General features: G+C 38.3%; 1 protein-coding gene and 3 long non-coding RNA genes across 4 annotated transcripts; 2 read left to right on the plus strand and 2 right to left on the minus strand.

Annotated features, from left to right (window-relative positions):
- Positions 1–15,564: 15,564 nt before the first annotated feature.
- On the plus strand, positions 15,565–16,644 carry LOC145090674 (uncharacterized). Its single transcript, XR_013701704.1, has 3 exons — positions 15,565–15,730; positions 15,987–16,399; positions 16,467–16,644. It is a non-coding gene; the product is annotated as an uncharacterized LOC145090674 (long non-coding RNA).
- A 337-nt stretch (positions 16,645–16,981) lies between these two features.
- Positions 16,982–18,760, plus strand: LOC145087931 (transcription initiation factor IIF subunit alpha-like). The gene is made up of 6 exons (XM_079026075.1): positions 16,982–17,085; positions 17,169–17,236; positions 17,333–17,493; positions 17,950–18,327; positions 18,453–18,571; positions 18,650–18,760. Exons 4-6 carry the CDS (start codon positions 18,054–18,056, stop codon positions 18,680–18,682), a joined length of 426 nt encoding a protein of 141 aa, XP_078882201.1. The 5' UTR covers positions 16,982–17,085; positions 17,169–17,236; positions 17,333–17,493; positions 17,950–18,053; the 3' UTR covers positions 18,683–18,760.
- An 11,611-nt stretch (positions 18,761–30,371) lies between these two features.
- On the minus strand, positions 30,372–30,881 carry LOC145090675 (uncharacterized). Its single transcript, XR_013701705.1, has 3 exons — positions 30,814–30,881; positions 30,541–30,717; positions 30,372–30,435 (listed from the first exon to the last, which is right to left on the minus strand). It is a non-coding gene; the product is annotated as an uncharacterized LOC145090675 (long non-coding RNA).
- A 949-nt stretch (positions 30,882–31,830) lies between these two features.
- LOC145090677 (uncharacterized) lies at positions 31,831–32,654 on the minus strand. The gene is made up of 4 exons (XR_013701706.1): positions 32,383–32,654; positions 32,218–32,273; positions 31,981–32,070; positions 31,831–31,890 (listed from the first exon to the last, which is right to left on the minus strand). It is a non-coding gene; the product is annotated as an uncharacterized LOC145090677 (long non-coding RNA).
- Between the last annotated feature and the right edge of the window lie 39,435 nt (positions 32,655–72,089).

Raw genomic sequence — 72,089 nt, forward strand, 5'->3', positions numbered from 1 at the left:
GCTTAAGAGCCTAGTGCCTCAAATGTGACACCTCAAATGGTTCACACAACATCACCAACATCTTGGAATAACTTGAGAGAAAAGGTTCGTATGCTCAAATCGACTAGCCCTCATATGTACACACACCAGTTCCAATTTCTTGAGCCATGGGGTCCTTATATATGGTGGCTATTAGGTTTACATCATGTAACTCATGTCTTTCCATATTCTTCATGCTCCATGGGTTAAAACCTCCATGGAGTATCCATGGGTTACTCCATGGGTTACTCCATGGGTTTAGCCCAACATGAAGAACTATGGATCATAAGCCCACATATATAAGAATGAATTATTTACACAATCAATCCCCCATATATTTAATTAGTCTCTTTTTTATCACAATATTAATCCCAAATTAATTCTTGATCAATATTAATTAAATAATATGATTTCATATTAATATATTAGAACTTATAATGTATTAACAAATCATAATTATCCTTTTCTCACAAAATTCTATCCAAATTGTTCCAGTGCCATGCAACCTAAATAAACCATACCAATCGGGTCAAGTACATACCAATTATAGTTATGGACTTAGACAGTAATCCAAAAAATAGAACTATCTACCATAACCCAAAATAGACAAACCTCCAAGTCACTATCTGAGCTAACTGATGTTGGAGGCAACTTATCATGACCTCTATAGTGGTTGCTCGTATCTCAGGCATCAACAACCTCAACTCTGTCTCTCTCATAAGTTGCTCAAGACTCTCAATCATGATCTATTGGTACTATACTAGAGAATGATTCTCCACCAGATGATCATAAGCGTGGAGGATCCTCATCTCATCGTAATCTCTCCACCGCTCTAATCCACTAACTCTACCAACTAACATCCTGACCTCCCTCCTTAGCAAGCCGCTATCCTCATCCACCTGATGTATGCGATCCTCATGTCGTGCAACACGCGGGAAAAACACTAAGATCGCTCGATCCGTGGGATCCTCTGGGATGGGATCGTTACTCGGTGCCTGGGATGACTCTCTGATCTCATAAAAACCAATATTATCCTCTTGGATCCACTCATCCACTTATGGGTGGGGTAAGGTTTCTTTGATGGATTTGGGGATGATGGTGATGAGGTTGCCCTATTTTGGGTTGGGTGGGAATGGATTTTCTGGGGATAGTAATAATCCTACGTCCTAAGGCATGAATACTGATAGAGGATGCGGGAAGTGGGGAAACAGTCTCTAGGGATACCTCCGAATCAGTAGGTTCCTACTCTTAAGTCTCCTCACGATCCTAGTGGGAAGACAAATATGTAGGGCGAATTGTCTGCAAGTACTCCACCAATCTCATCGCCAGACTACTCCTCCTCATTTGGTTCTTCTTTATCTTCAAATGGTTCTTGATCAGGTGATAGTGGAGTAGGCGGTAAGGGCATCGTCAGATCGTAATCGCTCTCAGTCTCGGGCGTGCGTGGCACCATCTGATCTTCTTCCGGATAAAGATGCGTCACCCAGTCCCATATGTCCTCCATATCGCTCCGATTTCCTGCATAAGACATCAAACGTGTAGATGTTTTTAAGAAATAATATATAATACATATAACTTCCTATTATAGTGTATATATATATATATATATATATATATATATATATATATATATATATATATATATATAGTAGATCGTACCGTATCTTAGGTAACTTTTTATATGGGTGGTATGTCGTATGCCTGTCTCTAATCCATATATCCTCAAAGTGTACCATCCTCTTGCACTAGTGTTAAATCATGAAAAGTGAACCTCTAGCAATCCCAACCAATCAAGTTCAGTAGTCATTAATGTCCGAAATATGATGAAGTTCTGAGATGAAGATCAATAAGAGATCAAGGCAATTCTGAGATAGAAGTCTGTTTAAGCATTTAGTGCATTTTGTATTATTATTGATGTAATAGTTCATAGGAGTTTCCTTTATGTATCTTTTGGATATCAGTTTGTCAAACACCGAGTATTATCCAGTCCTAGGAATGTTTCTTTGTTTGTACTATGTTCCTCCTCCACTATATAAGGAGTGAATGTCTTCACCATTAATGAGCAATTTAACAATTAAAAGTTTTACACTAAGAATAACAATTATTCTCTTCACATATTTTTCACTTTTCCTTCAAGTCAAAGTTCTTTCACAACATTCTTCTTGTTCCTTAAATATCTTTGAATTGATTATACTCCAAGTTTTCTTCATTTATTACTTGAATACTTTGTTGAATATCTCCTTCAAGTCTTAACTGGTATTACCATATTCGACAGCAACCTTACATTAAGAGAAAACGTTGATCTTAAAGATTAACTCAAGGTTTGAGTTTTCAAACCTTATACTTTCGCATTGATTACTTGTTCCCACAATTGGTATCAGAGCTTGAGTGGATGTCCTTTGAATCTATAAGAACAAATTATAGTTTATTTGAAATTACCTTAGTGTTTCAATCATTTCTGTGTTTAGGATAAAAGTTCTTCTAGATACCACTTCTCCTCTAATATCATAGATTAAATGACTAGTCCTAATTCTCAATGTATTCAATGAAAATAGGAAATAGTGTGGGTTGCCCTTCTCGTGCCCCACTGCTAGTTGTTAAAGAGTATGATCACTGGAAAGTCAGAATGGAAAGATTCTTACTTGGTAAGGAAAAAGGTGAAGCAATATGGAGATCTGTGAAAGAAGGTCCACATGTTCCAGTCAGAAAAACTATGAGAGATGCTGCTGCAACTCTCACGGGCCAAGAAGAACAGCGTCCAACACCTCTTACTACTGATGACATCGAGAAACTACATGCATATCGAGTTGCATTTTCTGAGAAGGTATTCGGTGTCCCTCCTTCTCTCTTTAAGCACATTAAGTTGTGCAAATTTGCTAAAGAGATTTGGGACACTCTCCAAGACCTGTTCGAGGGATTAGAAAACATAAAGGATAAGCGTTTGAATTCGGTCGTCAACGAGTTCGATACTTTCACCACAACTCCCGGTGAATCAGTTTCCTCAGCTTCTAACAAATACCAAGTCATCGTCAACAACATGACAACTCATGGGATTGTTCGAACTTCACTAGAATACAATTTCAAGTTCATAAATAGTCATGGTAAAGGATGGGGAAATGTGAAATCATGTCTTCAGAGTAATGGATCTCTGAAGAATCTGAAGCTTTACCAGCTGTTTGATGAGCTTCAGGGACATGAATCAAATGTTGCTCAAACATTAGGAGATCTCTCAGGAGGTCCTCTAGCTCTTGTTAGTTCTTTTCATCCTCAAGTATCGAGCCCCTCTATTTCAGATCCTTTCAAAGCTGTTATCCCTCCTATTCCATCTGTTCAACCTTCTCCACCAGCTTTACCAGTTCTTACTAAATCCAACTATCATTTTGATGGAGACCTCGACCCTGAAACGATAGACTCCGAACTTTGCTTTCAACAAGAGTTCGCTCTGCTATCCATGAAATACAAGAGACCATGGAACCTCACTCACAAACATTATCACAACCGTTTCCAAGCTCCTCATCAAATTAATACCCAACCATTTCTTAAATCCTAAGAGAACCCACCTGCTTACAAACCAAACATCTCAACACCAAATTATTCCTCCGAATCCTACAAAAATCCAAATTCAGACAAACCGAAGGTTGTTTGTCACAAGTGTGGTAATGGAAATAACTTTGCCAAGGATTGTATGACTGAAGCCACACATAAACCAAAGAACAAGGACTCTACTTACTATGTCCGCCGAGCCCAAAAATTGCTGGAAGTGAAAAAGCATTCGTCACCACTATGTCAAGAGATGTGGAAGGATATTGGTCATCTGGAGATGAAAATGATGTGAGTTCAGGAAAAAACATGTGTCTTATGGATAGACAAACAATCAAATGCGATGAAAGCTACTGTTCATCTGGATTTGAAGAGGATGATGAAGATGCTGAGCCAAATTTCTACTACATGGCAACCAACGATCCACCAGGTCGAAGCATCGTTCAACAAGTAAAATTTATGATTACTGATAATAATTTTAATTTATCTGTTTGTGAACCATATCTAACCCAGATCCAATCAGATATGAACATCATTTATAAAGCTTATGAGTCTGCCATAGAAGCAAGTGAGAAGATGGAAAGTGGATTGAGTCGTCTTAAATTATGCTTTGAGGATAGGAAGCTTAGGATTGAGTCGTTAGAAAGAGAACTTGTAATGTCACAAGATGATTGTATCATTCTTAAAGACAAATGTGAAATCACTTATTCTAAAAGGAATGTTTTAATTTCTGACAACAAATGTCTGAATACCAAAATTGATGCTTTACATCATGCCATAGATATTCTTGAAGCCATTGAATGGATGACTCATAATTTTCGTCATCCTTGGTCCAAACCACCTGGTCTCGAAAGTGAGTTTCCGAAACCTATTGCTCGTTCCTTGAAAGAGTTACGATATCTAACTTTTATGGGAGACATTCCAAATAACACATATTCGGATACCCCTGTCTCACCGATGTCACCCCTTCATGAGACCTCGGAACTATTTTCATCTCTGATTCCTGAGTTTCAACCCGTAGTTGTCAAGTGCCTTGATTCCATGCCTCTTCCGCCTCTGAACCCTAGACCTGAATCATACCTCAGAATCATTCCCTAGCATCCCCCATACCGTTATTCAAATTCCGAACCTCAATCCTCTTAACAATTGTGTTGTTGAAGGAATAATTCCGGAGACAACAAGACCTGACTCGGATAAATGAAATTTTGTCTGGGCATTTTTTGATAGTGACATAGAGTAAAAATCTTAGTAAATTATTCATATGACTCTTGTATTTCCAATTCTCAAGTGATTTCAAAAACAACCTTAGTACTAATCAATCCTATGTTTAACAACCCATCTGCATGCCAATCTTCCAAGTCATCACCTGACTCCAGGAAGAAACCATCGTTAAGTAGGAAAGATGTTGTGGATGCTAAGAGAGAAGCCAAAAATGCCCTAAAAAAGGAAATTAGGTCAAGACATGACTCCAGATTCATTGAGAATTCTAAGAAGAGAATATCTCGGACCGTGAGCCCATCCACTAGGAACCACAACATCTTTGTGCCTGTTAAGATCCTTAAAAGGCCTTTTAATCCTCCTAGTTCAGTAGCTGAAAATAAGGTTTTTAGTCCCATTCCAAAAAAGAATGTTGATACTCATACCACTAATACTAACTCTTATCGGACAACTTCTGATGTGTTCATTGCTAAATCTAATGGTACAATTTTTAAACCACAACTTTCAAAACCAAATGTGCCATCAAAAGTAGCAAACAAAGAACGAGTTGCCAAAAAACACTGTTACTCATAAAATTTGAAAATATTCAAACCAAAAATTTGAGTGGAAAGTTAAAAATGCCAAAAAAGAAACTGCAACTCCAATTAACACTGTGATTCGTATAGCTTAAAAAATTGTTGGTCCAGGCAAAGTTGTTTCCAAACAACCTACTGTTGAATATGATTTATGGATCAATGAAAAGACTATGGATTTCTGCTTCTTTCCCAAAGAATCTCGGAACAAACCCTCCGAGACATATGTAGCTCAAAAGTCACAACATAAGTCCAAAGCTTGTGCCCAAGTCCCAAATCTAACTCAGAGCCTAAAAACTCTGAAATTCACTAATTTTTGCAGGAACTCTATGCTTCGGAACAGGATACAATATGATATATTGATAAAACTTGTTCCATGCATATGACGGGGCAGAAAGATAATATGCGAGATCTCAAACTCTCACCAAATATTGGCTGTGTGACGTATGGCAACAACTCCAATTCTCAGATCTGTGGTTCTGGCATCCTCACCAATGACAATTTTTCTGTCTCAAATGTGGCATATGTAGCTGACCTGAAGCACAATTTGATAAGTGTGGCTCAACTCACTGACTCCAACCGAAGAGTTGAGTTCCGTAAAAAACATAGCTACGTCATGACAGAAGATCAGAAAAAATGTCTCATCAAATAGAATCACATCAAGAATATGTATCCTATAGACATCAACATGATCATTGGCAAACCTCAACTTTGTTTGCTCTCAAAAGTCATTCCTGACGTCAGTTGGTTATGACATTAGAGGCTTGCTCACTTAAACTTCTGATATATGAATGATCTTGTTTCCAGTGAAATTGTCAAAGGTCTGCCACTCCTCAATTTTGGAAATGATCATTTGTGTGCTGCTTGTGAATGTGGGAAGCAATCCAAGAAAGGTCATCTAGGTATTATTGAAAAATCAATTTCGGAACCATTAGAACTTCTTCATATTGATCTTTGTGGACCTTCCAATGTAGAAAGTCTGCATCACAAAAAGTAGTTGAAGTTCTTCCTCAGGCTAAAATCTGAGATAGCCTCGAAACTAATCAACTTTATCAAAGGAATTGAAGTTCTTGTCAAACTACTTGTAAGACGGATCTAAAGTGATAATGGCTCGGAATTCACAAATGTCACCATTGAGAAATTCCTTTCCGACAAAGGCTTTGACCACAATTTCTCAGCTCAATATACTCCTCAACAAAATGGTATGGTTGAAAGAAGAAATAGAACTCTCATTTGAAGCTAATTGATCGATGCTCAACTTTGCAAATCTTTCACTTTATCTTTGGGATGAAGTCGTGCCCACTGCCTGCTTCACTCAAAATCGAAGCATCATGAATCGACACCTCAACATGACATCGTATGAAGCCATGAATGGTCATAAGTCAAGTATCTCATTTCTACATGTCTTCGAATGCCGGTGGTTTATAAAAAATAACCGTGATCAAATCACAAAATTTCAACCTAAAACCACTGAAGAAATCTTCCTTGGATACTCAACAAAATAAAAAGCCTACCGAGTTCTGAATCGTCGGACTCGTGTTTTTGAAGAAAGTAATGATATCACCTTCGATGAAAACTATGTTTGGAATACTGGCTTAAGTCATGTCACAACCCTCATCAGAAGTTCAGGAGGAGCATCATACTCAAATTCAAATTGTTCAGGGGAGCTACATAACCCCATTGTTAATATCGGATCATCAGCTGCACAAGAGCTTCCAAGACTACATATTTGGACAAAGTATCATCCTCCAAACCAAGTTATAGGAAATCTCAACGCCGGTATACAAACTTGCTCTGCTACTAACATCCAAAATGAATGTCATTTCTCGGAATTTACCTTAATGGTTGAACCAAAATCTATCAAGGAAGCATTAGAACATGCTGACTGGATTAAAACCATCCAAGAAGAGTTAGCAGAATTCGACAGAAATGAAGTATGGACTCTCGTCCCTCCTCCTCAGGATAACCCTATTGTTGGTACAAGATGGGTTTTCCGAAACAAGATAGACGACGTTGGATTAATCATTCGAAACAAAGAAAGATTGGTGGCAAAAGGTTTTACTCGGATTGAAGGACATGACTATGACGAGACCTTTGTTCCTGTTTCTCGCCTTGAAGCCATCATAATCTTTCTTGCTTATGCAGCTCATAAATCCTTCAAAGTTTACCAAATGGATGTTCAAAGTGCTTTTCTTAATGGTGAACTGGATACTGAAGTGGATCTCCAACAGCCTCCTGGTTTTTTCAATCTTTCTTATCTGAACTATTGCTACAAACTCCGAAAAGTTATTTATGGCCTCAAGCAACCTCGCACCTGGTACGAGAATCTCACAGACTTTCTAAAGCGTTCTGGTTTTCAAAGAGGAGTTCTCGATCCTACCCTATTCTGACATGCTAGTCCAAATCTACATTGGCGATATCAATTTTGGATCCACGAATTCATCAATGGTTGTTGATTTTTCCAATCTAATGATTAGTCGACTCCAAATGAGCATGAATCATGAACTAAGTTTCTTCCATGGTCTCCAAGTAAAACAAACCAACAGAGGGATCTTTATTCACCAAGCAAAATACATTTCCGAGCTTCTCAAGAAATGTTCAATGGACACCTGTGCCTATGCAAAGGTTCCTATGGGTTTCGGACATAAGATCGTCTTGGACCCATCAGGTGTTACTGTTGATGAAAAGAAGTATAGGTGAATGATTGGATCACTACTCTACCTAATAGCAAGTCATCCGGACATCATGTTTTCTACATGTTTGTGTGCCAGATTTTAGTTCGATACAAAGATGTCTCATCTTTTGGCGATTAAGCAAATATTGTGATACCTCAAAGGTACAAAGAGTCTCAGAATTTAGTATCCAGCAAATGAGAGTTTCCTCCTATAATCTTACTCCGATTCAAACTATGGTGGTCTTCAATTGGACATAAAAAGCACCTTTGGTGGCTGTCAATTTTTGGGTGGATGTTGGGAATAAATCCGAGATGATGAATGCGGAATATCAAGAACAATCAAGAATCAATCACCATAATATGCAAGTAATCTGATAAAGGTTTTATGTATATTGATTATGATATGAACGTACAAAGAAAACCCTAGTCTGGAAGAAGATTTTATCAAAAGCTAACCTAATGATTATTTATAGGGAACATAAAATATTTTCCATAAATATAAAACCAATGCCTTAGAAGAGCTCGATGAAGAACTTCTACCGTAAAGGCACCATAGGGAATCATAAAATGATTAACCCTGAAAAGGCTTCCCTAAATAACCAAACATGCTGAATCAGTTTCAATATCTCAAATACTCAAAAGTCTCCCCCTAGATGTTAAAAGTGATGAAGATCACGATTTCTGATCTTCTTGGCATTTCTCCCCCTAAATTGTGAGACTCATCTGTACATGGGGTCTTCAAAGCGAGAGAAACAAATATTATCTTCCAAATGCGAACTCCCCCTCGAATAATCATCACTCCTCCTTGAATCTTCAACAAATACCATGGAGAGAATCCGGAAAGTTAAGAAGAATTACCAACAATCTTCAAAACCCATCAGATTAGATGAAATAAATCCTTCTAGAATATCCCCAATTCTCAAAAATTAAAATCAGAACAATAAGAAAAATTAATTTTGTATTTTTCGATTTTTTTAATATTAGACAAAAAGAATGAAATAAGAAGCAATTATTTAAAAGGGTTTAAAAAGAATAAGACCAAAGAAAAAGGATAAGAAGTGAAAATATTTTGAAAAGAAAGGGTAAAGATGATAAAACTCATAAAATTTGAAAAGAACTTTGGATATGGGGTTAAATCTGTGAAGTTCTGAAAGTCAGGGGCAAAAGTTGAAAATATAACCCATCTTGTTCATTGTAACGCTGAAACAAATAACATCTTCCAAGAGGGTTGAAAGTGTAAAGTTTGCAAACATTCGGGGACTGGAGTTGAAACATATGTCATCTTCCTCGTTGAATTTGAAGAGCGACGTATCTTTGACTTCTGAAAGTCAAAATCCTTAATACCAAATTCCGATAGCGATGGTTCGAAATCAGGTACCCGTGAAATTCCCATCACCCCACTTTATTTTCGTTTATTACGAATTTCGAGTGAGATTTATGTTCATAACTTCGGATTTCAACAAGTTCAAATATCGAATGACTGTTCTAACGAACAGCAAAATCCGAATCCAATCGATGCTATACATTTCTATACCAAAGCCGATAGGAGATTTCTGAACACGTTAAGTTCGATTGTGATTTTCTAAGAAATACCAATTTTATTTTTAATACCGAGACCAATGACTGAAACAATTTTTGGTTTCTGAACCTTTTGAAGACGGTTCTGATTCCAATCACATAATTCCGAAAGGGTTGTAGTGCGAAGCCGATTCCTTCCGAGCCTAGAACTCCGAATGATTTCAATTGATCCGAACGATTCGTTCCTAGAACTCCGACGCAGAACTTCGAATGCATACACAATGAACGATCGCAACCTCCGAGCCTAGAACTGCGAACGACAGAACTACAAACGATTGCGAACGCTCGGAGATGAACAGTGAACTCCGAACCCTTCGCAGTGAGAAAAATTAATTCCAATCGCTTCGTTCCGAATTCAATTTTGAGGCAAGAAATTCCGATTCCGACGGCTCTCAGTTTGTTTGCGAAGGAGTTGAAGCTCCGAATCTGATTTTGGTTCATCAACGAGGTTTCACTGGAACTAATCTAAGCAATAGACCAAACCTCCAAAAAGATCCCTCATAATTGAAAGAAATGGCAGATTATGCCCTTAACTCCGAAACTAACCAATTATGACCAATGTTTCAATAAATTCCGAATGTAACCCCCATTTTTCAATAGTTCGGAATCCGACCCTCCTGACTGCAGTACACTGACAACATGCACCCTTTTTACTGAAAAGTGTCAGATGGCAGCCTTCTTTTTGTAGAAAATTCATTTTTCACCGACTTTTTCACCTTTTTGTCATTTCCAACAATTAAAAATCAATAAAAGTTGATTTCTTCAACACAATTTCATATATTTGACTGATTTTTCACTAGATTTCATCAGATTTGGTCCTTTTTTATAAAGGTCAAAACTCTTATGACACTTTTGGTACCTATTTAAGATTCAAGATTGAAGTTGGTTTCTTGCACACCCATTTATTTGAAGAAAATCGATCGTCTTCTGAAAATAATACTCACTTTTTAGTGGGAAAACAAAAATTTCCATAGATTTCATTAAACCAGCCAAATTCTCTATTCTCTTTCCTCCAACTTCTAACATCTTTATCTGAAGGAAAATAAGAATAGAATTTTCTTTGAACATTCTTGACTTTAGCTTTCTGAACCTTTTCACGTGCATTAGGTACTTGTACCTTGGGCATCCAAACCTTCTTCATCTTACTCTTGTTCTTGTTCTTGTTCTTCTTTCTTTTCTGATTTCTAGGCTTCAGAAACAAATTTTGGATCTGAACAACCTCTTTATATTTCTGAATCTGAACATTTGAATACTTTTGAACATAATCCTTAGGAGTTTGGTAAATCTGAACATCTTGAATTATTAGCTTTCTATAAGAAACCAGTCCTTCAATAACATCATCTGAACTAGAAAAATCATCTGTTTGAGTTCCAATTGAACAAAACTTCTTCACTTCCACAATCTTAGAAGATTTGCTTTGTGATCCAGCTTCAGAACAACTAGATTCAGATTATGACACTTTTGAAAGATTTGAAACTTTTGACTCCCCTTCAACAAGAACATCTGGAGTCACCTTTTCTTCATAAATATGAAGAACATTATTAACTTCATCAAGAACATCAAGAACTTCTTCTTTTTCTTTTCTTTCTTTCTCTAACTTCTATTGTATGTTTTCTCGATATAAATGTCCATGTATAACTCAGTAACATCCATCAACGTATAATCACCAAGAACATGAAACAAAGTCACTTTTTCGACACCATAGTATGGTTTAGTAACCTTTAATCCAAGTTCTAAAATGGAGTTACAGAACAAAAGATCCATTAGATCTTCAACAAGTGTATATCTGATAAGAATTCTAGAGAGAGAAAACAGATCTGAGATGATTTTTAGAGAGATAAAGTAGATCTAAACACAAATACTTTGACCAAATACAAAATTCTTCTTCTATTTTTCTTCCAAAACACGAATTAAGAACAAATCATATGAAGGAATGGGTAGAAGATAACAGATCTGAACAAGATTTGCAATAATACGAGATATTTGACTTTTTCTTTTAAGAAAACTTACAAAACTTGAAGAACAAGGTGAGATTCATGATAAAATATCGCCATCAACAAGATCAATTCTTGTAATAATCGTTAAGATCTACAAGAACCCACTCTGATACCACTTGTTGGGAATAAATCAGAGATGACGAATGCGGAATAGCAAGAACAATCAAGAATCAATCACCATAATATGCAATTAATTTGATAAAGGTTTTATGTATATTGATTATGATATGAACATACAAAGAAACCCTAATCTAGAAGAAACTTTTATCAAAAGCTAACCTAATGATTATTTATAGGGAAGATAAAATATTTTCCATAAATATAAAACCAATGCCTTATAAGAGCTCGATGAGGAACTTCTACTGTAAAGGCACCGTAGGGAATCATAAAGTGATCAACCCTGAAAAGGTTTCCCTAAATAACCAAACATGCCAAATTAGTTTCAATATCTCAAATACTCAACAGTGGAAGATTGGTTAGTTGGTCATCTAAGAAAAAGAATTGCATTGCTCTTTCCACAGCCAAAGCGGAATACATTGTTGCTGCTAGTTGCACTTCTCAAGTTCTTTAGATGAAATCTCAGCTTCTGGACTATGGTTATCGATTTCAATAAATTCTAATCTATTGTGACTCTCAAAGTGCCATTGCGATTTCTCATAATCCGATTCAGCACTCTATGACGATGCACATTGATATTCAATACCATTTTATTAAAGATCATGTTTTAAAAGGAAATATTGAACTTATTTTTGTTCCATCTGATGATGAAATTGCTGATGTCTTACTAATGCATTAGATGTAACCAAATTTAATGGGTTCCTGAACCAAATGGGTATTATGTTGCATGATCCTCAATTCTTCCAAGAGGCTTCTACTCTCTGATGGAAACATTGGAAAGTAAATTAATTCTGAAGTCAAAATCTTTTTCATATCGGAATCATTTCCTCTTAGAATATATAGGATCATTTTACGTGTCTTTGTGACTTACCTCTTCTTCTAGTTTAAGTTGTACAGCTCACCTCATATTTTGAAGTTAATATGACCATTATAGTTACATTGGTAGTTTAATTTGATCTTGTCTTAAAATCTATCTCAAAAGGATGTTATGAAGTTCACCTCGGAATTCAAGTCCGAGATGTTAATGAGTCTTCACCTCTTACCCCTTCTGAGCTCTGACTCTTCACGTCTCGGAATCCCGAAATCTGTTTAAAAAATATCCTCTAAGATCTTCTTACATTTTACCTCTAATATTTAGTATGATTCTATGAAATCTCGAACTCTATATCATGTACAAGTGTCTTCATTTTCTCCTTGGAAGCATCTTATGACAATTCATCTCGGAATTCCTTGTTTTGAGACCACCCGTTTCAAAAGAAATTCAAAAGGTTTTTCATTAATTTTTTTGAAACGTTTTCTTTAAGAACTTAAATGGTTATTTTTTTAATGATTATCTTTTAACCCTAAATTATCGCGCTTTTTGCACACGTCTTGATAAAGTGCACATCCTTTCAACCGAAATGACGGTTTTCCAATTCGCACGTATTGCCATCGCATCTTTCATCCTTGCAGGTCAAAGGCATGCCAATTTTACCAACACATTTAATGCGATGATTTTCAAATCGGGTATAATCATTACAATCTTTTCTCAACCCAACCCAGTTTTCCAAACTATAAAAGGATTTCGAAACCCATCAGTTCGTTTTTTACGCTCTTATCATCTTCATCCCTTATTCTCTTTGCAAAAGCTATTCTTTGAACTCTCAACCTGCAACAATGGCTTCATCTCAAAATGCTCCTGAAATCTCAAAAACCATTCCAAAGAAGAAATCCTCCAAAGGATCTGCTACATCTTCTTCAACAAAGCTATTTCTTCATGAAAACACTCAACTCTTCTCCCTTGATCCAATGGATTATGAAGAATCCATAAGAGTAATGATCGAGTTCATAATTCGCCATCCCATCTACATTCTATTCACAAAAACCCTAAATCTCCAAATTCCTCTCAAGATTCTTCATACTGCATTTGAAAGGATCAAGATCCAAGACGGAGTGCTAGAAACCAAGATCACTGGAGATCACATTGTTCAAGTATCAAAGAAAACCTTTCTTAAGGCGATAGACATACTAGAAAACCCCAACGGTTTTACAGTGCAGGAACCAACCACTATAGAGTTCCAGATGTTTCTAACTGAGATTGGCTATATAGAAGAATTCATAGCCAAGAAATTCAAGAAATCTACAGTCCCTGGCCTTTGTATTGTTTTTATGTACCTCATCCTTTGAGGTCTTTTTGGCAAGCATGGAAGCACATGCATAATTAGCGAAGATTGGCTCTACATGGTGTACCATATTTACTCAGGGATAACCAATGTTGTGGATCTGACTGAGGTCTTGTGGCAAGACTTTTGGAAATTTGCATTGAAGAGGAAGCCTCAAGAAATTTTAAGTCCGAGGTTTTGGGTTCTGACCCTTTAGTAACACTACCGAGAGAGATAAGGGCTCATTCCGATCAACGTTGAGTCAAAAGAGGTATTTCTTTCCTCTAAGGCTATAAGGACTTATAGACTTCCGAATCAATCCTTTTTGGGACCCACACGTATATTGCTTCAACATATGTTGGCCACTTTACCATCTGAGTCCCCTTTCTTGAAGCATCATATGGAGACTTCGACTATGTATAACCCAACACAATCCACCCAGTCTATGTTGAACAACCTTCAATGTGGTCAAACCAGTCTTAGCTCACTACAAGAAAAAGACCCTTTTACGACGCGCAAACAACGACACTCACTGATTTATGTTACGCAAGAGTGAGTGACATTAAAAAAGTATCATCTCTTCAAAAAATTTAAGGATTTATGTCACGCATTATTGCGTGCCCTTAAAATAGTGTCTAAACAAAAACAAAAAAAAAACACGGAGGGCACCTATAACAAAATGTGTGTCGTCTAAAGACGTCGCTTTATAAATTTTAATGGAACGCGCGTTCCATCCAGGGGAAAATGAAATCCTAAAAAATTAAAAACCCTGCATCTTTTTCTTCTTTCCCCTTTCCCAGATTATCGACGCTCCTTCCTTTCCCTCTTGTCTCTCTCGGTCGCTACCTAGGGTTTTTATTGAAATGTTGAATCGATTGACTGAGGTAACCAAAGGTCAAGCGAACCGGGAAAGGGTAGTGAAATCTACTGTTACTCTTTGAAATCGGATCCAATCCTACCTTCACCCCATGTCTCTTGTATCTATCAGTTGCTACCTAGGGTTTTTCGTGAAAGCTTGAATTGATCGACTAGGGTAACTAAAGGGTAAGCGAACCACGAAAGGGAAGCAATAAATCCAACACTCACTCATAAATCGATTCTACTGGATAAGGTTTCAATTTGGGGCTCTTTACATTGCTATTGATTCTACTTTCATTCAAGCTTACATCGGCTTTTTTTGGTATACAGTAACCGAAGCTTACAATCTCATCGATTCCAGTTTCTCTCTCTGAATAAAAATATCTCATATTCTCTAAAAGCCCTAAACCAGCCACCGCCGACTATAACCTCCGCCATCATTCATGTCGTCTTACTTCCCAGATGGGATGTGTTTGTGTGCGAGAAGACTGAACAAAAAATGGAAAAAAAAAAAAAGAAAAAACGAGAGAGAGAGAGAGAGAGAGAGAGAGAGAAGATTTTAAGGCCGAGGAGAAGATGCATCAGAGTTGTGGTACTGTTCTTAACGTATTTTCAAAATACAATAACCTTATTATGGGCTTGAAGAAAAAGATGATCGTTTCCTCTGTTTTTCAGTTCTAGATGGTACGGGTTCGCCGTGATATGGTTTAGAGAAGTGTACGTCATCTATGAAGGTCACAATCATCCATACCTAATTTTCAATTTCTCTCTCTCTCTCTCTCTCTCTCTCTAAACATCTCCTCTCTTCTTTCTTTCTAAAACCCTAGCCTATCATCATTGCAGAGGAATTTTCGTGCTGTTTTCCACCATCTGTGTTGGACCAAACCAGTTTTCAGTTGACCAAGATTTGAATTGGAAAAAAAAGAAGAATTTTCGTTGTGCTGGTGGCTGACGGGACACAAAAGCCAATCGGTTGGGGCTTGTACAACTCGTGATCTATGTTCTGATCGAAAAGGGGTAGGTATTTCCTTGAATATCTATCTATCAATTTACAAAGAAGAAAATGAATTGATCGATTTATATTATTAATCACAAGTGTCATCACTGAATCTCTCCACATTGGATTTGATTAGAGTTAGTATAGCTTCTAGTAATGTGATAAGAGCATCAGAAGATAATCGGTTAGAAAATCATATTGTCTGCTAAAACTTAAAAGTATGATATGGTTCCTTCTTGATGTATGAGTTTCCTATTCTTTAATATTCTGATGCAGGTCACTTATATTGAGGTCAGACCTTGGGGAGATGTACAAACTAAGTTATAGTTTGTGGGCTTCTCGATAATCCTGCATAGTGAGCAGTTGAGTGGGCAAGGGAGATCATGTATATTTTTATCTCATGAAATCCTAGAACTTTTGTTGCCCTGATGAAATTTACATTATATCCTATGAGTGTGGGGTATTCATCAATATCAGCAGTCTGTACAGTGTTGAGCTTTATAGGCCTCTAATATTGGACAGAAGTTTCTTATGTGAAACTAAAGTAAGATGGTTTGATGGGTGAAAACCTTCTCCATCCTGGTGTTGCCAACCGTGTATTGGAACTGTTGTTGAGTTCTTGTACCACAGTTGCATTAGTGGTAAATTTTGTCCTCAACATTTTTATACTCATCATCCTCTCTCTTAAGGTATTCAACTTTTCTAAATTTTTATAATGAGTCTTGATTCTTTTTGATGATATATTTGGTCATGCAGACAATATTTTTTGATGAGCTGCATGCAACTGAATCACGGAAAATGGTGGAGAGACTAGTTAATTATGTTATCTACAAGGGAACCAATGGCCAAGGCTAAGAAGCTCTCCTATAACCATCTTTTCCATCTTTCCTGCCATAGATCTTGGTACAATTCCATATCATATTTTTTATCTTTATTTCCATTAAAGTTTATATATATATATATATATATATATATATATATATATATATATATATATATATATATATCGTTTGATTGATGATGTGGCGCATCTTGAAAGATTAAGAATACTTGCATTTATGGTGGGGTTCCAAAGGGTCCTCATGATTTACAGAAAGGTAGGTGGTGATAAGCTCAAACGTATCAATCAATCTTCTAGGAATTGAAGGCATTGAAATCTGAATTAAGGTCTATATATATATATATATATATATATATATATATATATATATATATATATATATATATATATATATATATTAGCATTTTCTCATGGGTAATATTTTACTTGTAGTGTGTGATCCCTCACCTGTCTTTAGGTGGGGAAGTGTTTTGGGCTGGTCAACATCACAAATCTTGTCTTGGCTATGTTGCAAGATACAACATAGACAGCATGGTAATTTTACTCTCACTTACATATGTTTGTCTTTTTGATATAAATAAATATATAATGAAAACTAATTCCTTAATCTGTTGCAGGTGGCCTCTGGACAAATAGCTAGCACTGAACTGTTGCACTTAGCTATGTTCAGAAAGTGTTTGAAAAGGTAACAAACTCAAAATTTTCAATAATTAGTATATGTTATGAGATTTAATTCAAAGTTATCAATAATTAATTGTGATTTTTGTCTCGTTTTGCATAGGTTTCTCTAGCAACTGATATGATGTACAATTAAGCTCTTTCAATCTGTTGGGACATACAACACCCATCCATGCTTGATCCCTTCTACTTGTGGGCCTATTTCTTGATTACTGGTTAACAGAAAAGAGAGTCGACATGTTTAAATATGATCTTTCCTATATGGTAAGTAAGAGTATATTTATACAACTATAAACCAGTGATTGTTAACATAATCATGGTTTTATCTGTGTAGTGTTTTAAAGTCTCAAATCTTTGAGTTTCTAACAGCTATCAAATAAACAATCATTTGCTATTCTACATTGACTCTAAACAGAAGGGTAAACAAAAACAACAATACCCAAATCCCATATGAAACATGAGCCCTTAATGGAGGATAAAAGTAAGAATGTAAATACTATACAAAAAGCACATATAGATTAAAAAAGATACTAGGAACTATACTAATCCACTACCCTGATTTTAAGCCTAAAAAAAAGGGTAAAATGGTCATATATTCACGTTTACAGATTTCATTCGCTTAAAAGTGAAACAGATGATGTGTATACAACACTTGATGAAAAAAAACATGCCATTAGTGATATACAACAAACACTTGTTATTATTACATTTAGTGTTTAGGTACAACCTCAACAAAGTTGCACAATACAAGCAACTTACACTTGAGGAAGCAGAAGAAAAGATAAAAAAACAGAAGGAAAACTGTAGATGGGTATGAAAGATGGATGATGAAAGCTGCAAACAATGGTGCAGCTGCTTTTGGTGAAGTTGAAAGGCCTGATGACAAGGAAGGTGGTGGTGGTGGAGGTGGTGGCAGAGGGCGTAAAAACAATAATGCAGATGATGATGAAGGGAATGTGTCATATAGAGGAGAAGAAGATGAGGATGAAGAGTTTGCAAGGAAAAATAGACTTGGACTTAATAAAAGAGGGGGTGATGATGATGAGAAATGCCCTAGAGGTTGTGATCTTGATTTTGATGATGATGATATTGAGAAAGGTGATTGTTTTGTTATTTGGATAATGGAACGGAATGACACATTCCATTTACTACTTGAATTTGAATTTTCCATGAGAAATGAAAATAGGTTGTTTGTTTATTTGTAATTATATGTGAGATTTCAGGTGATGAGTGGGAGCATGAGGAGATTTTCACAGATGATGATGAAGCAGTTGGTAATGATCCTGAAGAGCGTGAAGACTTATTAGCCCCTGAAATCCCTGCTCCTCCTGAAATCAAACAGGTTTACTTTAAAAAAAACAGATAAAATTAAAATATTGTTTTTTAAAACATTAAATAATATATATAATATATATCCAAGATGAAGGCGATGAGGTTACAAAGGCCGCTGTGATGGACTCCTTCAATTTCCATTTCTACCCCTTGTGGCTACTTCAACACTTGACCAAATGAAGGTTTCAAGAGGCCCATAAATCGATCGGTTTCTTCTTCAATCTGATATTGAAAACACCAAAGACGTGTTATGCATATATTCACGTGTAAGACACACACACACGTACATGTACATTTTCCTCTGTTTTAAAAATGATTCATTCTATTAAAAGTTGTAATTTTTTTTCTATATTTAGGCACAGAAGTTGATAAGCCTTTGTGGGTGGGAGCCAAGGTGGCTTCCAAATATTCAAGATTGCGAAGAACATTCTGCTCAATCAGCTAAAAATGGTGTTTCTTTTAATCCTAGTAAACATCATAACCCTAATAAGAAAACAATATCCAAAGATTCTTCAAAGAAGGAAACTAGATCCCCCTTATTGGATTGCAGTTTATGTGGGGCCACAGTAAGAATCTTGGATTTCATTCATGTAAATCGTCCTTCCCGTTTTTCCCCCAACAACATCGATGTCCCTGAAGCAAGTAAAAATATTGTAATCACACATGGAATAAGTGCAGCAACTGGAATCAATGGATGGGTTGAAGCTGAACAACAAACAGAAGACATTGATGAAGCTGCAACTACATGAATGGATTTAAATCTTACAATGGGAATTGGATTGTCTCAAAAAAGACCTGTATCTGACTTATACCAAGACCCAAATCTCGGTCAGGCTGCAGGCAGTGAGGTCGGGGGTCGGGCAGCTTCGTATGAATTCTGGGGCCCAAACAAAAGAAATGTATATGAAGGTGAGAGTACAGTGGATAGGCCACAGGGGATTATCCCCCATACAAATTACATTGAAGGTGTTGTCATTAACCGATATGCTGATGAAGTCAACGATAGTAAACGGGCATGTGGGTCTGGGTCTTACAAATGGGACTACTCATCTGGTGCGGGTCCCAGTCGGGTTTCATGTTTTGATATTGACATAAATGCCCTACCTCATTCCACTAAAGATTCAGCAAAAGCTTCATCTGTTATAGCAATGGACACTTTTTTGTCACAGTGATGATGATAATGATTCAATGGAGAGTGTTGAAAATCATCCTGGATATGTAGGAGGAGATGAGGTTAATTACCCTTCGGTGTCTGGTGTTAAAAGCCCGGATAACCAGGGGAAAAATAGGACAAATGATGAAGAGGTTTTGAATCTTATGGGTCATGGAAAAGACGGTTTTACCCTTGCGATTAGTGGAGGAGGGAGTGTGGGAATAGGTGTAAGTCATGAAGCTGAGATTCAGGGGTCGGATGGGTTGATTCATAGAAGTGGAAGTGATGTTGGGAATTTTTCTGTAGCAGGGGTCGAGGTGGGGGTGGGATCCACCTCCACCTCAAGTGGTGGTGGTTGTGGGTGACAGTTGACTTTAGGTGCTTTGGATGGGTTTCAATAAACCCAATCAAACCCTTGAATCTAAATCAGGTAACATGTACAAATGGTTTGGTTTAATCGTTATTTTATTTATTTATTTATTGTGAACAGGGCTTGGCCACCTGAAGTCATACTCACACCTCTATGCTTCTTCTCTTGTGGTTTATGAACAAACAATGGGCATTAGCATGTGGAGATATTTTACGAAACTATAAAACTCTCATGCTTCCTTTGGGGTTTTGGTTCTCTTAATGATTGTACTGGAATGTTTGTGTGATTGATATGCAGGTGTTACTCTTGGGGCAAGTTTATATGGAGAAAAATGTGCATCAAGTTCAGCTGATGGGATCGAGAATCAGGTGGATGGTAGTTTATACTTTATTATTATTATTATTATTATTATTATTATTATTTGGAATAAGGGGAATGAAATGAAAAGATCCCCTGTGATGAGTTTAGTGGGTTGATGAATTTGCTCCTCTGAATGAGAGTGATTTCTTGTTCCTAAAAACTTATGATACTTTTTTGCGGACAAAAATGCCCCTGTGTGCCTAGTATTAGAGCCAAGCTGTTAGTCCTTCAAATCACGAGTACATGAATTCCATCTAGCTATATATATATATATATATATATATATATATATATATATATATATATATATATATTTCTCCTGATAGGATTAGCCTTTGTTTGTTTCAATTGGTGGGTCAAACAATACAAGAAATGTTTACAATCACAAAGGATGTCAAAGAAGGTAGGACCAGAAATTCATACATGATGGAATTAACTTTCCCTCACATAAGTTTGGCTATACAAAGGTCTATCATTTAGTAATAGAGGCACAAGTAACAGAATATGGAATTAAGAATTATATTGCGGAAGAGTGTGAAGCATTGTCTGAAAGTTGTATGTATTATCTGATTTTTACAGGACATGGTGTTGTGTCAAGGCATGAAGCATTGGAACATGCAAGGAGACACAATGTTGATTTAGTTGAGGTATAAATTATAATAAGTCATAACTGTTATAACAATATATATATATATATATATATATATATATATATATATATATATATATATATAAGTGAATCTAGAACTATTCCATCATTGTGGAACTTTCAACACTGATCAGGTTTCTCACCTGACCTTTTTATAAAATTTTCAAGTTATTTTGTTTTCAAATCAACGTATTGAATTTGATAAATAAAATGTGATATTTCTATATTGTTGGTTTTCAACCTTAACAGTGATTCAGATTTGCTAATGGCTAATGCTTAGAGGACCATGAGGAATGTCATGGAAAAACTGGAAAGAGACTTGATGTTATCAACCACATGGTTCTGTGGGGAAAGCTGCAAGGAGGTAAGAAGTCAGCTCCCAAATATACCTTGTGTCATACAGGTTTGCTATTTTTTAGTTTTTTAAATATTTTTTCTGTTTTTTCATGGCAGGAATTCATTGTTATGTGCAAATTTGCTGTGGGCTTAAGCCGACAATTTAACAGATCGGTCATACCTTCTGAACGTAAGATCTATTCCCATTTCCTTTCATATTTCAAAAATAAAGAAAAATAACATTACAACCTTAATTGGTTACCTTCTATCTTATAAACTGTTAAATGTTGTTGTGTACGATGGAATGCATGCATTGCTCTAGTCTGCGGAAATGCTTTTATTTGGTAAGTGATACCTAAACCTTGAGAAATGTCAATTTTATCCTTGAAAACCTTAAAGGAAATAGTACATTTCAATAATTGACTACTTTTGAGAGGTGGCTTCTCTCCCTCATTTACCGTACATTTCATTTGATGCCTACTACTGCACTTATAATATAAGGGTAAATAAAGGTTTATAAATCTCTTGTAGAGTTGTATTTTATGAGGAAAGATTCAAGAATGAAGAAAAGTAAGTAATCTTATGATATTGTGATTGTCCCTTTTTCTGGATCAGGTTTAATTTGGATTTCAAGCTCACCAGCATCTCCAAGTAATGAGGGATCCGTTACACTTAAGAATATCAGCTTATCAAGAGCATCACTTGCATTACTAAAAGAAGGTTTCTTGTTAGAACTTTTGCTTTTAAAAACGATAAAAGATGGAAATCAAGCATGAAACATGTAGACTGTAGAGATGTTTTTACATGTAAATTTATATATTGTAAGAAATAGAATTGTAAGACATTAAATTTTATGAAATGGATTATATTTTTTGTATATGATATTTTATTTTATATTGTGAGGCATTAAATGCAAATTTAATTTGAAAATTAGTAAATCTATAAAAAATATTTTTTTTTAACATTTAAAATTATGATACGCAAACATGCGTGTCATCTTCATTTATGACATGTCCTTTCTTGACAGAGGCTTTCTTTATACGCATTGCGTGTCATTAACACGCGCGTCGTAAGGTTATGACACGCGAATGCGTATCGTCTTCCTTTATGACAGGGCCTTCCTTGATACGCATTGTGTGTCGTAACCGCGCATCGTAAATGTGCGTCATAAATGCGCGTCGTAAATGTGCGTCGTCTATAGACGACGCGCAAAAGCACGTCGTCTCTCTTTATGACAGGGCCTTCCTTGACACGCATTTGCGCGTCGTCTGAGCGTTTTACGACGCGCAATGAGCGTCGTAAAAGGCCTTTTTTCTAGTAGTGGCTGGTGGTAAGAAAGAGAAGGCATCCAAACGTAAGACATCTCCCAACAAAGCAAAAACCAAAAAGAGAACCAAAGTCGATGATTCCTCTCAAATGGAAACACTTAATGACATTTCTACTAACTCTGGTCATCATCTTACCCCCCTGTCCACTCTTCCAAAGTACCCTTCGGAGCTTCAAAATCATATATTACAGACTTATGAGGAGTCACCACATAATCCACCCTTACCTTCCTAAAAAGGTGATGTCAGTGTTGAAAAGAGTTCCTTGCACCCCATGTAACACACTCACGAGTCATCTTGGATATCCCACTCTATTCTACACTAGCACGATCCGAGACCCCTGTCTCAGATCCTAAGCTTTCGGAAGTTGGGGTTGTCCCTCCAACTTCAGGAGCCTAAACTATTTTGATACCTAGTTCAGGTAGAGGACGATCAGGTTCTAACGATCCATATTGGATAGATTATGCTGACATGGATCACTCTAGACATTCAGAGCTCACCTGTTCTCAAGTTGAATCCACTCTCATCTCTATGAGAAATCAGCCATTCAGAGCAACCTGCCATATGTTCCCCCCTCTGATGATATCACTGATCAAGAGTTTGCATCATGAAAATCTCCTCACACCACAATCATCTCGGACGAACCACCAAAGTCTCCTCATCATGATGGCCTCCATCCTGACCCAGACAAAGAATATTCCATCGAGTTCATGTTCGATAATGATAGTGTTAGATTAGGTGTCTACTCCCATAACTATAATTAGTATGTACTTAATTTGATTGTAGCATGGTCCTTTTGGGTTGCCTTCACCATAACAACTTGATAGGATGACTTGTGGAGAAAGAGGTTAATAAGTGATTTATTAATATATTATAAGAATAATATATTAATTAGACATCATAATATTCAATTAGTAATTAATTAGAAATTAGTTTGATATTAATTTTGGGATTAAAGGAACTGATTGAAAGTACGGGGATAGTTTTTGCAAATCAATGATTGTTGCGGAGTTGGGCTGATGGACTCCTTAAGAAGGGAGTGGATGAAATCTACGAGCAAAAATCTCTGGGATGGCCAAAAAGTGGGCACTCTTGGTCAGTCGATCCACGATGACCCATATAACATCAAAACCCTTGGCCGTCTTCAGCAACTTGGTGATAAAATCCTTGGTGAAATGTTCCCACTTCCATATAGGAACCTCCAAAGGCGGCAACTTTCCATGCAGCCTCTAATGCTCGACCTTGACCATCCTACAAGTCAAGAACCTCTCAACATACCAGACTATCTCCCTCTTCATACACGGCTACCACTAAATCACTCTCAAATCTCGATACATCTAGGTAGCTCTCGGGTGTATAGAAAAGAGATAATTATGAGCCTCCTCCAATACTATTTGCCTGATCCCAACATAAACTAGAACCCAAACCCGACCACACCGGGTCAACAATGCCTGACTATCGGTGACAAACCTGCCGATATCGCCCCTAATCCTCTCCTGTTTGCAGCTCACTTTCCTAACTCCCTAATCCTATTCCTCCCTTATCAAACCCAAAAGCGGAGAATCAATGGATATCCTCATAGACATCTCTCCAACTGAAGATCCAACCGACTCGCGACTCAAGGCATCCGCTACCACATTCGCTTTACCCGGATGGTAAAGGATCTCACAGTCATAATCCTTAACCACATCCGGCCACCTGCACGTCATGTTCAGGTTCAGCTCATCCATAAGATATCGCAAACTCTTGTGATCCATTTAAACATAACAATAGAACCCATAAAGATAATGTCTCCAAATCTTGAGGGCAAACACCACTTCTTCCAACTCTAGGTCATGAGTAGGATATCAAGCCTCATGCGGCTTCATCTACCGAGAAGCATAAGCAATTACACATCCCCTCTGCATATGGATCACCCCCAAACCAGTAATTGATTCATCACAAAATACCACGAAATCCTCAACACCCTATGGAAGGTTCAACACCGGGGCCTCACATAACCTTCGTCATAGTTTCTCAAAAGCAGTCTACTGCTTACGGCCCCACTGGAAATCCACTCCATTCCTCTTCAGAAGAGTGAGGGATACTATGATCTTGGAGAATTCTTGAATAAATCTCCGATAGTATCCCACCAAACCCAAGAAACTCCTGATCTCTGAAGGGGATTTCAGAACCTCCTACTACATCACGGCCTAGATCTTGGCTAGATCGACCAAAATCCCGTCTTGGTCAACGAGATGTCCTAGGAACTGGACCTCTCGTAACCAAAACTCACACTTTGAGAATTTGGCATACAACCGTTCCCACCTAAATACTCCCAAAATCTCTCGAAGGTGCTCCTCGTGCTGCTCTCTGGTCTTGAAATACACTAAGATATCATCAATGAACAAAATAACAGATCAATCGAGCATCATCCTGCACACCCGATTCATCAAATCCATAAATGTTGCAGGCACATTGGTGAGCCCAAATACCATCACCACGAACTCATAATGCCCCTAATGAGTTCGAAACACGATCTTCTCCACGTCCTCCTCTCTCACCCTTACCTGATGATACCCCGACCTCAAGTCGATCTTGGAGAACCAAGATGCACCATGCAATTGATCAAAGAGGTCATCAATCCGCAGAAGGGGATAACAGTTCTTCACCGTTAACTTGTTCAACTCCCAATAATCAATGTACATCCAGTGTGAACCATCCTTCTTCTTGACGAATAGTATCGGCCCTCCTCACGACGAACTGCTCGGTATGATGAACTGCTTGCCTAACAACTCCTGAAGATGAGAGGACAACTCCTGCATCTTGGGTGGTGCTAAGTGGTACAACGCCATGGAAATCAGGGCCACACCTAACACTAGATCAATCATGAACGCAACCTTCCTCTTGAGTGGCACACCAGCTAACTCCTCTGGGAATACATTGACAAACTCCCTGACAAATGGCACATATTAAACCGAGACCTGCTCCCCTACCCGAGTATCAACCACATAGGCAGGATAACTGATGCACCCATGCGGAATATACTGCCGAGCCCTAGCTGTTGAACAAAACCCTAAACCAACCCTGGTACCCTCTCCATAGATAACCTGTTCTCCCCCACTTAGGGTTCGAACTACTACTCACTGGCCCTCGTAGTCTATCATAGCACCAAACTTGCTCAACCAATCTGTCCCTACTATCATGCACACATCCCCTATGGGGATAGGGATCAGATCAATTGGATAAGGCACCCTGAATATCTCCAATACACAACCCTGATACACTTTGGATGCATAAACCTCGTGTTCGTTGGTGATAGAAACCCACAACCGACACTCTAACTCCCTAATAGGAATATTAAACTCCCTACTGAACGTCTAGGATACAAAAGATCGACTCGCACTCGAGTCAAAAAGTGCAAGAGAAGGAAAAGATTTCTCTAGGAAGGTACCTAACAGAATCATAAATATAAGCATACCATAAAATAATCAACAGAACAATAAACAGAAACATACCTATCAGGACATATGGTGCTCCCCTTGCCTCCTCCGCCTTGAGCTTCAAAGCGCGACCTCGAGCTCTCGGGGGCTCTGCCCTGCCTCCCTTCAATGATCATCAAAGTAGCCGACGCTGGAACCTGCATCGTTCTAGCAGCAAGCAAGGGACAGTTGGCCTTCACTTGGCCTGCCTGGTTATAATGATAGCAAATCTTGGTGCTGGCTACTAGAGCTGGCTGACGGTAGTACCTCAAAATATGGCCCTGCCTGCCACATTTTGTGGCATCCAAAAGAAGATCAACAAGAACCATTATGAACCTTGCCGCACTTCCCACAAGTGTGACACCTCCGACTCCTAGATCTCACATTAGCGGTGTTAAACCGCTTCGCCGCAGGCTACGACTGTGCCGGGGACAGCCTTTGTTCCCTTGCTAGAGCTCCATCTCGATCTCCTCCCGCCTAGCGTCCTCTTGAAAATCCACTAGTAAATCATAGCGCTGCGTAGACATAAACTGGACGATGTCTGTCTTAAGCATGCTCAAGTACCAGGTTATTTGAGCTTTCTCAGAAGCAACAACCTCAAGACAAAACATAGCCCTCTCTGTGAACATCTTGGTGATCTCAGTCACATACTCAGTCTACTTCCTCATATCCAAATACTCCTAACACGGCCTCTCCCGCTCCACCAACGGACCATATCTCGAGCAGAACATCTCAGAGAACTACTCCCATGCCACGGTAGCCCTCTACTCCGGTGTGTACGAGCTATTCACCAATCTCCACCAATCCTTTGCTCCACACCGAAGAAGGTTCATTGTGCACTTAACCTTCTGGTCAACTGGGAAAGAGCAAGTAAAGAAACATCCCACAACATCCGACGACCACCTCAAGGATATGATTGGATCATGTACCCCTTCAAACACTGAGGGGCTTTGTATTTTCGAAGTCATGGTATTTGGAAAGCTCTCAAAGCGCCAATCCCCGTCGTAGCGACCGTTGTAGTGGCTGCAACATCTGAAAGTGCAACGTATCAGTCATCAAAGAACTCCATCATGGCGGTCTTGATAGACCAAAACAACTCCGGTATCTGCCCCAAGAATCGAAACAACCTCATCATGAATTATCTCGCTAATCCGATCCCCAATCAATCCTGGGCACCTGCTCCGGCTCCCGATGTGGATCCATACTCAAATCGCCTCGTAACCACCATAATAAAAATAAATCAGAGTGATATCAAATAAAACACATATCATTCCATAGGAAACATTCCCCAACAAAGCTTTGGGGATTGGGACTTCCATGCTATGCGTACGGGTCCTGTGCTTCCAGTAGTACGGGCCCATACTACCTTCTTTGCATACCCGTATTTGTCTCAAGGGATCATCACAACGACCCTACACTACTAGAAAAAAGGCCTTTTACGACGCTCATTGCGCTTCGTAAAACGCTCAGACGACGCGCAAATGCGTGTCAAGGAAGGCCCTGTCATAAAGAGAGACGACGCGCAAAAGCGCGTCGTCTATAGACGACGCGCATTTACGACGCGCATTTACGACACGCGGTTACGACACGCAATGCGTATCAAGGAAGGCCCTGTCATAAAGGAAGACGACACGCATTCGCGTGTCGTAACCTTACGACGCGTGTGTTAATGACACGCAATGCGTATCAAGAAAGCCCCTGTCAAGAAAGGCCATGTCATAAATGAAGATGACATACATTTTTGCGTATCGTAAATTTAAATGTTTAAAAAAAAAAATTATATATTTATTAATTTTTAAATTAAATTGTCATTTAATTTCTTATAATAGAAATAAAATACCATATACAAAAAATACAATCCATTGCATAATATAAAATAAATTGCACAAATTATAATGTCATACAAAGAATCATTCAAATGTTAAACAAAAATAATACATTGCTAACATGTGTTATACATTCCTATAAAGCTAACAAATAATCATACAACTCTGTTTCTTACTGGAAAGGAATGCCAAACATGATTACAAGTCTCCCTTAATCTTGATTATAATCAAATGTATCTTTAATTCTTTATATAAATGAAGCTTAAATGATGTCTTTAAATAATGAACACAATAAATGTTATAAACCTTTTGAGGCCCCATAACATCAGGATCTGAGTTTTCTATTTCAACTGCAGGACTACCGTTAGTTTAAGGATCACTTTTTGGACGCTTTTTCTTCTACATACATTAACAAACATGTTAACTTTCAAGAAATATATTTAGTTTTTAGGCTCATAGTGGCATGCATATAGCTAAGGTGAGAGAAAGGTATACATACAGCTAGTAAGACATCCAGACTATCCAAGAAAGCCTTGTCGTCTAGAATCTGCAATTGCCCATACCTTAAGAAGTAGTATGAACAGGCGTAGAGAAATAGTTAGGACAGATTGGGATTAAAAGAGTAGAAAAGCAGAAAGAGAACTATAAGCTAACTTCTGTGCCCTTATGAGCACACTTAGCAATCAAATTAATGATCAAAACTTGAGGAGGTAAAACACTATCTAAAAAATAAATAATCATTTATTTAGAGAGTTAAATGCAAAAAATAGTAACATACTCTTATTGATTTGTTCTAAAATCAAGAAATTCCTATGGTTTTGGTCCTAAGAAAGTTGAAATGACTATTTTTCCCTTTTACTTTTAATTAATAAAATATTAAAACAAATATGAAAAAACATAAAAAAAATAAATTAAAAGGGCAAAACAGTCATTTCAAATCTTTCAGGGACCATAACCAATTTTGTAGTTTTGTCAACAAAAAAATAGTAATTTTTATCATTTAAAACTTCAATTCAAAAACACTTAACCTCTATTCAGCATCACTTCTAGGTAGAAGGGTAAAATGGTCATTTACTCAATAAATAACCAGTCTATATGTTCATTCATTACTTTCAAGAGACAGATATCATTTATCCATCCAGAAATTTAACAGAAAAAAATTAAAAAAAGAAAAAAAAAAGGAAGAAAGCTCTTACCTGTTATGCAAAGGACCATACCATTAAGCAACAACCATCCCTCATGGCCATTCCTTGAGAAGAATTGATAGATATAATGTGGAGATATTGCCTTGAAAATAGAAGGGTAATGATATATGATGTTGTAAATTCCAATAAAAGGAGTAGTCAATGTCCATGCACCCATAATAGGTGAGAACAAAAAGCTCACTCTTGCAGTTCCAAATTTTTGAACCAAAAAACAGAACAACAAGAACTAATGCAGACAGAGCTTCCACTAGAGCTGAAAAGTAAAAAAAACATAAAAAAATATGACAAGATCTTTATAAATGTAGTTGAATAAACAAAAATCAGAGGAATGATGCACAGATGATGATGAAGCAGAGACAAATAAGAAAGTAGATTCAAAGAAGAAAGGATGGTTTTCATCCATGTTCCAAAGGTTAGTTTATAACTCGTATTTTTTTTTTTCATTTTTAGCATTTTTAATGGTCATTTAGTCTCGTTTAGATGGTCTATTCAGTCTAGATAGCCAACACTCCTTATGTTGTAACAGAGTTGGAAAGTCAATAATTCTTGCCAAGGTATAAAAAAATATTAAAAATTGAATCTTGGCATACAAAAAACAAAAAAATAATATGTGAAATGTTGTGTGCATAATCTGGTAAATATATATATCATCAAGGATATTAATTATTATTTATTAAAATCAAATAAATCATTTTAAAAGCAAAAAGTAGGCTACTTACCACATTTTCTGGAAGAGATGTTGTAACAGACTTTCCAATATCTGATGCAGCCATAAGTTCATCAGGAGGAGGCTTTTCCTTAAAGACATCCCTACCCTTGGTTGCATCATCAGGTTCCTCTGGTTCTCTTCGGCTATTTTTATTTTTATAACATATGAACAATCATAAATATATGATTTTACTTTTACACAAAATAATATATATATATATATATATATATATATATATATATATATATATATATATATATACCTGAACAAATAGATTCTGTGTTTCTTAAAAGCACAGCATAACAAAGTAGGATCTGTCATGGGATATTTGCTTTCATTCACATTTACAGCAGCAGCAGGAATTTTTCGCACTTTTTTATTGCTTTGATCACCTTGATACAAAGCAATTCTTAAAACCCTGTCATTATTTTCCACCTTCCCTAATATTCTGGAAACTTTGTTTGTGTGCAGATTTACAATCTATCACCAATTTATGAATAAAACATTAGAAAATAAAATCTTCGGATTACTACATACACCTTAGAATTTGAGAAAAACAAAATGGCACAAGGTAAAATTTCTTACTTTAATACCAAGGAGAGTTGGATAAATAATGAAATTAGAGCTTTCATCAAATAGTGCATTTGGCTGTGGGACATTTTCTGTTTTTTCAATTTCTCTTTCAACTGCCATTCTTCTCCCAAAATCAATAGCTTCTAATCGATACAAAGGAACATCGCTTCTTTGAAGATCTTGAGCATTCTAAACAAACCAAAGTTAGGTTAAATCTTCAGAATAGTTAAGGATATATACGTTTAAATGTCATGAAACTGAGGGCAAAAGAGTAAATTTACTTACCTCAAGTGATTCATCATAGACACGTCTTAGTTTACCAGTTCTATACCAAAATATACGTATTCTTCGATCTGCTGATGTGATTGCAAATTCTTTAATTTCATCATCAAAAAAATTAAGTTTTTTTAATTAAAATATGTTGATATTGAATGTTAGATACCTGTTCAGAATCACCCCACCGGCAGAAAGCAGAAAAGGATTGCAAACGAGTTCAAATATACTGGCCACCAACTGTGAGCCCAGGTCCCTCTACAATGAGAAAGAAAAATAGTAAATGAAAATGAAAATAGATTTATTATTTGTCTTATAAAAAAAAGATTTACCTGAGCCACATCATTCAAAAACCCCTCACGCACAAGACCACTGATGACCTCCATTTTTGATGTGACCTTCCTTGAAAAAAGATAATAGAAAAATTAAGATTGTAAAAGTTTAACAAGAATCATGTATATGAGATACATCAAGATTGCATATGAAAGTGAATACGTGAGATCATGGGACAATATATAGTTAGATATTTATAAAATAACCAAAAAAAAGTCGTTACTCTTTATGCAACACAAAACACACCTGGTTAGGCAATGCTCTTAGAGAAATGATCAATTCAGCAGGATGATCATCTCCGTCTCTACCTGCATGTACCTTTCCAGGTGTAGCATCTAAAACCCAAACCTTAAAAAATAATAACAACATCTTATAATATTATTTATCCAGACATCACTTAATGACAAGAAACAAAACAGGGCCTTACTCTTACAGGCCTTGCAAGTGGCTTTGCAGCTTGTTCGACCATGCTCAGTGAAACTGGATCATAATAATAAGTATGAAAACCAAGGAAAGAGAGCACTAGTATAGTTTTAACTTCCATTTTGCCCCACCAGCTTTACCAACCTGATAATTATACACAAGTGAAATCCAAATCAAAATCTAAAAACACAAACTCAACTCAATCTAGATACAGAATACTTGAAACAAAGCTTAAGAAGTTTCGATGACAAAAGGCAAAAAGGAAGATCACTTACAGCAGCAACAAATTTGTTGTCAGGGTGATCTTCTTTGAACTGCTTTCTAAAGTCCTTCCTTTATAACATTAACAAGAGGAAAAATATTTAAACTTTGGAAATGGAAGTAAAACATGAAGGTAGTGATAAACGAAGAACAGCTACTAACATGAACACAAAGAAGGCGCTAGCGGGTCTCTTGGGTTTATTGGGATCCTTAGCTGCTTTCCCCTTGGCTGCAGTCTTCTTTACAGCCAACCTAAAATTACAACAAAAAATTGTTAAAAAGTACCGAAATCATGATCCCGAGGAAGAACAAAAACCTAATTTCATTGAAGACGAAAAAAAATACAACATTAAACCCTAGCAGATGGTATGTTTTAAACATAATTAGATTAAATCGTACTTGGTATCGGCTTTCCTCGTAGCACCGCTTGATTTGCTTCCTTTCATCGTTTGATCCTGAATGAAACAACCGAAACAACAAACTAGGTCAAAAATCGAAGCGAAAATGGTTGTAAATGAAAAAAAATTAGAGTCGACATCGAGGAAAAAAAGGAAGAAAACATACCTAGTTAGCAAAAAATCTAGGGTTAGGGTTTGATTCGTTTGCGATTGGGGGATACTGGGGTAAGGAAATCGACTTATAAATGGCTACGATACGTCGGCAATAGAACTATTTGGGCGGGAAGATTTTCATTCCAAGAGGGCTTGATTATGTTCATGATTTTGGGCCCATTTTGGATAAAACAATGGGGCTTCATTGGTGGCCGTGGTGAACCAGAGAGAAGACGAGGGGTGGTGGGTGTCTAGGTTGTTGTTGAACAGTAGGGGTAGAGAGAGAGAGATAGAGAGAGAGAGAGAGAGAGAGACTTACAGTTGGTCGTGTATTACCTGCATCAAATTGAAATTAAGGGAATGTTGATAGGGCGGAGGTGGTGAATGAGATGTTTGGTGATACTGATAAGAAGGAGATCAAGTAGAGATCCGATGAACGAGATGTTTGATGATACTGAAGATGAAGATGACGGACCTAGGGCTTTTTCTTGCTAAGTAGAAGAGGCGGGGGGATTAATTTTGGGATTCAATAGGCGGGGGTAATTTTCGTCGATTTCATTTCCCGCCTAAAACGCGTGTTTCACTTAAAATTATAAAGTGACACATTCACATGACGCACATTTTATGAAAGGTGCCCTCCGCATTTCTTTTTTTTTTCTTTTCTGACACTAATTTTATGGCGCGCAAAAATGCGTGCCCTCTATCCTTCAAATTTTGCAAAACTGACATTATCTTTTAGGGCACTTACAAATGCGCGTCGTCTATCAGCGAGTGTCATTGTTTGCGCGTCATTAAAGGGCTATTTTCTTGTAGTGCTAGAAACACTCACTAGAATATGCATACACCCTATTCTCACTTCTTAGAGAAAGGCTAGACACCCTCAATTTGTAGGCTGACCCTATATAACTCATCTATGAACTTCCACTAACCCTACAACACTCGTGTATGCTAATCATACATAACACTGGATCCTATAGATAGTAGAATACTTAATTCTACCCTAAGTCCACAACCAAACAAGGAACAAGAAATAAGGATTAAATCAAACATTCTCAGGCTATAAAATCTTAGTTATGTATAATTTTGATGCATACACTAAAAACTACAGTAATGATGTCAATTCATATGAGGAAGAAACCCTTGGTTATAAGGCATCATATAATTATGCATTTCTATCATGCAATTCCTGAAGATCCATAGCCTATCACTAGTATGTTGTTCTAACATATCATAACATCAAATAACAATGTGGTAACTTGGGGTCTACTAACTGGCTCCGATTGATCGTACATATCACACCCTTTCTTGATTATTTTTGAAAACAATTTAAAAACTCATTTTTAAAACCTTTACAGTTCCTTGGTTTGAGATTAGATTCGCACGGGTGTTCCTCCAATTCACTCAAACCAAGACTCTGCTACCAACTTGTAACATCTCAAAAATCACAACCAATTTAAACTTTTCAAAACAACCCATTTACTAATTAAAGTGTTTACAAAACCATTGTTTCCAAAATATTATGTAAAACAGAGTCTCCCAAGATCAACAACATAAAAATCAAGATGTGTACGGTCACGCCTTCGCCTTCCCACAATCCTCAGAAGTACCTAAAACCATAATCAAAAACTGTAAGCCAATGCTTAGTGAGTTTCCCCCAAAGTACCACCATACAAAAAACATATCATAAACGAACAAGCATGTTGGGTTCAATCAGTCATCAGACTGGAATACCCATGGGTCCATAACCACCGGGATGGAATACCCCCAGCCCAATCAGTCATCGAACTGGAATGCCAACACAAAACAGGTCCACTCAGTCATCAGACTGGAATACCAATATATAGTGGTCCACCCAGTCATCGGACTAGAATATTCTCGGGTCCACTCAGTCATCAGATTGGAATAGCCCCGATCTGTTGACTCCCGTACAAAGTAGTAAAGTCTCAACCCAATAGAATATGTCGACATATAACATATAATAAACATAACCAACATAACGATAACCATGCAACCAGAAATCACAGGTAGTCCTACAGATCCACCGGTCGACTATAATTATACATATCTATCCCATACTTAGCATATCCTAAATCAATGTATAACATGATATCAATCCAATAGGCCGCCTTAGTGCCTTCGACCCGTAAGTACAGTGACGAAAACTCACCTCACAATACGAAGAATAGATGATCAGTACTCTAGTCCCAAATATTGGCTCAACCCAAATCCTAAATGTCACTACATTATCCATTAATAATATTTTCCCCATAATACCCTTGTCAAAACTAGTCAAAATTAACAAGTCAACCGAATCAACCCAGACAAGTCGACTCAGGCTTCGTACGCTGGGCATACTCTGGAGGTAAGTGGGGCATACTCGAGCTTTAACAACAGTCGGAATGGTTGACCACGTACACGCTACGTACTCCAAGTTACGCAGGGCATGCACCCAGACTTCACAAAATCATCCATAAGAGCTTAATGCATTAAGCTCTTACGTCCAACTTTTAGATCTAATGCCAAAATACCACTAAGAGTCATAAAATTTCCAACTTTATGAATTTTCATGTCCATTAAGTGCTTAATCCACAAAATCCAAACTTCTTAATGCCTTAAGACCTTCTATAGCATGCATGGAGGAAAACTAACTACCAACACCACATTTTTATGACTTAAGACCCTCCACAAGGTCTGAAAGGACGACTTATTGTGTCAAGAACATGCCATGCTCAAGAATCACCATTTTTGGGACAAAAAGGTGTCTTAAATGAAGAAATGTCTAGACCTACAAGACAGAGTGATCAATATGCAAACTTTATGCCTCATAGAGGTTGTTAACAAGAGGGAAATCCTAGATCCAAGATGCTTCCAAGCTCCAAGCTCTTTTCACCACCTTTTTCTTCTTCAAGAACACCTCCAAAACACTCCAATGGGCTCAAAAATGCACTCTACTCACTTAGATTTTACTTAGGGTCGTTTTTCATACAGGGAGGCTGATGAAGAAATAAGACATCAAGCTATAATGGGGTTGTAACGACGTAAATTTTCAAAACAATTTTTCATTTCTTGAAACATAATTTCATTCAAGACAAACCATAAAATCCAATGTAACATGGTCATAATACAAAACATATCAAATCCCAAGATCAAACATATCCAAATCCGCCTGTGTGTGTGTGTGTACAAGTCACGCCGGCGCCTTCCCACGGTCCTCACTAGTACCTGAAACACATTACACATAAACACTGTAAGAAAGAAGCTTAGTGAGTTCCCCAAAATACCACTTACACACATACGCCTTTCCAGGCCATACTCCACACGACCTTCCGGTCCATGTGTCTCAGGGGACTTCCGTCCCAACCTGGTGAACCTTCTGGTCCTACCCGTGTCGACCTTCCGGTCCATAATGATGGGTTTTGGTCATAAGAATATCCTATGTGCTCATACAAACCCTAATGTTTGGATCTAGGTTTCTCTATTGTACATGCAAGTTATCCAAGACTATAAACCCTAGATCTAGAATATGACAATCAATATAACATATAATTAGGGTTTAGATCATACCTTGATTGTTATGTAGCAATAACAATCCCAATTCCTCCTTGTATTGACTTTAGAAAGCTTAGAGTCACAAATGTCACTCCTCTAATGGCTCACAAACACCAAGAGCAAGAGGATGAAGAGGAGAGGTGAAAGAGGCTGCCCTAAAACGTGTGAAACCCAAGAAGAAGTCTTAGCCCGTTTTTGGGTCTTAAGGGATCTATATATAGGAGGCTATTAGGGTTATCTTAACAAGGAAACCCTAATTTGGATGCTTAAGCCCTAAGCAACCCATGGACTCCTTTCCTTAAGGCCTTGGACGATTTCTTATGGGTTTCCCCATAGAATTCGTCCACTCCTTAATATAAGGCAATCCATGGCCCAATTGCAATTATCTTATAATTACAACTCCAGTCCCTAAAGTTTAATTAATCTCTTTTAGTCACAAAACTAATTACCAATTAATTATTGACTAAAATTAATTAAACAATATGATTTCTCCTTTAATATATTATTCTCATAATATATTAATAAATCATATTTAATCCTTTCTCTCCATAATTCATCCTATCAAGTTGCTTTGGTGAAGGCAACCCAAAAGGACCATGCACCATCGTGTCAAGTACATACCAAAATAGTTATGGAATTAGACACTAATCCAACAGTGCACACCCCAAAACCACGAACGACGGAAATGTTCAGGGGTGGAGGACGTCATGTACAGTATCACAACACTGTAATATAATAAACAAGCAACAACATCATCCATTGCATTATAAGTAAAGTTTTATACATGTGTGTTCTTTCATTGTAATAAGACACCAAAAATATACAATCAAAATAAAAGACGAGACTTGACTGCTCCGTCTTCTCAAAACCCGTCCTCCGTACCTGTCTACTGGCGACCTGAGAACACAAGTGATTTTGAAAGAGAGTATCAGCTTTAAAGCTGGTGAGTTCATAAGTATATAAGTGTCATTGCTTTGTTTGTGAAAATCTGCTATGAATGCCATGTAAACCTTTAAGTGAAAATGTTGAGGTAAGTATGAAATCCCTAGAAAAACCCTTATTTTCTATAAGTATGAAATGTAGTCTTCTACCAAGACTCGAATGTTTTGTATGTATGAAGTGTAGTCTTCTACCAAGACACGAATGTTTTGTATGAATGAAGGGTAGTCTTCTACCAAGACTCGAATGTTTTGTATGAATGAAGTGTAGTCTTCTACCAAGACTCGAATGTTTTATATGAATGAAGTATAGTTTTTCCTTTCTATTGACTAGTACTAAAGCACTTAGTTTAACTCCTCGTTTATGTGAAAGTAATCACAAAATAAAGTAAACAGGGAAAATATAATCATGTAAGTGTTACTGTCTTGGATTACCAGGACAAACACGACATCGCTGAAGCGAAAGATAGACCCTAAGGAACATCCGAAGAGTGTCCCCTCATCCTCTGTAGCAGCAGGAGGATGGAAGGAGGGTTAGTCCCTGTATCGATCTCTTGATGCAGATCATCAACCTAATGATCCTCCGAAGATTCACATCTCATCCACTGTTGCAACAGTGGACAGAGGGATAGTTAGTCCCGTCACTGACTACAAATCAAGTAACTACCTTAGACATCCGTAGACGTCATCGACCACTGGTGCTAATCAGTGAGGTTCGGAATGGTAAGTCCCGCCGAAACATCCCATTGAACGGGGATAGGAAAGACAATTTACACAGTAAATACTAATAAATCATCCTCTTAGAACTAAGTTCAAGTATCCAAGGTAAGTAAATACAGGATAATGCACCTATGAAGAAGTGTCCCTGTATGGTATTCATGTAAGTGTGTTCATGTAACAAGTAAGTATATGTAAACATATTCATGTATCATATAATCCTAAGTACGTGTACTCGTGTATCATGTAAGGCATTAGTATAGACTCATGAATGAACTGACTCTTGTTTGATATCTTCTGACTATCCCTATGATAGCTAACTGGAAAGTATGTGGTTGTTCAAGTAGGTTTATGCACCCTCGCAGCCCCAGGGTGCGGGAAACTGAACGAAGGATGAAAACTATAATCTGTAACATATAAATGAACATATACGTATAAGTATAGTTTGATTCAAAAAGGTAAAATATACTGGTTTTGCAAGATATCTAGGAGTTTTGAACAATAATTTAAAGTGACTTGAAGTCATTATACATTTCAAAACTAATACTTATGTTATCCAAGTATTTTAAGATAAAAAACCATTTCATGTGACTCCTTTTGAAATATGTGAAATCTACTGAGTGAAAACACATTTATAAAATACATAAAATTGATTTAATAACTTATTGTTTTCTACTTGTATCCCCCCCCCCCCATTAAAACATTTAAAATCCTTTAAAACATTGATTAAGGGGTATGAACTCACCTATAGTTGGTGATTGGAATGAACTGAACGGTATCGGATGGCTAGGTGTCAAGCGAGGACTTGTGCACACACTACGATCCTAATGAACATATAATCACACATATATGCACTCAATTAGACTCAAAAAACTAATTGATAATGTTTAAGACATCCTAGACATAGATAACACTTTATATAAGTGTTTTAAGCCGTAAGGACTTCATCTAAGCTATTGTGGGACAGGGTACTTGAGTTTAGGGTTTCCAAAGGACCCTACAAGAGAGTTTACTCTCCTTAAACCATCACACATGGAGTTTATGGTTGTAAACTCTTGAGTTTACGGCCGTAAACTCCCAACCATGTGTGTTTGGTGTGTTTTGAAGTCCCACATGCTTTCTAGAATTATTCTAACCTAGTGGCTATGTTCTTAGAAGGGTTTAAGGTCTAGAAGTACTCCAAATAGGAGTTTACGGCCTCAAGGACATTTCCCCTTGGAGTTTACGGCCGTAAACTCCCTTGGGGTGATTCCTTGGTTGCTTTCAAGCCTCTTGTACTAGTGGGATGTGTTCTAGAATTTTAATCCTAGCATATGAAGGCCTTAGGCACCACTTAGTGCCCTTTTTAGGAGTTTACGGCCCAAGAACCATGTCTTGGCCGTAAACTCACTTGTTTAAGTGATTTTGGGGTGGTTTGGTACTTCCATTTAGTGGGTACAATTTCTTGTAAAGGTCTAGGGCCTTAGGTGTCATGAAAACACCCTTTGTGATCATTTACATGGAGTTTACGGCCTAGGAGAGTTCTGGGTCGTAAACTCACTTTCATTTGTGTCCTTTGATGTGTTTAAGACCTTAAGCTACTTGGGAAAATAACCTAGATGCAAGCCTTAAAGTCCTTAAGTCCTCAAATCACCATTTAGGGCTAGGAAATGGAGTTTACGGCCTAAGAGAGTTCTGGGCCGTAAACTCCCAATCTTGGGTGGTTTTGTGTGTGATTTCATGTCCCTAATATGTATACCTAATGTTCTAAGGCCTTATCCTAGTACCAATGTCAGTTTTGGCTTTGTTTCGGGAGTTTACCGCCCAAGAACACCTTGGGGAGTAAACTCCTAGATCTAATGATTTAGCCATCTAAATCATGTTTTAAGCATCTAATATGTATTCTAACACTACTAGAAAGAGTTACTCAAAATCTGGGATAAAAACCCGAAGATCTGTCAGAGAGAAAATGGCTTTTCTCTAGCTGGAATTGTGAATAATGAATTAATTTAATTCAGAAAACTATTTATAGTCCTGAAATATTTTGACAGAAAATATTTTTATTCTCGAACTTGGACTGTAATATTATGAAACTTGGAATGTTCAAATTTCACCAACCCAGGAGCATCCACTCTCCTGATATCTCCTAAAGTGTAAACCCTAAGGTACACTAACTTGTTCGGAAAAGTCTGAAAATCACTGAAATTGGACTGACTTCTATTGAATAGATATTGTTCGTACAAATGGAAATTTTGGGTTGTCACATCATCCCCCCGTTAGAAGGAATTTCCTCCCGAAATTAGAATTTAAGCAAGTAAGAAATTACACATAATTAAGCGAAAAGATGAGGGTATTTCAATTTCATCTGATCCTCTCGTTCCCAAGTGAATTCCGGTCCACGCTTTGCGTTCCAGCGCACCTTCACTATCGGGATACGGCTCTGCTTTGTTTGCTTGACTTCTCGGTCCATGATCTCTACTGGTTCCTCCACGAAGTTGAGGCTCTCGTTGATCTCGATCTCGTCGAGTGGAATAACAAGAGTCTCATCAGATAGGCACTTTTTCAAGTTTGACACGTGGAAGGTAGGATGTACGTTACTGAGTTCTTTCGGTAGATTGAGCTTGTAAGCCACAGGGCCGATTCTTGCGAGAATCTCGAAAGGCCCTATGTATCTTGGATTGAGCTTCCCATGCTTTCCAAAGCGTATCAGGCCCTTCCAGGGTGAGACTTTCAGTAGGACTCGGTCGCCCACCTGGAACTCCAATGGTTTCCTACGCTTGTCGGCGTAGCTTTTCTGTCGGTCTCTAGAGGCATTTAGTCGTTCATGAATTTGAACGATCTTCTCTGTCGTTTCCCGAATGATCTCCGGACCCGTGAGAGTTCTTTCGGGAACTCGTCCCTTAGCTAACTGGGTATCACCCACTTCAGCCCAGCACAGAGGGGATCTGCACTTTCGGCCATAGAGGGCCTCGAATGGAGCTGCCTTTATGCTCGTGTGATAACTGTTGTTGTAGGAAAATTCAAGAAGGGGTAAATGAGTGTCCCAAGCTTTTTCAAAGTCTATCACACAGGCGCGCAACATATCTTCTAAGGTTTGGATAGTTCTCTCACTTTGCCCGTCGGTCTGTGGATGATAGGCTGTACTCATGTCCAGCCTAGTTCCTAGGGAACTTTGTAATGACTGCCAGAACCTCGAAGTAAATCTACTATCTCGGTCTGAGATGATAGATAAAGGAACACCGTGCAGTCTTACAATCTCCCTAATGTAAGTTCTGGTAAGTTTCTCCATCTTGTCTGTTTCCTTGATCGGTAGGAAGTGTGCAGACTTGGTCAGTCTATCGACGATGACCCATATGGAATCAAGTCCACCCGTCGTCTTGGGCAACTTGGTTATGAAGTCCATAGTGATCCGCTCCCACTTCCATTCTGGTATCTTCGGTTGTTGTAGAAGACCGGAGGGTTTCTGGTATTCGACCTTGACCTTTGCGCAAGTAAGGCATTTACTCACGAAGGTAGCAATATTTGCTTTCATGTTAGGCCACCAGTATAACTTTTTAAGATCCAGATACATCTTATCTGAACCCGGGTGGATGGAATAACGAGTGTTGTGAGCTTCAGTCATGACCAAGTCTCTGAAGCCACCGTGTTTCGGTGTCCAGCTCTGATCCATGAGGTATAAAGCTCCGCCACCCTTGACTTCTAAGTTCTTATCCATTCCTCTAAGGGATTCACCCGCCACGTTTTCAGGTTTCAAAGCGTCGAGCTGAGCCTCCTTTATTTGCGTGGACAAGTGTGAATGGATAGTTAGAGTCAAAGATTTGACTCTACGACCAGTATATTCTTTCCGACTTAGGGTGTCGGCTACCACATTGGCTTTACCCGGATGATAACGAATTTCGCATTCGTAATCACTTAGTAGCTCGACCCACCGTCGTTGTCTCATGTTGAGCTCTTTCTGGTCGAAAATGTGTTGTAGACTCTTATGGTCTGTAAAGATCATGCTTTTTGTACCGTATAGGTAATGTCGCCAGATCTTCAGAGCAAACACAACTGCTCCTAGCTCCAGATCGTGGGTTGTGTAGTTAACCTCATGTGTCTTCAGCTGTCTCGAGGCATAGGCTATGACTTTACCTCGCTGCATCAGAACACATCTGAGTCCTTGATTGGATGCATCGCACTAGACAATGAAGTCTTCTATTCCTTCAGGAAGGGATAGTACCGGGGCGGTGCACAAGGCTCGTTTGAGCGTTTGGAACGATCTCTCCTGTTTCTCCTCCCAGTTGAAGGCCACGCCTTTCTGGGTCAGAGTTGTAAGAGGTTTCGCTATGCTGGAGAAGTTCTGAATGAACCTGCGATAGTAGCCAGCTAGACCTAGAAATTGACGAATTTCAGTAGGTGTCTTTGGTGCTGACCAGTTCTCGATGGCCTTAATTTTGGAAGGGTCCACGTGTATACCTTCTTCGCTAACCACATGGCCCAAAAATTCGACTCGCCGAATCCAAAATTCGCACTTCGAGAACTTTGCGTAGAGCTTCTCTGTTCGCAATGTTTCTAAGATTTTACGGAGATGTTGACCATGCTCCTCCTTACTTCGAGAGTAGATGAGTATATCATCAATGAAGACGATGACGAACTGATCCAAGTAAGGACGACACACCTTATTCATCAGATCCATGAATATTGCGGGTGCGTTAGTTAATCCGAATGGCATCACTACAAACTCGTAGTGCCCATAACGAGTTCGGAAGGCTGTCTTGGGAACATCTTCCTCTAACACTCGTAGTTGGTGGTATCCGGATCGCAGATCTATCTTCGAGAAGTAGTTGGCTCCTTGAAGTTGATCAAATAAATCGTCAATGCGAGGCAAGGGATAACGATTTTTAATGGTAAGTTTGTTGAGTTCTCTATAGTCGATGCACATGCGAAACGATCCATCTTTCTTCTTGATGAACAAGACCGGTGCTCCCCATGGTGAGAAGCTTGGTCGAATGAATCCCTTCTTGAGAAGCTCGTTAAGTTGACTGGAAAGTTCCTGCATTTCAGCCGGTGCAAGACGATAAGGAGATTTGGCTACGGGGGTAGCCCCTGGCACTAAGTCGATTCTGAACTCGACTTGGCGTTGTGGTGGTAAACCGGGAAGTTCTTCTGGGAATATGTCGGGAAAGTCGCGTACTTCTGGGATTTTCCGGATGTCTTTCTATTCTTGGCTGGTATCGACGACGTGTGCGAGAAATGCATGGTACTCCTTCCGCAAACACTTTTGTGCTTGAATGCACGAAATGATGCGAAGGCTCGTACTAGGTTTGTCGCCGTAGATAATTAAAGTTTCGTTGTTAGGAAGGTTAAGACGAACTGCTTTTTCGAAGCACATAATGTCGGCACGCAGAAGACTCAACCAATCCATACCGATGATGACGTCGAAACATTTAATGGTAACTGGCATGAGATCTATCTTGAAAGTATGGCTATATAAAGTTAAGGTACAACCTACGTATATGCAGTTTGTACTCTCTGTTCTCCCGTTAGCCGTTTCTACAGTGAATGAACTATCTAATGCACATGGTTTTTGTTTAAGCAGGTGTGCAAATTTGTGACTTACAAAACTTTTCTCGGCTCCACTATCGAAAAGTATGCAAGCATAAGAGTTATCGAGGAGGAACGTACCAGTAACTATCGTTGGATCAGCTACTGCTTCCTCGTGGCCTAGAGCCATAACTCTTCCCACTCCTCCAGCCATCCCTGCTTTAGGGCAGTTCCTCTTGTAGTGGCCCACTTCGCCACATCCGTAACAAGCTTGGCCCATACCGGCGTTAGGAACTTGAGCAGCTTGAGCTGTTGGAGTTTTGTAGAAGCGGACGGTGTGTCCCTTCTTGTTGCAGTTAGAGCACTGCATCTCCCTGCAAGGTCCGAGGTGATGGAAGCTGCACTTGGTGCACTTCGGGAGGTTTCCAGCATATGCCCTTGCTGGTAAGAGGTTGGCAGGGGCAACAGGAGTAACGGTGGCAGCATTGATTGCCACAAATTGTTGTTTCCTGGAGGACCCTTGTGAGGCGCCTCTTTTCCTCTTATTCCACCCCTTCCTGTCGTGGTCGGGGTTGGACTTTTGTGGTACAGGGGTAGGGATTGTTATGTTCTGGGGTTTCCGGTGATCGATGAGGGATTGTGCCAGTTCCTTGGCACTATCAAAAGTAATAGGCCTGGAAGCGATCACACTTGACTGGATCTGGGGTGACAGTCCCCAGATATACCTCTCGATCTTTTTGCTCTGGAGAGCAACCATGTCGGGGCATAAGTTTGCCAAATCACAAAACCTATTTGTGTAGGTAGTGATGTCGGATCCAACCAGTTGTAGACCCCATAATTCCTGCTCGAGTTTTTGTACTTCGCCTCGAGGACAGTATTCTTTCATGAGCATCTCTTTCAATTTCTCCCAGCTGATGGAATACGCCACCACCAGAGTTAGATAGTTAACATGGCTGTTCCACCATGTTAGTGCTCGGTCAGAGAAGGTACAAGCTGCGAACTTGACCTTGCTGCCTTCTTGGCATGCGCAGATCTCGAAGACAGATTCCATCTTCTCAATCCATTGTCTCAACACCATAACACCCCCAGTTCCATTGAAGCTGCGGGGTTTGGCGTTAGTGAAGTCCTTGTAAGTGCATTCCCGAGGGTGTCCATGGCTTTCGCCATGGTTCAAGGGTAGTGCACCTGTTCCTGATCCACTAGGGGCAGGAGCGTTGATTGCTGACACAACAGCTGCAACTGCTGCTGTGAAAGCTGCCTAGAACATAGTGGCATCAAAAGGATTTGGGGGTTGAAGAGGTACAGGTGGTGGTGGAGGTGGTGGTATTGGTGCTGCGTTGTTTGGGTTCCTCCTTGGATTCCTATGTGGCGGCATCTTTAACTATACGTTTAAAAGATGACGACATGGATAAGAATAAATGATAAATGAATGTGTCTCATGGACTAAATCCCCATAGTCCAACAACAGAAAGAATAGCATGACTAAATGACGAAGATAGCATTTGGATAATAAATTCCATAAGATTTGATATCTGTCAATAATACTGGAATTACAGATGTAACAAGTTCGGGAAAAATGGCCTAGAAGTAGGCCTTACATCAACCAAGATGGAAAATTTTGACAGACTTAAGATTAGATAAAGACCTAACAGGTCTAAGATTTATACAGACAGGAAATTAGACCAAAGTTTTACATAAACTAGGTTATATCCAAAAGATGAGATGATGATATTCTATCGACGACGAGAACTACTAGCACGAGTCCTCGATCCCGTCAGTAGACGTTCGATGTCTCTTATACGCCTGTCCGACCTTGCTTGTTGAGCTCGAAGTTCTCTAACTTCAGCTCAGGTTTCAGCAAGTTCCCTTTGCAGATTTGCATTGCGGACCAGAGTCCTTTCATGAGCAGACTCTAGTCGGCGAATGTGGACAGTGTTAACACCAGAGTTGGCGTCAACTTCCAAAACTTGATTGATAGTCGCTTGAGCCATTATCGTGTTCCGAGAAATCCTACGCACCATGATTGGTAGGACTCTATCAGCAGAACCTCCTTCAGTGAGGTTGTAGAAACTTCGGTCGCCATTGTAAGGAATGGGCTGACCTTGTTCCTGACTCCATTCAGTCAAGTTAATGGCCCACAAGGGTGTGGGTCCTTGAAACACAGGGCGAGGGTGTAGGTTTGGGTTTTGAGCAGCCGGGGGTAGGTTGTTGACTTCTGGCTCCGAGTCAGAACTATCGGAAAAGCCCTCAGCATGGTGATCATCCAAAGGCATTGGGTGATCATCTTCTGGCTCTGCCTCTAGCCAACCAGCATTGCCTTGGTTCGGGAAGTACGGATCGCCATGGTGAAATCCAGCCATTTTAATCTACGCGAGAAAAGGGATATAAGAAATAGCTAAAATAGATGAACTAACTAAGATAATTACAATAAGATCAAATACCCATATGGTATTCCTTTATGGTTGTGTTGGTAAGTTTTTAGACTTGTTGCCATATCACAACCATTCCTAGGCATATTCTAATCACTCCTCGGACCAGCATAGTTGATCAGGCTATGCCATTCCCAAGACGGACTATATATCCCAGGCTTACTTGTGATATTCAACAATCGTAATACTTTTGTTCTTGTCGTTGTGACACTGATTCTAGTATGAATGCAGGCACGTATACTTACTTAAATATTTTATTATTTAAAAGTATAACTCTGAGACAGAGTGTTTTAATCCCATGTATTTATAGTTAGTATATCTTTTATGGGTTGATATACTATATTCACTATAAACAATGCTCTGATACCAATCTGTCACACCCCAAAACCACGAACGGCGGAAACGTTCAGGGGTGGAGGACGTCATGTACAGTATCACAACACTGTAATATAATAAACAAGCAACAACATCATCCATTGCATTATAAGTAAAGTTTTATACATGTGTGTTCTTTCATTGTAATAAGACACCAAAAATATACAATCAAAATAAAAGACGAGACTTGACTGCTCCGTCTTCTCAAAACCTGTCCTCCGTACCTGTCTACTGGCGACCTGAGAACACAAGTTATTTTGAAAGAGAGTATCAGCTTTAAAGCTGGTGAGTTCATAAGTATATAAGTGTCATTGCTTTGTTTGTGAAAATCTGCTATGAATGCCATGTAAACCTTTAAGTGAAAATGTTGAGGTAAGTATGAAATCCCTAGAAAAACCCTTATTTTCTATAAGTATGAAATGTAGTCTTCTACCAAGACTCGAATGTTTTGTATGTATGAAGTGTAGTCTTCTACCAAGGCACGAATGTTTTGTATGAATGAAGGGTAGTCTTCTACCAAGACTCGAATGTTTTGTATGAATGAAGTGTAGTCTTCTACCAAGACTCGAATGTTTTGTATGAATGAATTGTAGTCTTCTACCAAGACTCGAATGTTTTGTATGTATGAAGTGTAGTCTTCTACCAAGACTCGAATGTTTTGTATGAATGAAGTGTAGTCTTTTACCAAGACTCGAATGTTTTGTATGAATGAAGTATAGTTTTTCCTTTCTATTGACTAGTACTAAAGCACTTAGTCTAACACCTCGTTTATGTGAAAGTAATCACAAAATAAAGTAAACAGGGAAAATATAATCGTGTAAGTGTTATTGTCTTGGATTACCAGGACAAACACGACATCGCTGAAGTGAAAGATAGACCCTAAGGAACATCCGAAGAGTGTCCCCTCATCCTCTGTAGCAGCAGCAGGATGGAAGGAGGGTTAGTCCTTGTATCGATCTCTTGATGCAGATCGTCAACCTAATGATCCTCCGAAGATTCACATCTCATCCACTGTTGCAACAGTGGACAAAGGGATAGTTAGTCCCGTCACTAACTACAAATCAAGTGACTACCTTAGACATCCGTAGACGTCATCGACCACTGGTGCTAATCAGTAAGGTTCGGAATGGTAAGTCCCGCCGAAACATCCCATTGAACGGGGATAGGAAAGACAATTTACACAGTAAATACTAATAAATCATCCTCTTTAGATCTAAGTTCAAGTATCCAAGGTAAGTAAATACAGGATAATGCACCTATGAAGAAGTGTCCCTGTATGGTATTCATGTAAGTATGTTCATGTAACAAGTAATTATATGTAAAATATTCATGTATCATATAATCCTAAGTACGTGTACTCATGTATCATGTAAGGCATTAGTATAGACTCATGAATGAACTGACTCTTGTTTTATATCTTCTGACTATCCCTATGATAGCTAACTGGAAAGTATGTGGTTGTTCAAGCAGGTTTATGCACCCTCGCAACGCCAGGGTGCGGGAAACTGAACGAAGGATGAAAACTATAATCTCTAACATATAAATGAACATATACGTATAAGTATAGTTTGATTCAAAAAGGTAAAATATACTGGTTTTGCAAGATATCTAGGAGTTTTGAACAATAATTTAAAGTGACTTGAAGTCATTATACATTTCAAAACTAATACTTCTGTTATCCAAGTATATTAAGATAGAAAACCATTTCATGTGACTCCTTTTGAAATATGTGAAATCTACTGAGTGAAAACACAGTTATAAAATACATAAAATTGATTTAATAACTTATTGTTTTCTACTTGTATTCCCCCCCCCCCATTAAAGCATTTAAAATCCTTTAAAACATTGATTAAGGGGTATGAACTCACCTGTAGTTGGTGATTGGAATGAACTGAACGGTATCGGATGGCTAGGTGTCAAGCGAGGACTTGTGCACACACTACGATCCTAATGAACATATAATCACACATATATGCACTCAATTAGACTCAAAAGACTAATTGATAATGTTTAAGACATCCTAGACATAGATAACACTTTCTATAAGTGTTTTAAGTCGTTAGGACTTCATCTAAGCTATTGTGGGACAGGGTACTTGAGTTTAGGGTTTCCAAAGGACCCTACAAGAGAGTTTACTCTCCTTAAACCATCACACATGGAGTTTACGGTTGTAAACTCTTGAGTTTACGGCCGTAAACTCCCAACCATGTGTGTTTGGAAGTCCCATATGCTTTCTAGAATTATTCTAACCTAGTGGCTATGTTTTTGGAAGGGTTTAAGGTCTAGAAGTACTCCAAATAGGAGTTTACGGCCTCAAGGACATTTCCCCTTGGAGTTTACGGCCGTAAACTCCCTTGGGGTGATTCCTTGGTTGCTTTCAAGCCTCTTGTACTAGTGGGATGTGTTCTAGACTTTTAATCCTAGCATATGAAGGCCTTAGGCACCACTTAGTGCCCTTTTTAGGAGTTTACGGCCCAAGAACCATGTCTTGGCCGTAAACTCACTTGTTTAAGTGATTTTGGTGTGGTTTGGTACTTCCATTTAGTGGGTACAATTTCTTGTAAAGGTCTAGGGCCTTAAGTGTCATGAAAACACCCTTTGTGATCATTTACATGGAGTTTACGGCCTAGGAGAGTTCTGGGCTGTAAACTCACTTTCATTTGTGTCCTTTGATGTGTTTAAGACCTTAAGCTACTTGGGAAAATAACCTAGATGCAAGCCTTAAAGTCCTTAAGTCCTCAAATCACCATTTAGGGCTAGGAAATGGAGTTTACGGCCTAAGAGAGTTCTGGGCCGTAAACTCCCAATCTTGGGTGGTTTTGTGTGTGATTTCATGTCCCTAATATGTATACCTAATGTTCTAAGGCCTTATCCTATTACTAATGTCAGTTTTGGCTTTGTTTCGGGAGTTTACCGCCCAAGAACACCTTGGGGAGTAAACTCCTAGATCTAATGATTTAGCCATCTAAATCATGTTTTAAGCATCTAATATGTATTCTAACACTACTAGAAAGAGTTACTCACAATCTGGGATAAAAACCCGAAGATCTGTCAGAGAGAAAATGGCTTTTCTCTAGCTGGAATTGTGAATAATGAATTAATTTAATTCAGAAAACTATTTATAGTCCTGAAATATTTTGACAGAAAATATTTTTATTCTCGAACTTGGATTGTAATATTATGAAACTTGGAATGTTCAAATTTCACCAACCCAGGAGCATCCACTCTCCTGATATCTCCTAAAGTGTAAACCCTAAGGTACACTAACTTGTTCGGAAAAGTCTGAAAATCACTGAAATTGGACTGACTTCTATTGAATAGATATTGTTCGTACAAATGGAAATTTCGGGTTGTCACAAACAGTCTCCCACTTGGATAAGTCTAATAACTATTATGTGTATGACTTCAGATCCTGATCCGCAATCGTAGCTTTCCAAAGCCGCTGTCAACTCTGATCCTATCAGATACACGTGTCCTTAGATAAGGGATCATACATTCCTCCATTCTAGATATCGTATGAGACATGATTTCAAATCATTCTCTTGTACTATTTCTCGAGTTCCGATTTATGACGACTGACTAATTGAACAAATCAAATTAGCCCTTGCCCGGCCGAGCATTTACGTTTGTCATCACTAAATCATCGAGGGGGCCCAAAGATCTTGCTTTTATCCTAGTTTGGATAAAAGGAACGGATAAACTTTGATACAATGCTTTCTTGCACTCACTCACCGAATTACACACAACAATATGTTTTATGACACCAAGTTACTGGTGTGTTTACATATTATCAATATGCAACCGACTCGCAAGATACAACTCACACATCTCGGTTTCAAGAATATAAGATGTTATCGTCTCACCAATCACTCGTGATACAATTCATGGAGTGATCCAAGTGAGCGTGGGTTTAATCCAATGCTCAAATCATATTCATAAGCACTCATGAACGTTGCAGCAAACATTTGCTTATGTCTAATGCTCTTTAGACAATCCACACACCAATTCACGACAGTCTTCATCCATACCAACTTCCAACATATGAACGACTGTGGCCCGTTCGAATAATTTGACTGTTCTTAACCAATTAAATTATTCAGGAAGTCAAAACATGCAAAGTGAAACATAAGAATAATACTAATCCCATATGGCCTCAACCCTTTGAGTATAAATAAAACTCCTTTTATTTATCACCATATCGATTACTCATTATTTGTTGTTTCAGATAATCAACTTCTCACTTGAATTATTACTCTTGTCCCATGCTCTTAGCATGCACACAATGTTTACCTATGGTTCTTACTTGTTGAAATAGATCAAATGAACACATTTCCAATCAAACTCATTTCACAACTCCAAAATCCTTTTTCATAAGTGAAAGAATATCGAATTCTTGCCACTTATAGAATATGTTAGATTCTAACATGTTATGCAAAGATCCTTTCGTAATGTCACTGCACCAAAGTCACAAAGACTATTGCCAATGATATTACAAAGTCCTCTATTGGAGATTGTTACAATACAATTCCTTAGATATGATGTCTCTCACTCAAAGTACATTCCTTTGAACATCCTTTTGCATAAAAGTTTCTAATCTAGACATAGATTTTCAATATTCAATTCCCAATATGGACACGTTTCCATATTTTCCATATGACAACTCATTCTTAATAGAATCTTATCTATTCATAATAATGTCGATATGGTCCATCTAATATGGAAACATTTCCATATTTTCCAATACTATACTTCCAACTACTTACAAGGGACCAATCCTCGGCGAACTTTGGATTGTCCTTTGATAGTTGTTTAATTATCTTAGTCAAAACCGATTCTTGTCCTTTTTCCTTCTAAATGCGCTAGACATTTGGAAAATTTTAGAATGGTCAAATATTATAGCCTATGCAATCGATCCTATACCCGAAGCGTATGGGACACGATGCATAATGTCTTACATAAAGATTTGATACTTCATCAATCTTCTGCCATAATATTTTATTTGCTATGTTCTCAAAATTCGAATTGTGAAGAGGAATGCCGTAATCATAATCGAAATTTTAAGAACACACTATGTACCCTTGACTAAAATTATTAACATTCCACAACCTAAGCCTTTAGATTTGAAATGAAGCATAATATTCTCTCCCTTAATTATAGCAAAACAACTTTACAACTCTTGCGACTTTGCAAAGTATAACTCTTGTTTTCTATAATTAATATTACCAACTTGCAATACTTTCCTTAATAATCATACAATCACAACATTTATGCTCCCACTATCATGATGATTATTATAAAACATAACACTTTATGCTCCCACTAGCTTCGACATGTATTCAGAACATCTTAACTTTCAAAAAATTAATACCTATTGAATTTCTTAAGTCCATGTTTCTAATACTTAATGCTTTGATAATCTTTTATCTAAACTTATACACCTTTCCCTTAGATAGCTCATATGTGTCTCTAAACAATTTAGACTAATTGTCAAATCTCACAATTCAAATTATGGAGAGGGATACCGTAACCATAATCGAATTCGAGAATACAATTTCACAATTACTATCTTCTAAAAAATCTTTCTTAGTGAAAGTATTTCCTCACAGTCATTTTCATGAAGGAGGAAATCTTATGACACGTGTATGTGTTCCTATCCATGTGAATTTGTCAAAACCAAAGTTTACGACAAATTCAAACTCATATGGACCGAACTTTCTTAATGTTGATTTCTTGCCTTATGATAGCACAGCTGCCCACCATGTCTTCCAAGTAGTTAGGTAGCTCACCCTTTTCTATCAATGTACTTTCCATTGATCAAGGTGCCTGACTTTTATGCGTTAAAATGAGAACTCATAGAACTCACATGCATAATTAACTCAATTGGAATAGCACAGAAACAAAATAGTGTCAACACGATAGGTTGTAAACCTCAACTCGTGTGCTAGTGATGATCGATAAGGTCTATTTTGATTTGTTCTTGAAATCTTTCAAGACCATTAAGACTCCCACTGACTCCTTGACATATAAGATTCTCTTGTCAATAAACATTTCTTGACAAACAAATATTCAAGAGTTAGTGTAGTTTTTATCAAAACACTTCATAAATTGGTCCTAGTTGGTCTTTGTCTTATCCGAGACATCACAACTTTCCACATTTGATGAATGTTATAGACCTTTCTAATACATGTCACTCAATGTCACAATCTTAACTCTAATACTTGCTTTGGAACGAAGTATGATTGACTTTCTGATTTTAACATTTCTTCAATTCTAGATTCCTCTTCTTAGACATACAATTGTACTAAGACTCACTTAGAGGATTAATTGAGATATGTTTCTTAATCATTAAGACCTATCATAAAGCATAAAAGGTACTCTCCCTTCTTCTTAGAATGGAGAAACTTTTATCTTTCTGCCTACTTGATTCTTCTTATTCGTTCTGCTATTGATCTAAACCCTTTAATCAATTCAGAATTACACTTAATCTTGTAAGTATAATCACATTTACTAAACCTTTAGTAAATCATGACAAATATCTTTATTATTCTTGTGGTGGACTTGATCAACACACAACTTAGTGTACTTGATTTCCTAGTTCTTCACTTGACACTTTGTCCATGAATTAGTCTAATTTCCAAATATGAAATTTCTCATTCATCGTGCAACCAAGTTGCATGATTCCAAGTTTCTGTCCAATTGAAACTTGGGCGATGAGAAACTTTCCCTATTTGGTAAATTTCCGACATTTTCACAAATAACATAATTAAGAATCAAATCCATTATTGCTAATAATAGAAACATTCTAACATCAATTTTTCATACACGCCATTGCAAGGATAAATCAAAATTTATTTTATTGCGGAAAAATTTGTCCTTACAATGCAATTCATTGAAAAACTACGCTAATACATATTTCTTAGCAATCTTATTCTAACTCTAAGTAGTAGCTTAAGAATCTAATCTTTAAGTAATGCGATCGAAATCATTTTCTTCACTATTAGATTCCGCTCACTTCATCCCTTAAGCTTCCTCTCTTTTCTTCGATCCTACAAAACATCAATTGTAATGTTATCACATTATGTATTAAGAATCTAGAATAGGAGCTTAAAAGAGTTAGTCAATGGATTTTACCTAGAGCAGAGCCATATGTTTTGACTCTCCCATCTCTTAGATCTCTTAGGTAAATAGGGCAGCTTCGTCTCCAATTCCCCTTCTCTTGGCAATAAAAGCAAATTGACTCTTTTGGAACAGGACATGGAACTACTTCAGACATTGCCTTTCTCTTATGATCAAACTTTTCGATCATAGGACGTCTTTCGTTGCCATTTTCTATATCCATAGAGGTCTTGAAGGCAGATTCACCAATCAACTTTGCTTTTCTATTGCGCCAAACCATTGCTGATTCAGCAGCAATAAGCATATAGGTGAGATCTATAAGGGTCACGTCGCGGTTCATCATATAGTACTCTCTTACGAACTCACTATATGAGTTAGGAAGTGACTGAAGAACCCAATCAAAATCCATTTCCTCACAGACAACGGATCCCAACATTCTTAACCAATCAATGTGTGACTTCATCCCTAGGACGTGTGTACACACCGGCTTTCCTTCTTTTGTTTACTTGCCAAAAGTGCTTGAGTGATCTTGAACTTTTCAAGCCTTTGAACTTGTGGGTTAGGGAGAATAATTGGAGGTGGTGGAGGAAGTGAAGCATGATTTTTTGTTCCTCGATCGAATCGTGGAATACCATTTTCATGTGGAATGCTTGTTCCACGGGATTTGGGAAGACCATAGTTGTCGAACTTTGACATCTACAAAACGGGAGAAAACAAATTCAAGTTATTTGATTGATTGAGTCCTTAGTAAATCACCCAAATGAGATACTAAGGCTAGGACCCAACACAATATTCTACAACTCGGGAGAGGGATGCCGTAACCCAAATTGCAGAACATTTGAAGGTAAGTGAATGACGATTCACTAATTTCCACCATGAAAAATGAAAAAGAAATTTAAGTTTTAAATCTATGAAAACTCCTAGATCCTTTGAGATTCATTGAATATTTCAATGGCATGTTTAAATCTCGATATGCCCCTCTTGTTTGTGACTAGGATGACGAGGATCACAAAGCGGGTGTGAATAACCATGCAAACTTACATGGTGCCCTCACATGTTACAGTCACCTATTCGATGTGCCGGTAAACCACACACGCTCCACCGAACTATGACAAACATTGAGTCACCCTTTTGCTACCTTTACTTAGAACCATTTAGTGTGCCGGTTAGCCACACACGCTCCACTAACGTCTTCGCAAAGGCACAAAGTGTAATTTCATGGAATTGCATCAATTCACTTTTGCCTAAGTAACTAAGATTGGGAATTTGTAAAAAATTTAGTTACTTTTGTACTTCATTATACTTATAATGGAAGGTTTTGTCCTATCCTACCCGTTCGGCTAACGACCCTCCACTAGTCAAGAGTGCGGTGGGTAAGAGTGGATACCCATTCAATCGCCATTTTATAGGCAATTTCCTTAAACACCCCTTATAGACTAGCTTCGTGAATGAGGCCTACTAACGGTAAGACTGACTTTTACTCATACATATATATATATATATATATATATATATATATATATATATAATGTTAGACTATTAATGTTATATATAGTATAGGGTGTATTTTACACTTTTAAAATACTAGGAGGTCAAATTTAACAATTATACTTTTAATTCAATTAAATTGTAAACCTAAACTTTTATGGATTTATTAAACCTCTTTTAATTATACACCTTAATAAATTAATAAAACCATAAGGGTGTGATTTGAACTTTTCAAAACAATACTAGGGTTTTAGAATTTAACATTCCTAAATTAAACTTTTAATCAACTTTTAAATTCCAAAACTTGAGGGCAAGTTTTGAAACATTTCAAAATATTAGAGTTTAGAATTTAAATATACATCAAAATTAAACTATTAATCAAAATTTAAATTCCAAAACTTGAGAGCAAGTTTTGAAACCTTTTTCAACACATTAGGGTTTCAACTATTTAAATTTCAAATCAACAAAACTTTTGAGTTCAAATTTAAACTATAAAACCTAAAGGGGAAAATATGAAACATTTCATAACACAAGGATAAAATAACAAATAATCTAAATTAACATTTAATCACATAATTATCCATATTTGATTTATTTAATGATTTCTTGCAAAACAATTTACCAATTTAATCAAAATAATTAATCAATTATCACATAAGGAAATAAATATTTTATTAACTGATAAATATCTTCAATTAGATCAAGAATATACTCATATATATCATAAAATCGGATTTATATTGATCTAATATGATAAAGGCAAGTATCTCAAAGATAAACGGCAAGAAATCCCGAAAATAGCTCCATCTGACGCTCGAACTCACCGAGTACCCCCATGGACTCGCCGAGTAGGGGCCTACTCGCCGAGTCCACAATGGGACTCGCCGAGTTCATCAGGCTGTTTCACAAAAATCGAAATTTTCAACTTGAACAAACATACAAGGCATCAATACAATAGAAACCAATCAATGCTCTGATACCACTGATGGGTTTTGGTCATAAGAACATCCTATGTGCTCATACAAACCCTAATGCTTGGATCTAGGTTTCTCTATTGTACATGCAAGTTATCCAAGACTATAAACCCTAGATCTAGAATATGACAATCAATATAACATATAATTAGGGTTTAGATCATACCTTGATTGTTATGTAGCAATAACAATCCCAATTCCTCCTTGTATTGACTTTAGAAAGCTTAGAGTCACAAATGTCACTCCTCTAATGGCTCACAAACACCAAGAGCAAGAGGATGAAGAGGAGAGGTGAAGGAGGCTGCCCTAAAACGTGTGAAACCCTAGAAGAAGTCTTAGCCATTTTTGGGTCATAAGGGATCTATATATAGGAGGCTATTAGGGTTATCTTAACAAGGAAACCCTAATTTGGATGCTTAAGCCCTAAGCAACCCATGGACTCCTTTCCTTAAGGCCTTGGACGATTTCTTATGGGTTTCCCCAAAGAATTCGTCCACTCCTTAATATAAGGCAATCCATGGCCCAATTGCAATTATCTTATAATTACAAAACTAATTACCAATTAATTATTGACTAATATTAATTAAACAATATGATTTCTCCTTTAATATATTATTCTCATAATATATTAATAAATCATATTTAATCCTTTCTCTCCAAAATTCATCCTATCAAGTTGCTTTGGTGAAGGCAACGCAAAAGGACCATGCACCATCGGGTCAAGTACATACCAAAATAGTTATGGACTTAGACACTAATCCAACACATAACTCCCTGACCTTCCGGTCCACATCATAATGCCTTCTGGCCCATATAATAACGCCTTCCGGCCCATATCAAGCATAGCATACATATCACATAGATAACGCATACAAAATAGGCAACTCATTGCATACAATGCATATATCTCATAGCATACCAGACCTTCCGGTCACACATAGGTACCTTTCCAGGTACAATATAGTGAAAAGACTCACCTCGTATGATGTCTAGTAACTCACGTGCTCGATATCTCTGAATCTCGAAACAAGGACCTAGCCTCGCCTAATCACAACAAGTAATCATTCCAAATCATTAACAGATCTCAAGGCTATACTACATCCCTTTCTACAATCCCACAAAAGGGTAAAAGACCATTTTACCCCTCCCTGACTCAAAAGTCCACATGTTGACCAAAACCCTAAAAGTAAACAAAAGTCAACAGTAAGCAGTACACGGGGCGTACCCTTGCACTCCAGAATCAGGGAATACGACCCCCTACGCAATGCGTACTGGGATTATGCCCAGCGTAAATCCCAGTTTCCTAGTTTCTTCATTTTAGGTCTTAAACAGTTAATACATAATCTCACATTCCAGATCTGGCCATTCTAATACCTCTTAATGCATAAAGTCGAAACCTTTAGCCTTTGAATGGCTATAAAGGTTCCCACACCCTCTAACACCTTTCCTTTCTTCTCCAAAAGTCTAGATCTCATGCATGACTCAACATTTATGTCCAAGATTGCATTTTTATGAACATACAACTCATATAGTCCTGAAATTTGATAGATCTAGGCCAATGGAGACTATTTGCTCATAAAGTCTCCATTTTGGGACCAAAAACCCTAGAATTTAGTCCAAGAAGCACACAACACAAGTAACAAGGCAAGTTTTGAAATTTATACCTCAAGAAGAAGCTCCAACCTCTGTAGACCTCAGATCTACTCTTGTCCACCAACTTCTAGCTCCTACAATGCCTCCTTTTCTCTTTCACCACCTTGAAATGGCACTTTGAATCTTAGAACACTCACAAACAAGCTAAGGATGAAGGGAATACTCTCTTAGGGTTTCTTTCTATGAGATGGTGGCTGAGGGACAAGGCCATCTCATTCCTTTTATAGCCCTCAAGTCATATTAGGGTTTTGCATCTGGACCGGTTACGCCCGACGTAACCTTGGGTACGCCCAGCGTACCCGGATGAATCCGCATACAAAATAAGCGCGCGAGTACGCGCAACGTACTCCTTAGTACGCCCAGCGTACTCATAAGTCTAGCATTTACATAAAGGGACCTAACATGACAACTTGGAAAAGAAGAAGGGTTAAATGGTTGAACCTGAATTTCGGGATGTTACAATTCTCCCCTACTAGAACTAGACTTCGCCCTCGAAGTCTTATGCCGAAAACAACTCCGGATGTTGCTCCCGCATCTCTGACTCTATCTCCCACGTCAGCTCGAACCCTTCCGATGCTGCCACTGAGCCTGCACCAACGGTACCTCCTTGTTCCTCAGAACCTTGATCTTCTGATCCCGAATCGCAATCGGTTTCTCAGCATAATTCAAGCCCGCATCCACCTGAATATCCTCCAGCGACACTACCGCCAACTCGGCGGCTATACACTTCCTCAACTGAGACACGTGGAAGGTATCATGAATCTGGCTCAACTCCACAGGTAGCTCCAATCGATATGCTACTCTGCCTACCCTTGCAACCACTCTAAACGGCCCAATATACCGGAGCCCCAGCTTGCCCCTCTTCCTGAATCGAATCACTCTTTTCCAAGGAGACACCTTCAAGAGTACAAAATCCCCAACCTGAAACTCGAGCTCGGATCGTCGCCTATCTGCATAACTTTTCTGGCGACTCTGAGCAGTCAACAACCTCTGTCTGACCTGCTGTATCTGCTCTGTCGTTTGAAGCAATATCTCCGTACTACCCATCACACGTTTCCCTACCTCACCCCAGCAAATGGGGGTCCGACACCTCCTCCCATACAACAGCTCAAAGGGTGGCATACCAATGCTCGAGTGATGGCTGTTGTTATAGGAGAACTCAACCAAGGGCAAATACGTGTCCCAACTCCCTCTAAAGTCCAATACACATGCCCGAAGCATGTCCTCGAGCGTCTGAATCGTCCGCTCACTCTGTCCGTCCGTCTGTGGGTGGTATGCGGTACTAAAATGCAGCCTCCTACCCAACTCCTTGTGAAACTTCTTCCAAAATCTCGAAGTAAAACGCACATCTCGGTCTGAAACAATCAAGATCGGAACTCCATGCCGCGATACCACCTCCCTCACGTACAACTCTGCCAGCCTCTCAGCAGAAGAGCTCTCACAGATAGCAAGAAAGTGAGCGCTCTTCGTCAACCTGTCCACAATCACCCAAATCGCATCGACACCTCTTGCAGTCCATGGAAATTTGGTGATAAAATCCATGGTAATCTATTCTCACTTCCACTCGGGAATCTCCAATGGCTGCAACTTATCATGTGGACGCTGGTGCTCGGCCTTAACCTTGCGACAGGTCAAGCACCTCTCCACGAACCATGCGACATCTCTCTTCATACAGGGCCACCAATATTACCTTTTTAGGTCCAAAAACATCTTAGAGGACACATGATGGATCGATAACCTCGATCTATGTGCCTCCTCCATCAAGATGGTATGCGTTCCACCCACAAATGGTACCCAAATCCGACCCTGAAAGGTCATAAGTCCTCGACTATCCGTAACGAACTCCGATACCTGCCCGATCACCCGCTCCCTTTTGCGGTTCTCCAGTCTCACAGCCTCCGCCTGGGCCCCTCGAATGGTGTCCAACACTAGAGTCATCACTGTCAATCTCATACAAACGTCTCGTATCGGGGCGCTCTCCGCCCTACGGCTCAAGGCATCGGCTACAACATTAGCCTTGCCTGGGTGGTACAGGATCTCACAATCATAATCCTTTACCACATCCAACCATCTCCTTTGGCGCATATTCAGGTTAGGTTGATCCATCAAGTACTTCAAACTCTTGTGGTCCGTGTATATGGTACACCGAACCCCATACAGATAGTCACGCCAGATCTTGAGGGCGAACACCATAGCCTCCAGCTCCAGGTCGTGGGTGGGATACCTTGACTCATGAGGCTTCAGCTGCCTTGATGCATATGTTATCACATGCCCCTTTGCATAAGCACTGCTCCCAACCCAGATATCGATGCATCATAGTACACCACAAAATCCTCCATCCCTTCCGGGAGTGCGAGCACCGGGGCTTCGCACAACCTCTGGCGAAGTGTCTCAAATGAGGTCTGTTGCTCCAGACCCCAGGAAAAAGCGACACCCTTTTGGGTCAACTTGGTGAGTGGCATGACAATCTTGGAGAAATCCTTGATAAATCTCCGATAATAGCCGGCCAATCCTAGAAAGCTCCTGATCTCGGTGGGCGATCTCGGCACCTCCCACCTCATGACCGCCTCAATCTTGGCCGGATCAACCAATATCCCATTCTGGTTGACGAGATGTCCCAAGAACTGGACCTCTCGTAACCAGAACTCACACTTGGAGAATTTGGCATAAAGCCTCTCCGATCTCAGAACTCCAAGGAGCTCCCTCAAATGCCCTTCATGTTGTTCTCTAGATCTCGAATACACCAAAATATCATCAATGAATACGATCACCGACCGATCCAGCATCGGTCTGAACACCCTGTTCATGAGATCCATGAACGTTGCTGGTGCATTGGTGAGCCCAAAAGGCATCACCACGAACTCGTAATGCCCATAACGAGTTATGAATGCTGTCTTCTGGATATCTTCATCCCGAACCCTCATCTGATGATAACCCGGCCTCAATTCTATCTTGGAGAACCAAGACACCCCCGCAACTGATCGAACAGATCATCGATCCTCGGCAACGGATAACGGTTCTTGACCGTCAACTTGTTCAACCCCCAGTATTCAATGCACATCCGGTGTGAACCATCCTTTTTCTTGACAAAAAGGATCGGTGCTCCCTAAGGCGAGCTACTCGGTTGAATAAACCCCTTCCCCAGCAGCTCCTGAAGTTGCAAGGATAACTCCTGCATCTCGGGCGGTGCGAGGCGATAAGGCGCCTTGGAGATAGGTGCTGCTCCCCTAACCAAATCGATACAGAACTCCACTTGCCTATCGGGAGGCACACCCGACAATTCCTCGGGAAAAACATCCGGGAACTCGCACACTATCGAAACCTCATCAATCGAACCTGGCCTCCCAGCGGCCACTCGCATGTCCATCACATAAGCTATGAATCCACTGCAGCCCTGCTGCAAACTCTGTCTCGCCCTGGCAGCCGAACAAAATGCTGACCCACATCGGGTTCCCTAGCCATACACTGTAAGTACTCCCCCACTAGGGTCTCGTATCGTCACCAATTGACGCTCGCAGTCTATAACAGCTCCAAATCGGATCAACCAATCCATGCCCACTATAACACACGCATCCCCCATCGCAATCGGGACCAGATCTATCGGGAACTCCACACCGAAGATCTCAAGGATACATCCTCGAATCACATCCGTAGCATACACCGCTCGCTCGTCACCTATGGAAACTCGCAGAGGTCGACTCAATGCCTCTCGACGGATACTAATGTGCTGACTAAATGCCAAGGAAACAAATGAATGACTCGCACCCGAGTCAAATAACACCAAAGCAGGTACAGAACTCACAAGAAAAATACCTACGCATATCATCACATAAGCACAATATCTCAACTCAAAAAAAAGATAAATACAGAATACATACCAGCCACAACAACGGGCGCTGTGCAGACCTCCTCCGCAGTCAACTGGAAAGCTCTCCTACGAGCCTTCGGAGCCTCGGCCTTCACTAGTCGAACCTCGGTAACCCTAGCAGTAGGCGTAAATCCCTGTGCTAACCCCTGATGCAACTATGGACACTCGGCCTTCCGATGGACAGTTTGGTTGCAATGAAAGCAAATCATAAATCTCTTGGGGAAATCTTTGGCGATATGCCCCTCCTTGCCACATTTATAGCAAGCACCCGATCGACAGGCCCCCTCATGACCCTTGCCGCACTTCCCGCAAGTGCGGCCCTTCTGGCCCCCAATCCTCGAATCAACGGACTTGGTCCGCTTGGCTTCCAGCTAAGACTGATTCGGCCGCCGATCCATCCTCTGAGACTCGGCCTCCTCCCTGGCCTGAGTCTCCAACTCAATCTCCCTCTTTCGGGCATTTTCCTGGAGCTTAGCAAATGTCTGGTACGTCGAGTTCGATACGAACTCCCAAATGTATCACCTCAGAATGCCCAAATACCAGCTCATACGTGCCTGCTCAGTAGACACCTACTCAGGGTAGAACATTGCCCTCTCATGAAACTTCCTCATAATCACAGTGACCGAATCAGTACCCTGCTTGAGGGTCAAGAACTCCTGAACCAACCGTTCCCTCTCCACCAGGGGAACATACTCATATCTGAACATGGTAGTGAACCTCTCCCAGGTCACCTCTGAGATCTCTGCAATGGTAAAGCTTGTCGTCACGAATTTCCATCAGTCCTTCGCTCCCAAGCGAAGCTGGTTCAATACGAACCGGACCCTCAGATGCTCCGGACATGAACACGTATAGAAGCATCCCTCAATATCAGCAATCCATCTCATCGCAGCGATCGGATCCTACATCCCATCAAACTCAGGTGGCTTCGTGTTGCTGAACTCTCGGAACAACAACGAGTCACCTCCCTGAGGTCCGGCAGCAGCCACAGCTGCTGTAGCTGCAGCGGCTTCAGCCTCAGTCACTGCGGCGTACCGCTCATCGAAAGTCTCAATCAGTGTGGTCTTGATAGACCCAAACATCTCCGAAATCTCGCCCCTGATCGTCGCCGCCACCTCATCATGGATCATCTGACGAAGCTCTTCGTCACTCACACCGCTCGCCTCAGGTCTGTGGCGTGTCCCAACCATGATGTCTCTGAAATATAACATAATAATATCAAAGACTTGTTTGAGCATGCTCGCACTCTATAACTCAACCCTACTTGTTCCTTAGTACCTAGAGGATTCTTACTTAGAGTGTGCACTGCTCCGGTGTCTTCAGTAGTACGGGCCCTTATACTACCGCCTACACCGCATCAGTATTCACCCTAAGTCCTCCTCCTTGGATCCCAGATCACAAGTACTCTATATCTCACTGGCATAGGCTACCCTTCGGTAGACCTCTTATCAGCCCCTCACTGCTACCTACTCGCTCTCAAGCATCACATAGCAGCACAATCCTACCTAGGCTAAGGCATCACAAAATTAGGCCACACTAGTCCTAATATGAATACCTAGCCAGCTCTAGCTTGCATAATATAACATATCATATCTCATAAAACATAACGTAAGGGCATTTTGGGGATTCACCGCTCAGGCGCTGGCTGACCGTACACACTACTCTGCCCTGGTTGTCTCAAAATCTCTTGCTTTTTAGAAAAATTAGTTTTATTGTTTGAAAATTTTCTCAAATCCTCAGTTTGAGTTCAGTTACGCCCGAAGGTGCATCTGAATCCCTCAAACCAAGGCTCTGATACCAACTTGTAACAACGTAAATTTTCAAAACAATTTTTCATTTCTTGAAACATAATTTCATTCAAGACAAACCATAAAATCCAATGTAACATGGTCATAATACAAAACATATCAAATCCCAAGATCAAACGTATCTAAATCCACATGTGTGTGTACGAGTCATGCCGGTGCCTTCCCACGGTCCTCACTAGTACCTGAAACACATTACACATAAACATTGTAAGCTAGAAGCTTAGTGAGTTCCCCAAAATACCACTTACACACATACGCTTTTCCAGGCAATACTCCACACGACCTTCCGGTCCATGTGTCTCAGGGGACTTCCGTCCCAACCGGTAAACCTTCCGGTCCTACCCGTGTCGACCTTCCGGTCCATAACTCCCTAACCTTCCGACCACATTATAATGCCTTTCGGCCCATATAATAACGCCTTCCGGCCCATATCAAGCATAGCATACATATCACATAGATAACGCATACAAAACAGGCAACTCATAGCATACAATGCATATATCTCATAGCATACCAGACCTTCCGGTCACACATAGGTACCCTTCCAGGTACAGTATAGTGAGAAGACTCACCTCGTATGATGTCTATTAACTCACGTGCTCGATATCTCTGAATCTCGAAACAACGACCTAGCCTCGCCTAATCACAACAAGTAATCATTCCAAATCATTAACGGCTCTAAAGGCTATATTACATCCCTTTCTACAATCCCACAGAAGGGTAAAAGACCATTTTACCCCTCCCTAACTCAAAAGTCCACTTGTTGACCAAAACCCTAAAAGTCAACAAAAGTCAACAGTAAGCAGTACGCGGGGCGTACCAACTCCTGTATGCGGGGTGTACCCTTGCACTCCTGAATCGGGGAACGCGACCCCCTATGCGGCGCGTACTGGGATTACGCCCAGCGTAAATCCCAGTTTCCTACTTTCTTCATTTTAGGTCTTAAACAGTTAAGACATAATCTCACATTCCAGATCTAGCCATTCTAATACCTCTTAATCCATAAAGTCGAAACCTTTAAGCCTTTGCATGGCTATAAAGGTTCCCACACCCTCTAACACCTTTCCTTTCTTCTCCAAAAGTCTAGATCTCATGCATGGCTCAACATTTATGTCCAAGATTGCATTTTTATGAACATACAACTCATATAGTCCTGAAATATGACAGATCTAGGCCAATGGAGACTATTTGCTCATAAAGTCTCCATCTTGGGACCAAAAACCCTAGAATTTGGTCCAAGAAGCACACAACACAAGTAACAAGGCAAGTTTTGAACTTTATACCTCAAGAAGAAGCTCCAACCTCTGTAGACCTCAAATCTACTCTTGTCCACCAACTTCTAGCTTCTACAATGGCCTCCTCTTCTCTTTCACCACCTTGAAATGGCACTTTGAAGCTTAGAACACTTACACACAAGCTAAGGACGAAGGGAATGCTCTCTTAGGGTTTCTTTCTATGAGATGGTGGCTGAGGGACAAGGCCATTTCATTCCTTTTATAGCCCTCAAGTCATATTAGGGTTTTGCATCTAGGCCGGTTACGCCCGACGTAACCTTGGGTATGCCCAGCGTACCCGGATGAATCCGCGTACAAAATAAGCGCGCGAGTACGCGCAACGTACTCCTTAGTACGCCCAGCGTACTCACAAGCCTAGCATTTACATAAAGGGACCTAACATGACAACTTGGAAAAGAAGAAGGGTTAAATGGCTGAACCTGAATTTCGGGATGTTGCAGGGGTTTAAATATGGACCAAACCCTAAAATTTAGGGTTTGCATAATCTTCACGTACGCCCCGCCTACTAGGGCACGACCTAGTACGCCTATCATACACAGCGTACGCTCATTGTACTACACTTGGACCAAATTACCATATTGCCACTATGGGCCATTTTGCAATCCTTTTCAATCCCAAGGGATAAAATACAATATTATTCAAACATAGGGTTGAAATTGAAATTACCTTGAGATCGGGATGTTACAGTTTCAAACAACAAAAAGTAACAAAAAAATCAATTTCCTTCTAAGTAAGGTATCAAATCAAATGATCAACGAGAGTATAAGAAGGTTTTATCTGGCACAAAGGACGAAGATCGGAAGTAGGAAGAGATAGAGTACAAAGAAGTTTATGTCGATTTTCAACCTTAAAATTCATAGATTTCTTTGCACATGGAGGCGATTCTAACCTTTGAACCCTAGATTTGGAAGGCAATAGTTAAAGGAGACTATTTAGTAGAGAAGGTAGTGGTGGTTGTCACCCTTTTCAAATAGAGGTGGCACGTGTAGGAGTGTTAATTTATGACACGACATGACAAAAATATACGATGTGAAATGAAAATCAAAATTTGTGTTCAAGTCAAGGATAAAAAACATGACTTTGTGTCGTGTTGTGTTCATGTTTAAAATTAGACACAAAAATGACACGATTTAACATGTGTTTGTCGTGTCGTGCGTGGGTAAAAAACACGAAAATTATATGTGATTAGGTATGAACTAAATAAACTAATAATTGATTTATTTTATGTTTGTTCTGTCATGTCGTGTTTGTCGTGTTTCAAGCGACTCGTTTTTGTGTTAAGGAAAATAAACACGACATCGTGTCATGTCATGTTCATGTTATATAAAAGCTTGTCGTGTCGGGTCATTTCAGAAAAAAAAAATACGAAACGATTTCCCGATTTGACACCCCTACGTGTAGGTTGGCAGTGGCGGAAGGAGGTGGCGATGGTTGTGATGATGTTAAAGGAGGTAACTGTGTAATATGTTGGCCGATGGTGGATGATTTTTTGTTGATGGATCCATCGTTTTTTCCCATTGTCTCTCTCGGTATCACACTAACACACAAACATACACAAGGTGTTTGAATTTTGTGTTTCTCTACTCCGACGAGGACACGGGCTCCGACGACTGAGAGTCCAGAGATTTTAAAGAGATGTTTATCAGTATAAGGAAAATAGATAAAATGATAAAAATATAATGAATAAAGAGATGTTGTGTGGGTCATATTTTATTAATGAATAAAACTTTAAATTAAATAGATAAAAGTATAAAAAAAAAATATTAAGATGACAATTTAGTCATTTTAGTTTTGGAAGAGACCAAAACGACAACGAAAGATGCTCAAAAGAACCATAACCACAAAAATAAAAGCCAATGTATTGTAACCACATAAATCAACAAACCACAGGGACCAAAGTTGCGGTCATTTTAGTTTGGTATACTTCATTTAATTATACGTTCGAAATTCGAATGATATATGTTTCTTGCTTCTTTTTGGATATCACTCTTATCTTGATAATGTATTAGAATTCTCTATGTTAACAATGTTTAATCTATTTTTATACCAACTAGGGTGATATTGCATCCATTTTACGGATGAGGTCATTTGTAAATTTTCTTATAGGTAATGACCATTTATAGCAAACCACATGACCACATAACGTGTAATTAAACATTTTCAACATAGAGAATTCTAATACATTATCAGCAAACCACATTAAAATCAATGGACTGTAACCACAAAAATAAAAGTCAATGGACCGTAACTACATAATTTTTCTTAAAAAGCTACGAATTGAAATAAGTTATAATCAATAATTTATGTATGCACTCTATTATATCTTGAAATGAAAATAGCATTTGAACATTAATAAACATCGTGAAATGAAAATAGCATTTGAACATTAAGAACCATTAATAATTATATTAAAAAGTTATAGAGTTTTTGAATATTAGACGGCAAAAACTAAACAAAAAAAACTTAGTGTATACGTTTTTTAAAATAAGCTAATTAAATTAGATAAATAGTAGCCCCCATTTGAGCAGCTTCAGATTGATACAGGTCGTATCATACAACAATCATATACTAAAAATAAATACATTTTTGGCACGATTCTCCATTGGTTTATTTGAAATCAGTAATTATTGACAAAAAAAAAAATCTGAACCCCACATTCGACACCTGGTATTTCTCAAAACCATCCACTTTGCTTCCTCGTAGATATTTTTTCATGGCTGATAGTATTCTTCCACCAACTTCCATAAATATGTGCCTATATATATTCAACCCTTTTGCTTCATTTCTCTTCAAACCGGTTCTCATCATTAATTCTTTTTAACGTCGGAAAGTAGGTTTCAAATTTCTCTCTTTCTGCTTTGATATCAGAGAGAAAGAAATCGTACATCCATAAGAAACCAAGGCCGCACCAACATAATGACGTTGAATGATATGGCCAGATCTATAAGAATGGTGCGAGTGAAGTCTCTGATAGAGACTGCACCGTTTCAGATTGTCACTCCAATAAAACCGTCTTCGGCACCTAGGTTGGCCACCATTGAGGAAGAACGAGGTGAATGTTTTGAAGAACGAAGGTGAATATCATATGATACATTCATATATATATAACCCATTATGTATATATATAGGTTTCGAGAGGATATTGGGGGTGGATTCATGTATAATCCAACCTGATGTTTATTGTCATATAATTAATTTTGTGTGTCTTCATTATGCTTTGTTTCTCTTAATGTCTTTGGTGATAATATGATGTAAATAATTTTGTATTATGAACCTTTGCTATTAAAATAAAGTCTATTATATTAAAAAAATAAACATAAGGTGTCTTGTGTTTTAGAAGATTTTTGGATCATAATTCAAACAAACCCATTGATGACAATCCACAAATTCGGCAGGCCTTGTAGATTGATTGTCATACTTTATCTTCACATTGGTATACTTCATTTAATTACACATTCGTTAATTCGATCGATATATGTTTCTTATTTTTTTTGGATCTCACTCTTATCTTGATAATGCATTAGAATTCTCTCTATTGACAATGTTTAATCTATTTTTATATCAACCAGGGTGATATTACCTCACTTTTACGGATGATGTAATTTGTAAATTTTATGTTAGACAATTACCATTTTTTTGTGATTTTTTTAACATATGGATCGTTTTTGTAGAATAATTAAACACAAGGACCTTTTTTAAACTATAAGTACAGTTTTTGTAATTCATTTTCTACACAAAGCCTAAAGCTGACAACATATGAAAGTTTTAAATACATTGGCTCTCTCTCTCTCTCTCTCTCTCTCTCTCTCTCTCTCTCTCTCTCTCTCTCTCTCTCTCTCTCTCTCGTTGTGTGTGTGAAGTAAACACAATAACAAAATTCACTTCACCCACCTACATTGTTGTCTTCTTCACCATACCTTCAATTCCTTATGCGGTTCTTTGGAAAACCCATCAGCTAATCACAAGTGCAACCCGATTGTTATTTCCTCTGATTCTTCTTCTCCACAATCGATCCAATCGAATCGATATCCACCAACAAAATATGAACAATCGACCGGAGGAAGACCATGAGCTCATGGATCGAGTTGAGTACATGCTGCAGTTGGCCCTGTCGAGGATCGAGGATGAGTTTTGTCCGTTCAGTTTCACTATGTTTCTCTTGACGTAGATCGGTTGTACTTTTTTGTCCATTTACTTTCCTTCCCTTTTACTTCAACAATGTGAAGACAAAGTAGAGAATTTCAGAGATGACGAAACAGAAGGGAGCAATTATCATCACAAGACAGTTATGAAGGTATACAGTTACGGTCGCCCTTTAAATCTGATTCCGATTTAGGTAATAAATGGATTATATGGAGGATGTTGAGGACGATTCCAGAAGCGAGTATGATGAAAGGAAAGACTATGTAGAGTCCCTATTTGAATTTAAATGTCAAAGAATGTTATGCTATTATATTTCGTATTTCTATGCGATTATAGTGGCAAGACCACCAGATCTGTTTCTGGAAAGATGAAAACGTAGTTGGGTTTTCAGAGGATGGAGGAAATGAGAGGAATTTGTGTTTTCTGGGTTTTAAGGCTCTTGAAAACATATATGAACATACATTCAAAGATTGAATTTTGTTCAAATTTGGATTTAATTCGTTTGAGTTTTCTATTGTATCTTCCGACTTTCATTCACTGATTGGATTTGTTTAAATTTAGGTTTAATTTAATTAGATGAAATATAACAAGTAGACAGACTCAAATCTGGGTTTCTTAGTTTAATTTCATTTTGTGTTCATGGTTATCTTCAACCTCCATCTTCGTTAATACCCAGATTTCCAACATTGATTTTTCTTCAAAGATTTCAATTTTTTTTGGCTTCGATTATGACGAGAACACCTTTTGTTTTGGTTATTTGAATTTTATATTGATTTGGTTAATGTGTTTGGAGTTGGATTTAAATTTGAAAAATGAATTTGGATCTTCATGTGTTCAAGGATGGCATGAGAGAGAGAGAGAGAGGAGGACCCACCCCCCCTTTTTTTATTTGTTTTTTACTTTTAAAAATTTAAATAAAAGAGAAAAATGTTAAAGAAAATAGAAAAACAAATTAAAAGGGTAAATTAGTCTTTTCAAGTTTAATAGGGACTAATTTTACAAACAAACTACCTCAAAATGACGATGAAGCCAAAAAAAGTCGAGGTTTCGAGTAAACCTCAGAAAAAATCCTTACCATAAGGACCATTTTTGCAGTTTTGTCATTAACTTATTATGTGATTAATAAATTAATTAGAAATCAAAATGAATTTATTAATATCTTATGAAAATAATATATTAACTAGAAATATATTATTTAATTAATAATTAATCATAAATAAATTAGAATTAATTTTAGGATTAGTTTGATTAATTAAAAGTGTAGGGACTATTTGGTTATTTATTGAAAGTTGAAGCAGGAAGGCTCTAGAATTTCTTTTTAAATAACACTCACTTTTAGTGAATACCCCTTTTTATTTCTAACATTCATTTGTCCATTGTTCAAATTGCTTTGAGAGAAATGTTTTTAAAGTATGAGGATTTGATGTTTATGAAGACTTCTTTTCAGAATTTTGTTTATTTTTGAATCTCAAAAACTTTGCTTTCGGATTTTCCTTTTGTTGTTTCCAATAAGTCTTGTTTCATGGTTTCTCCAGAAATTTCATGTTTCTAATTAGATTTTTCAACCTTTTTATTTTGAGTTTTAAAACGAACCTTTTGGAAACTGATTTTTCTTCATTTTTGAGTTCTTGAACTTTTTCCTTTTGATTACTAGAATCATTAGGAAAAAGATTTCTCAATGTTTTCTTCGGTTTTACTTTCGACTTTTGGTTTTTCTGTTTTCACAACCCAAATTTCTTACATTTCTTTTCATTTTCTTTGGGAAAAGATTGTTGACTCTTTTGTCGTTGAAAAACATGGGATATTTTGTTTAACTTCTTTTCCTCCATATTTTGATTTGAGTAAAAACCTTAATTAGTCACATTTTGATTATCTTCTTTCAACAATTCGTTTAGTTTAGGATCAATTTTTTTAGCATTGTCTTTCGTCACAAACACTTGATTTGGATGACCATTAATGCATTTGAGATAAAGAACAACAATTCGTTTCCAAATAATGTTTTCCCTTTTCTTTCTAAATCTTTGAGAATTCCTCTATATCATCATACACTTGAGTTACCACAACTCGAGGAATTTCCTTCTCACATGAATCAACATCACTATCACTTTCATTAGTTGTAGCATCCCCAATACCATTTTTTTTTCTTTTTGAAAATCAGAAGTTTTTGTTATCGAAGAGGACTCATCGTTTAATTTCACATTTGCATTAACACTATCTTTGCCCTTAGCCAATGAAGTGACATTAATGACAGACAATTTCGAGCAATCAACACATTCATCTTCCTCAATTTCACTAATATTATCAATAATTCATCTTCCTTAATTTCACTAATATTATCAATATCAGCAAAATTTTGTTGAGTACTTTATGTCGAATTCTCAGTTTTGTTCACTTTTTTTCAAGGTATCTTCCACAAATTTAACAAGATCATCAGGATTTAAACATGCATTTATGTTAACTACACCATAAGCAAATTAATCATTAGGCACGGTGTCATAGTCAGCTACTCTACTCTCATAATCAAAAGTAGTCTCATCAACTAGCTCTCATTTAAAAGTAATGAAAGGAAGCCACTTCCTAGGTTGTTCAACACAAATGTTAGTTGAATGGTAAAGATCAGTTACCTTGCCATATAAACGTTTAGCCGTATTACAGTAAATATTATGTTGTGCGACTATCATTTTATTATCCATTCGTAGAGAATCCCTATCACACATAAGATTTGTAATATAAAGCTCTAAACTGTCTATCTTAGATTTCTTCTCCTCCAATCTATTATGAGCTTCATATAAGGACACCTTAGATATATTTGCATCACTACTCATCAAAATAAGCATGTCATTTAAGTAAGAGCAAGTTTCATCAAATTCACACAAAATAACATGATAAGACTGTAAAGGAATATTAATAGATATGAAAAGATCACGCACCTTAGAAGTCATAAGATACTTTGGAGTAGTCGAAACATAGCATCTCCCAATAGTTTTCACACTCTTTCCATCTCTTTCATCAGTTTTCGCATCATTCTCCATGTCCTTTTCACTTTCTTCCTCACTCTCTACAAAGATTCTCTTCTCTTTATACATTACTTCTTCAAACTTTGCAAATAGCATGCCATGCAGTGGATGACACATTTTTTTGCCATCTGATCCGGACGACCAGATTTGATATGTGTCATCATTCTCATCACTTCTTCAAGCCATTAATGAGAGATTATTTGTTTGGGTTCGAACTTCTTCTAGTCTTTTTGCAAAATAAGACTCATCTCTCACTTTCTCTTTCTTATCTTCCATCTTCCTTGGCATACAATCCTTAGCAAAATGGATATGACCATTCCAATTATTACAGTTGTAGCCAGAACCTCCTTTCAATTTTTCTTTGGTCGTTTTCTCATCCTCTTTCTTCTCAACTTTCAAAACCACATTCTGATTTCCACCAACATTTGACACTTGTTTCTTCTCAAAGGTATTCTTAAAACTTCCACTGATTGGTTTCTTGAAAAACTTCTTTACTCTATTATAAGAGTAATATGTGACTGCTTCATCATCAGAATTGATCAAAATCCTTCCTCGTCTTCTTTCCCTTCAACCTCAAACTCATCTTCCGTTACAGTTGATTTCACCACTAATACCATTGGACCAACATAGTTCAGCTTGTTCTCTTCAGCGATCTCCATTACTTCCGATTCATGCGTTTTGAGAATATTGTACAAATTTGATAACAAAAGAGTATCAAAATTATCATGTGTCTTAATCATCAATCATATGTTTCGCCATTCCTTTCTGATTCCATACACGAAAGTAAGATTGAATTCGAGAGAAGTACAATTTACCTCGTATCGAGTGCACTTGAAGATCATATCATTCAT

This window comes from Lactuca serriola, chromosome 2 (assembly GCF_051521515.1).
Source record: "Lactuca serriola cultivar US96UC23 chromosome 2, Lser_US96UC23_V15, whole genome shotgun sequence".
NCBI lineage: Eukaryota > Viridiplantae > Streptophyta > Magnoliopsida > Asterales > Asteraceae > Lactuca > Lactuca serriola.

Bases quoted from the DNA above. Each gene is read 5' to 3' on its own strand.
- LOC145087931 (XM_079026075.1), top strand. From the start codon at position 18,054: ATGATGAAAGCTGCAAACAATGGTGCAGCTGCTTTTGGTGAAGTTGAA. The intron at 18,328-18,452 runs GTGATTGTTTTG...GTGAGATTTCAG, and splicing joins TGATGATGATATTGAGAAAG to GTGATGAGTGGGAGCATGAG. The intron at 18,572-18,649 runs GTTTACTTTAAA...TATATATCCAAG, and splicing joins CTCCTCCTGAAATCAAACAG to ATGAAGGCGATGAGGTTACA.